General features: G+C 39.8%; 1 protein-coding gene across 1 annotated transcript; it reads right to left on the reverse strand.

Moving 5' to 3' along the window:
* Positions 1-16,572: 16,572 nt before the first annotated feature.
* Positions 16,573-34,327, reverse strand: SLC35F6 (solute carrier family 35 member F6). Its single transcript, XM_051976321.1, has 6 exons — positions 34,078-34,327; positions 21,800-21,872; positions 21,125-21,296; positions 20,095-20,307; positions 18,743-18,853; positions 16,573-17,895 (listed from the first exon to the last, which is right to left on the reverse strand). Exons 1-6 carry the CDS (start codon positions 34,152-34,154, stop codon positions 17,426-17,428), a joined length of 1,116 nt encoding a protein of 371 aa, XP_051832281.1. The 5' UTR covers positions 34,155-34,327; the 3' UTR covers positions 16,573-17,425.
* Positions 34,328-72,089: the final 37,762 nt, after the last annotated feature.

A 72,089-nucleotide genomic window follows, 5' to 3' on the forward strand; every position in this document is an offset into this window, starting at 1 on the left:
TTCATTACCTGTGCCTGTGGCCTCTGTCCACTTACTACTGGACTGCAAGATTCTTGACGATAAATCGTTTTTCATGCTTATATTTTTGTCACACTCAGCAACAATTATTTATAAATAGTAAATATCTAATTATATTCAATTCAATTCTGCAAGCATTTATTTAATAAATTGTATTCCAAGCATTATGGTTGGACACAAAAGTGAAGCCATCCTGTCTTCAAGGAGCTCGGACTCATTCCTCAATGATTAACAAACATTCAGCTCTGAAAATTTCGTATCATTGTCCCAACCCATTCTGTATTTTCCACTGACTGTTCCCTTATTCCCATCCCTCTCAATCCAGCCATTTGGAAGTCACACTAAAGCTACCAATCCTTTGGTAGCTCTGCTCTTTGGAAAGCCTGATCCATAGGTAACAAACTTGCATTTGTCTTAAGCCTTTTCTTTTCCCACTCCTTCCATCTTTTTGTTCTGAGACTTGATTTCTTTCTGATGACAAGGCTATCCCAGTCACCCTTTTCATATTATGTGGATTTTCATTCATATTTTCCAACAACTACTCCCAACAGATGTGCGTGCGCGCGCGCACACACACACACACACACACACACACACACACACACACACATATTGTGGTTGAAGTAGAAGATTTGAAATAGTTTTAGATACCACTGCCACTTTCAAGTTCTCCCTCTATCACTATTACTCAATAATCTCTTCCCATTGAGGTTCATTCAAATCACAACCACATAACCCTATCAAGATTCTGGTAAGTATTATCTATACTTACTAAGCATAGTAAGTATACTTACTCTAAGATACTGTCTTTTCCTCAGGAGTTTAATTCCTTGCTCGTTTTTTCTTTTTTACTCAATATCCATCTTTCTTCCAGAGGGCATCAACTTATTAATATACCCTCAAACACCTTAATCTTTCTGTTCTTCAGAACAGAATGTTATTCATTTGCCATAACCTATTCCTCTAGTCTGCCTCCAATATGCAAAATAATTCATACCTTTGATCTTGCCTTCACCTGCAAGTCTTGCACATCTATGAGTATGATCTCAGAAGTTTCCTTACCTAATCACAATATGTTATCCTTTCATTTCCTCCCTCTGCCTTGCAACCCTAAATATTCTTTTTCATTCTTATTGCAACTTTTATCATGTATTCTTCAATATTAATATTCTTCCCCTCCCACTACCTCAGATGAGAATTTTACTTTAAATTTTACTAAAAAAAATTGAATTAAACCACTGAGGGCTCCCCCTCTCATCTAAAATCATTTGATGCCTTTCCCCTCTATCTGACTTCATCTCTTTCTCATATGAAAAGGTGGCTCTTATCCCTTCTACAAGCACAAGTGATCCCTTTCTATCCCCTCTCTCATCCCTCCTCTCTCATTTATCTTCACTCTTTCCCTGTCTACTGGCTGCTTCCTGATTTCCTACAAACACTGTTATGTCATAACCATCTTCAGTTGATCTCTCCCTCCCTTATAGCTATCACTCTCTTTGTCTTCTTCTTTGCCTGCCTAATCTCCTTGAGAAAGCTATCTGTATCCAATGGCTCTACTTCCTTTTCTCTCCTTTTATTCTCTACAATTTAGTTTCCATTCTCATCTTTCAACCAAAACTTCTCTTTCCATAGTTCCCAGCAATCTCTTAATTGCCAAATCTAATGGCCTTCTCTCAATCTATAACCTTCTTAACTTTTCTGTAGTTTTTGTTCTATTGACCACCCCTATTTGATGCTCTTTTCTCTAGGTTTTTATGATACTTTTCTCCTAGTTTTGCTACTCATCCATCTTACGTTTCCCCAACCTCCATAGCTGACTCATTATTGATGTCATTCCTGATAGCCACAGACATGTTTCCCAAGTCTCTGGCATAAGTCCTCTTGTCTTCTCTATATGTATTATTTCTATCTCTCATGGATTCTTAGATTTACTTATCCAGACCTTATCAGTCTGTTTTGACCAGAAACCCTGAGGGATTTCCCTTTCCAAATTGACTGATTGATTGATTGATTTTTTTCACTAGGTGAGAGACTGTTCTTTTCCTAATTTGCTCCCTAGCCTTAATCACTGAAGAGGTGTTGCCTCAGTCAAACTGAGACCTGTTGAAGACCTTAGCTTAAAAAGGCCAAGGTCTCCCACTGCATCCAGGGCCACCTCCAATGGTTCTGATGTATACCTAGCCATTGGACCCAGATGTCGCTAGAGGGGAAAGTGAAGCAAGTGACCTTGCACTGTCCTGCTTCATTTAAATCCAATTCACCTGCATGTCATGGTATCACTTCCCTCAGGTCATGGTCCCCTTCAAGAACAAAGGACAAACAACAACATAGTTGAGAAGCTCACCATTCTACTAGTCTCCCAAGCTTGTAATGTAGGATGTACCTTGGAATCTTCACTTTCTCCCTATCTAATTTGTTGCCAAGTTCTGTGTATTATACTTCTAAATGTCTTTTGAATACATTCCTTCTCTTCTCTGACATTGCCATGATCCTAGTGCATAGCTCTATCATTTTACACTTGGACTATTGAATTAGCCTTTTAATTAGTCTTCTTGCCTCATGTTTCTTTCCAGTCTATCTGGAATCTACTTACTTGTCAATCTGATCATCCCAAAATACAGATTTGATGATGTCATCCTTTCTCCTCACCATTAAATAAATCTAAATGGTTCACTATTGCCACCAGTCTCAAATTTAAAATCTTCTATTTGACATTTAAAACTCTTCATAATACGGCTTTCCCTCACCTTTTCAGTCTTCTTATACTTCACTCCATCTTTTGTATTCTACAATATAGACACACTGGCTTCCTTGTTCTTTCTTGCACTGGACACTTCATCTCCTGACTGCCCATTTTTATTGAGTGTCCTAATGGCCTGGAACTCTCACTTCTCATTTCTGTTTCCTTGGCTTTTTTGAAGTCTTATTATGTAAAATCTTACCTTCCATAGAAAGCTTTCTTCAATTCTACTTCATACTACTGCCTTCCCTACAATGATTTTAGATCTATTGTTAGAAAACTAAATGAAAATGGAAATAAAAAGACATACATGCACAAATATATACATAATACATTATTTATATGTGTGTGTATATATATGTAAACATGCTCTTTTTTAATAATTGTTTTTTTATTTTCAAAATATGTGCAAAGATAGTTTTCAACATTCACCCTTAGAAAATCTTATATTCCAAAATTTTCTCCTTCCCTTTCTCAGACTACATCATCTAGAGCCAGGGGTCCTCAAATTATGGCCTGCAGGCCAGATACAGCAGCTGAGGATGTTTATCCCCCTCACCCAAGGCTATAAGTTTCTTTATTTAAAGGCCCACAAAACAAAGTTTTTGTTTTTACTATAGTCTGGCCCTCCAACAGTCTGAGGGACAGTGAACTGGCCCCCTATTTAAAAAGTTTGAGGACCCCTGACTAGACAGCAACTAATCCAATTTAGATTAAACATGCAATTCTTCTAAATATATTTCCACATCTACATGCTCATAGTAGAATGAGGAAGGAAAACACAGTTAATAGGTGCGAACTGTAAAAAAGATGGAGAGTCAAGTGGTCCTTGCAGTGGCAAGGTTGGTGATGATTCATCTTATTTTCTGTCAATACCTCATTCACTGGAATGAGGGACATGTGCATTTGAATCTCACTTCAAACACTAGCTCTGTGATTGTGGGGAAGACCTTTATTACTCTGAGCATCAGCTGGCCTGGGTCTGGGGGAGGATTGTGTCATTTGTAAACCTCTGAGACTGAAGAAGCTGATAGCAAAAGCCAAGCAGTTGAGGGAATCGCTTCATAATAAATGTTCTTTCCTAAATAATGACGAATGTTGGAGGGGATGTGGGAAAACTGGGACACTGATGCATTGCTGGTGGAATTGTGAGTGAATCCAACCATTCTGGAGAGCAATCTGGAATTATGCTCAAAAAGTTATCAAACTGTGCATACCCTTTGATCCAGCAGTGTTTCTACTAGGCTTATATCCCAAAGAGATCTTAAAGAAAGAAAAGGGACCTATATGTGCTAAAATGTTTGTGGCAGCCAGAAACTGAAAAATGAATGGATGCCCATCAATTGGAGAATGGTTGGTTGGGTAAATTGTGGTATATGAATGTTATGGAATATTATTGTTCTGTAAGAAATGACCAGCAGGATGAATATAGAGAGGCTTGGAGAGACTTACATGAACTGATGCTAAGTGAAATGAACAGAACCAGGAGATCATTATATACTTCAACAACGATACTGTATGAGGATGTATTCTAATGTATTCTAATGGAAGTGGATTTCTTCGACAAAGAGAAGATCTAACTCAGTTTCAATTGATCAGTTGGATCAGATGGACAGAAGCAGCTACACCCAAAGAAAGAATACTGGGAAATGACTATAAACTGCTTGCATTTTTGTTTTTCTTCCAGGGGTTATTTTTACCTTCTGAATCCAATTCTTCCTGTGCAACAAGAGAACTGTTCGGTTCTGCACACATATATAGTGTCTAGGATATACTGTGATATATTTAACATGTATAGGACTGCTTGCCATCTGGGGGAGGGGGTGGAGGGAGAGAGGGGAAAAGTCGGAACAGAAGCGAGTGCAAGGGATAATGTTGTAAAAAATTACCCAGGCATGGGCTCTGTCAAAAAAAAGTTATAATTATTTTAAAAAAAAATTACACACACAAAAAAATGTTCTTTCCTCAGTGAACCTTTAAGCCAATGTCAAAGGGACAATAACACTAGAAAAATCTCCAGGATTTCTTCTAGCTTCTTAATAAGAAGAGCACAAGGAAAAGACTCAGGTGCTTTTTTGTCCCTGTCCTATATCTTTTCTCATTATCATATATTTATTTTATCTACTTAACAAATTTTAAAACATCATTTATTCATTAATTATTCCACAATAATTAGGTCCACAAACATAAGAGGAGACATTTGAATGTACCATGTTTAAGGAAGTCTCTTGATCACTAACTAATCACTAACTACTTCCTTTACATAAAAATTTACAGATTTAATCTCAGTCATTAAATTACCAAAAATTTACAGTGGAAAGCTAGACAAAACAATAGAAAAAACAGAAGGAACAAAAGATTGTTGCATCATCATAAAGTCAGCCACAACAAATCAAATCAATAAGTATCTATTATGAATGTTCTGTCTGTTAGGCCCCTCCTTAACACTGAACATATAAAGGAAAGAAAACAATCCCTGCTTGCAGTTAATAGGAAAACAAAATACAAACTATATACAAAATATCTATTTGTCAGTCTATCATCTATTCATCTATACACCTGCAATACATCCATCTATCTATGTCTCTATATCTATTTTCAGACAAAGGCAACTAAGTAGCACAATAGATAGAGAGCCCAGCGTGGTGTCAGGAAGACTCATCTTCCCGAGTTCAAATCCAGTCAGATACTTTCTCACTGAATCCTGTTTATCTCAGTGTCCTTATCTCTAAAACGAGCTAAAGAAATGGCAAAGCACTCCAGTATCTTGGCCAAAAAACTTGTTGTGAAGACCAAATAAAAGAATATGTATAAAATGTCCCACAAACTTTAAGGTGCTGTAAGATATCCGCTATCATTGCCCCCCAAAGAGTTGCTAAGTCCGGGTCCCTGTGTAACTGCCACCCAGGGCGGGGAGAGGCAAGCTGACTCCTTGGGGAAGTAGCCTGAAGCATTCACGGGTGGAAACAAGTTGGTAAGGCAGAGAGAGCTCAGACTGCACTTCCCCGGGCTCAGTCCCTCAGAAAAATACTGGCCTGGAGAAGGGAGTGACAGGCAAATGACATTACAATCCAGGGGCCGGGCCGGTTGGGGCAGGGCCGGGCCGAGCCAGGGGCGGAGCCTAGCCTAGCCGGATTGGGCCGGGGGCGGAGCCGAGCCGAGCCTAGCCTGATTGGGTCGGGGGCGGAGCCGAGCCGAGCCTAGCCTGATTGGGCCGGGGGCGGGGCCGAGCCGAGCCTAGCCGGATTGAGCCGGGGGCGGAGCCGAGCCGAGCCTAGCCGGATTGAGCCGGGGGCGGAGCCGAGCCGAGCCTAGCCGGATTGGGCCGGGGGCGGGGCCGAGCCGAGCCTAGCCGGATTGGGCCGGGGGCGGGGCCGAGCCGAGTTTAGCCGGATTGGGCCGGGGGCGGGGCCGAGCCGAGCCTAGCCGGATTGGGCCGGGGGCGGGGCCGAGCCGAGCCTAGCCGGATTGGGCCGGCTGCGGGGCCGAGCCGAGCCCAGCCTGGCCATTCTGATCCCTTCCTCCTTTTTCTTGGACACTACTGTCCTTTCCTCCAGCTCCTGCCATGCCTCTTGCCCTGGAGCTATGATCAGAGGAGAACAGATTTAGGGCTGAAGGGGACCAAAGAGGCCAGTTAGTTACTCTCCTATTACAGATGAGGAAACAGGCTCATGTAGGTTAACATGGCTCGCCAAGAGTTGCAGAGATAGCGAGTGTCAGATGGCAGAGGGTTTATGGCAGAGGCCCTGACTCCGACTTCATTTTCCTTTCTTGTTGCCGGGAACAGGATCTGTTTGCTTTCGTCCCTCCCTCTTTCCCCTGTGAACATAAATCTCAACCCTTTTTAGAATGAAAGCAGCTTTTGCCTTCCTGCCTCTCTCCCCTCCAGTCCAGGATAAGTTTAGGGAAGAGGAGTAGCAGTTACGGCAGGATGGCTGTGGGGGAGCAAAAAGACTTTGGCCTGGGAGTTCATCAGAGCAAAGCATTCACAGAGAGTTTAGGGCTCATCTAGTCTGACCCTCTCATTTTACAGATGAAGAAACAAATTTAGAGAGCTGAAGAAGTAACTTGTCCAAGGTCATAGATTAATGCTTCCAGTCCAGGCCTCTTTCTATTATCCATCAGTTAGGGAATGTTGGTTTGCATTTGTGTCCTGTTGCTAACCAGCTGAGGAGCCCAGTCCCAATTATTTCACTTCTCAGGGCCTGGGCATTATCACAATCTACTGGCATTTCACTTCTTCCTCCTTTACATAACCCCACTCTTCATCTAACCCCACTCTTCATCTACAATTTGCAGGAAGAGTGAGGTTATGTATGTACAATCTCAACAGGACACTTATTGCTGCTAGGCAAGCTTCCTGTGCCTCCCGATGTCCTCTTATGCCCTTGACCCCTCAATTTTCTCCCAGGCCATTTCCCTTGCACCAGCCACTCCCTTCTCTCCCCATCTTGACCCCTTGATGAACCAATTCTACATTGTCTTCCTTTGTGTAAATCCTTCACCTCCTTATGGACTTGCCCATTTTGCCCAGCTAAGCTTCATCCTTGATCACTCCCACAATTCATCCCCTTCACTCTTATACAAGTGTTACTGAATGAAAGTGGAAAACGTGGAGAAAATCACACAACTGTGCCGACTCAGTCAACTACTATTTTTTGTTACCTATCTTTTAAAATGAAGTTCTATTTATTCCTGTGCTTTCTAGTATTAAAAAAAAAAAAAAAAAAACAAACAAACAAGCAGGAATGTGTGCTGCATTTTGTCAAAAGCCTTTTCTGCATCTATTGAAATAATCTTAATTTTTTATTAATATGATCTTCTCTTTCTCTTCTTTATTGCTATATTTTGAGATATGCTTTCTCCTAAATACATCTGGTATTCCACAAATGTTGATATATTGTCTCATCGTTGCCATTATCTTTAATGAACTTATTGTTTCTATGATTTATTTTTGAGCCACTTTTTAGCATTAGACTGTTTCCAATTAATTTTTAATGTATGTTTCAAAGACCCTTTATAGAATTGAATTTTTATTGCAGTACAGTTAGAAAATGATACATTTCTTATTTTTGCTTTATGTCTTCTTCTCCTTTTCCTTCTTTCATTCTTCCAGATACTTCTTGACTTTTGTGTTGGGCTCTGCCTATTTTGGTGGGGGCTGGAGAGGATGTTTGGCCCGAGTTTCTGCTACGACTATCACAGCTCAGTCTGGTAGTTTACAACTTTTCAATGCTTCCAAAGTAATGTGACTCCAGGGAGAGGTCTGTTCACTGTATTCTAGTCTGATATCTGCACATTTCTGACCCAGGTTTGGATCTGTTGGAGTGTATGTAGTTGTTTCTGGAGAATTTTACTGGACTCAGTCATTTGTTAGCCCACTGCCAAGTTCTGCTGGTTCCCTTTTGTTTCTGTCCTTGTTATACCATTAGAAACTTATGTGTTGGTCTAAAGATTAGAACTGAGTCACTGCTCTGCTCCTGAACTCAAGAGCCTACAGTTCAATTTTTAGGTTTTGTTGTGTGCTCAGAGTTAGGGCTCTGTGCTGTTATGGCGGCTCCTCTCCACACTGCATGTGTGACCTGGAACAGGATGATGGGTGAGGGGACTGTGGGCTGGCACCCATTCCTGCTCCCCTGGTGTTCTAGCTCAGTTTTTCTTTCATCCCTGGGCACTGGAATGCTCTCAGTTCTGCTACTGTTATAACTACCATCATGCTACACATCTGGCCAGCCTCTACCCAGTGTCCACAAAGCTCTATGTTTTTCTAAGCTGTCTTTGGCTGGAAAAATATCTTGTTATAACTTTTTTCTTGTCTTTTCTGATCAGAATTCAGCCTTCTGTGTTTTCTAAGTTTTTGTGAAACAGTTCTGGGAGAGCTAGGCAAAAATATTTCCTCTTATTCCACTATCTTGAATCCACCCCCACATGTTTTAATTAATTGAAGGAAATACTGAATTTTAGTTAGAGGTTAGCAAAATAATAATGCGGTTTTTTTTTCCTCATCTAAGTTCAGAAATCCCTTCAAAACCATTTATAAATCCATTTTGAGGTTTGTGGAGCCCAAGTTAAGAAGCCAGGTTTAGAAAATAAGGAGGAATTTGGTCAGCAAGGCAGTGAGAGAGCATTCCAGGAATAGAAAACTAGTTTCTAACTCATGAAGAAAGCTTTATAAACCTATCCTTCATATGGATCTTCACCAGCTTCTAATCAGCTTTAGCAGACATTAAGGTATGAGTAGTGTTAGCTCAACTGGAAAGAGTAGTCCAATTTAGTGAAGCACAGAGATGATTTAAGTCAAAATAAATAAGGAAAGTTAGTCTGTTGCCAAACTATATAATCAGGACCTTGAATGCTAGATATATGTCTGAACTTTATTTAGTGGAAAAGATTTGAAAGATTTTAAAAAGCAAAACAAATGCATGTCAAGTAGAGGGCACCCTATATAATAGATATAACATATCTGTTATTTAGATTATCTAAATACACATATACATACAGAATCTAAGCATTTGCCTGTATATAGTCTAGGCATTTGCTAGAGTGTGTAATATGTCTAAATATGTCTACATAACTCTGTAGCTATATCTCTATACACATAAAGACATCTAGATCTCTCCAATGTTTTTTCTACTTATCTCATCACTTTCTTCTCCATTCACACTTATTTCAAGACCCATTCTAAGAAGTCTTTTCTCATCATCAGGAGGCAGAGGCAGCTTGATGTTATGGAATTTTGAACTTGGAGTCAGTGTCTGACAATGTCTGACAGTGTCTGAGTTGGAAGGGTTCTCCACTAGCTTCTAATTCAATCTCTGAACAAGAATTCCCACAACACCATTCTTGACAAATGATCATTTAACCTTTGCAGAAGTTCTCCAGTGTAGAGCATGTTATCTCCTGAGGCAGTCTATTTCACTTTTGGGTGACTTTAATTATTTACATTTTCTTGCCATCAAACCTAAATTTGCTTTTTTTTTCTATCTTCTTTCCATTGTTAATAGTTCTATCTTCTAGGGTCAGTCAGTCAGTAAGGGTTATTAGGTACCTACTATGTACCAGGCACTGTGCTAAGTGTTGAGGAAAAAAAGATGAGAAAAAACAGTCTGTGTTCTTGGGGAGCTCACAATCCAGTGGGGGAGACAACATGCAAACACCTTGAAACAAACATGCTATAGATAAGATATATTGGAGATAAGCAATAGAGAGAAGGCACTAGAATTAAGCATTATCAAGAAAGGATTTCTTGTAAAAGATTTATTCTGTCAAAACAAGGAGAATAAGATTTTTTTTGTATCCATAGAACAAATTCTATCCCTCTTACATGACAGCCTTTCAAATGCTTGAAAACAGCTCTCATGTCGACGTGGCTGTTTTCGACAATGAGGTGATTTAAGCCAATTCCAATAGGCTTATGATAGAAAAAGCCATCTGCACCCAGAGAGGATTGTGTGGACTGAATGTGGATCACAACATAGTTTTTTCAACCTTTCTGTTGTTGTTTGCTTGGGTTTTTTTTCTCATTTTATTTTCCTTTTTGATCTTATTTTTCATGTGCAGCATGATAATTGTGGGCATATATATAGAATTGCACATGTTTAAATTTTTGGATTACTTGCTGTCTAGGGAAGGTGGTGGGGGAAGAGAGGGATTAAAATATGGAATACAAGATTTTGCAGGGATGAATGTTGAAAACTAAATAAAAAGCTATTAATAATAACCTTCTCTGGACATTTTCCAGCTTGTCAATTTTGAATGGAACTTAATTGGGGTTGGATTCTTTGCTCTAGAGTCACGATCATCAAACTTTTGGGGCCCTTTAGGGACCTATCTACCTGCAGACAGAAAAACTGCTTTAGGTTCTTTCCTTTCTTACTGTGACCTCTGCTTGTACTTTGATTCCCCCATTAGCTACCTGTATAGATAATTCCAGATGTAGTTTCTGCTGATCTGTCTCCAGATCCCCAATTTCTCCAATTTTATTCTACTTCCCCCACCACTTGACCCTCATGATAACTGTCCAGTTTCTTTGCTGGCAAGGATGCCAAGTGTTCCTGGTCTGGTTATCCTCAAGCTTCTTCGAGTTCCCTTGAGGTCAAGAACAAAACAGAAAAGGAATCTTGGGGAAGTCTGGGTAATCTGCCTGTCTCCTCAACTTGAAGTTCATTCAGCCTACATTCATCCCTATTAAATGACACATTCCATCTCATTACACTCAGTCCAAGATGCTCTCCTGCTTTCTCCTTCTGTCAACTTGTTAAGATCCTTTTGGATTCCACCTCTTCTTACAGTTTTGTGTCATGTACAAATCTGGTAAATACAACAAGTCAAGATGGACTGGGTATAAATCCCACCTGGGACACTTCACAGACTTCTGATTGCCCAATGAGGTTCCAGCTCTTAAAGAACAGGTAAAAATTATTCTCGACTGCCTTCAACATGTGGGACTTTGTGAGCCCTCTGACCATGAGTAACAGAGGGGCAGATGTTTGGCATCATGGGAGTTTTCTGGCTGGGGCTGGCTTCAGACAGGGAAGGCCAGATGTTGGAGATGAAAATTGAGGTTGTATGCAAAAATCTCTCCCTTAGCATCTGTCTTCCCTGGAGTAAAGAATTGCTGTGAGCTTCTGGCTTGTCGAGGTAGTGGTGGCCACCAGTTGTCTTATCTCCCAGCCAGCTATCCCTAAATACCTGTTTCGGTTATGTTTATTTCTGATCTTTGGTAAAGGAATAAAGAGGAAGGGAATGGGTCAGGACATTCCTGACTTGTGTAACTCAAAAGAGCCTTTGGAGGTCTGCTCAAATGACAGTTTCCACAAAAGCCAATAGTTGCAATAGTTTAATCAAGATGAGCATTGGGAACCACCTTCTTTAATCCAGCCAAGGAGTTAGCCTAGTAAGGAAGGGACTCATCTAGTGAGAACTTTATGACTTTGAGAGGGGAAAAAAGGACTCCTAGGGTCAGGCAGTACTCCTGGACTTTATGTGTTCCCTAAACAGTACCTCACTAACTTTGTAAAAGCCCACTCTCCCCTGTGACCATGTGAGCAGAAGGGAAAGTACCCCTACCTTAGCTGAGCCCCTGGTTTTTATACCTTCTCTTTTGCAACTTTTAGTAAATATCTCTTTGTAAAATCTAATTTACAAGTGCCATAGTGCAAGTGCTAGGTCTAGTATCAGAAAAAGCCATTTTCCTGTGTCCAAATCCGGCCTGAGAGACTCACTAGTTGTGTGACCCTGAGCAAGTCACTTAACCCTGTCTCCCTTAGTTCTTCATCTATAAAATGAGCTGGAGAAGGACATGGCAAACTGCTCCAGTGTCTTTGCCAAGAAAACCCAAGAAAATCCCAAATGGGATAAAAAAAGAGATGGGACTGAAACAGCTGAACACATTTATAGGCAGCTAATAATCAGTAGCATATAGGGCTTTGTGAGTATTACAAAGCACCTCTAACCAATGATAGGGTCTTGAAAAGTCATTAACCACTATCTGGGATGTTAGATTTGGAAGCTATATGGAGGATAGAAGCAGTATAAAGGAAGGAGTAGAATGAGACTGAAACAGGGAAGTCAATAAAGAGACTATTTCAGTAGTCCAGGTAAGAGAAAATGGGAGCCTGAACCAGAGTAGTGACTGTGTGAATAGAGAAGGGGAGATTGAGGGAGAATGTTTAGTGTGAATGGATAAGATGTGACAGATGACTACACATGGGAAGTGTGGAGAGAAAGGAAATGAAGATAGTTTCAAGGTTTTAAATCTAAATGGATTAAAGATTGAAATATAGGAGCCCAGAAAAGGGAGGGATTTTTTGGGGAAAATAGTGACTCTGAATACATTGAGTTTAAGATGGCTATCAGATAGCCACTGCCTTGTCTTGGGATATTTCTTAAAGGGGACTAATAGAAGACTTGCTCATTTGAAGGGTAACATAACTAGAATAATGTTTGTGTATTTAAGGCTGAAAACTCTAGAATCCTTAACTGTGTCCATGTCCCCACATAGCTCAATAGAGGAGATTGAGCACACTATCTAGAAAGTGCCCCAGAGCCAAAAAATAGCAAGGATTCTCAGTTGAAGTGATATCCATACCATCTCCACAGCCTTCTTTTTGGGGCATTAAGATCTGATAATTCCAAGGACCTTTAAACCTAAGTGCAGAGCAGATAAAACTTTATATCTATGTTCTTATCATGTTACAAAAACTATAAAACTGGAATCAGTTTTGACCTCAATTAACTTGACTAAACCCATTTACTATGGTAGTTAGATGAGCACTACAGGAAGCAAGGATAATATAAATGGAAAGAATAAAACATTTGAAAAGAAGGTTGTGAAATTATAATGATGAAATTTAGCCCCAAAGAAAATATAGGATTCCTTGCTTTCTCTATTGCAGAGGTAGGAACACCATAGATAATTTTAGACTTTTTCAATGTGTTCGTTATTTTGTTCTTTGGTATAAGAAATGGCTTTCTAGGAAGTAGGAATATACTGGAAAATGTAGATGTAAAAAGAAATCAATAAAGTGCACTCTAAAAAATACTCAATATATGGTCATTTAGCCGTGCTTGAAAACTGCCATTGAGGGGAAATCCACTTGAGTCAACCAACTCCAGCTTTAGCTCCACTCATCTCTATCTTTCCTGCTATCAAATCCAAGTTTGACTCTTTGCAGTATCCACCCATTGTTCCCACACTTCTGCTCTCTGGAGGCAAAAAGAACAAGTGTATCCAAGTGTAACTTTTCCATTCCTCCTGAGTCTTTTCTTTTCCAGGCTCAGTATATCTAATTCTGTCAGTCTTCATGATCTACACTTTGGGTTCTTCATCATCTTCACTGCATTCTGCATTCTTTTCAACTTATCAACATCCTTCCAAAAACATGGTGGCCAGAACTTCACATGATATTCTAGATAAGGTCTGAAACAGGGACAATATCTCTTCCTCATTCCCAGATTCTCTCTCTCAACACTGTCCGAGATCCTATGACTTTTTTGGCTGCTACATCACATTGCTGATTCATGTGTAACATACCTCTCTCATCTTGTATCTGCAAAGTTATTTTTTTTAACCTAACTATAAGACTCTGCATGATGTCTACTGGTTTACTTTATTAGATTCAGCCTATTGCTCATGTTGATCTTTTTGGATCATGACTCATCATCCATAGGATTCTCAGAAAAGGGGGAGATTTTAGGGGATAGTGACTCTATTTAAATATGTTGAGTTTAAGATGCCTATCAGACAATTATTGCCTTGCCTTGGAATATTTCTTAAAAGGGATTAATAGAAGCCTTGCTTATTTGAAAAGTAACTTATAGCTAGAATGATGTTTATGGGTATTTAAAGCTGAAAACACGAGCCCCCAATTGTCCACATCCCCATATAGTTCAATAGAGGAGGTTGAGTAAACTATCTAGAAAGTGCCCCAGAGCCAGAAATTGCAAGGATTCCCAGTTGACATTATAGTCATACCATTCCTACAGCCTTCTTTTTGGGGCATTAAGATCTGATAATTCCAACGACCTTTAAATCTGAGGATAGACATAGCTTGTATCTATGTTCCCATCATAAGTCACAAAAATTATAAATCAGTTCTGACCTCATAACATCATTGACTAAACCTGTTTACTATATATCTACTATAATTTAGCCTTGAAATGAGGCAGTCAATGACTTGTTGCATTAAAATCATTGGATTTATCAAAGAAAATCCAGTGTGATTGTGATCTTTCCTGGCTTTCTGTGTCCTCTGAAAGGCAATCCATCTATTCCTCCATATCAGGAAATTTAAATATCCCCAATACTCCTATTTGATGTCACTTCCTAACTCAAAGAGCTTTATTAGCTCTTTCTTGCCTAAAACTTTCCCCAATCTCTCTCCCAACTACTTTTTCTAATTTATTTTATATTACTCCCCATTCACACTGTTTCAAGCCAAACTTGACCACTAGCTGCTCCCTGAAACTCAATATTCTGTTTCCTATTTCTATGGCTGAATGGGTTGTCTCCCACGCCTAGAATTTATTCGTCTCCTTTGCAAGTTTCTTTCAAGTTATATCTCAGATGTTACAACACAAAACCTTTTTCTTAGACTCCTAGTTAGTTATTGGGAGTCTGTCCTCAAACTATCTTGTAAGTACACTTAATATTTATGGATTTGTACTGTGTCCATCTCCTAAGAATGCAAGCTTCCTGGAGACAGGGAAGGGTTTCTTTTTCCCTTTGTAGCTCTGATCCTAAAACAGCTGTTTATAATTAGTATAATATTCAACAAAGACTTGAGTTGCTACGAGGGAGGTAAAGGGACAAACCCAAAGTGATGCTATTTCAAGCCTGAGTGAATGGGAGGATGATGGTGCCAACTGCAAAATCAGTGAGTTGAGTCACTAAAGGGCAAGGTTTGAGGACCACAGAGATGTTATGGGCAATGGAGAAGCAATTACATTGAGAAGTAGTGGGACAAGGCAGAACACCACTGGAAAGAGTTGGATGACTCAGGTTTATGACCTGCTTCTTCCCCTTAAAGCCTGTTTGTGTACCTATAAAGTGAGTGTAACCATATTTATACTAACAGATTTACCAAGTTGTTATAAGAAAAATTATAAGAAAAGCAATTATTGCACATTCCTTACAGTGCTTCTGTTCAGAAAGTTAATTGTTGCTGCCCTTATCGTAGGACTGTCAACAGCACAACCAGGGAGCACAGGACCATAGAATCACAGCTTGAAGGGACTTTGAAAATCCTTTAGTCTGATCTCATTTTACAGATCAGGAAACCTTCAAAACCTAGAAAGGATTTGCCTATTGTCATATAAATAAGAAATGGCAGAGCTGGGCTTCATAATTCCAAACCTAAAAAAGGTTTCATAGCACTAAGAAGATTGAATTGATCCCATTTGTAATTAATTGCTTTTGTCCTATAATTGCTTAAGTCACAGTTCTTTATCTCTGCATTTTGTTCAGAGATTTGGCTAGCTTTTAACGGGTCACGTTTAGAAATTCAGTTCTCCAGCTAGCTAACTTGAATTTAACCAATCTTGGAAAAAGATGTGAATGCAAGTGTTGAGCCTGATATCTTTACACCACCAGGCTTTCCTTCAAGGATGGCTGGTCTGCTCTCCAAGTATCTAGCCTGCTATCTTGCACTTGGATTCAGACAATAAGCATTTCTTAAGTCTCCCAAGAGATAAAAGTGGGTTGTTGCTAACTACCATTAATAAACTTTCAATCAATCATGTTGTTTTCTTTGCCTTGGTTCTATAACTGATCCTGTTGTCTTTAATCCCAAGATTCATTTACCCTGCTCTGTTCTTTGTTCTGTACTCCCCCAAACCCACAGCAAGTGAGCTGTCCTATGCTAAGGGTCTTCATTAATGGGGGCAAACCCCTGATGCATTTATTGACATTCATCATGCCCCTGCTAATAAACATGATCTTGCTCAGAGATTTGCCTCAATTCACCTTTCTGTTCAATTTTAATTGAGATAGCCCTAGCAGTTTTACTTAGTCCAGTGAAGTATTGGTGGGGGGAAAAACACAAACACCTACACCCACCTCCAGAGCCGTTAGATAATGTCCCCCAAAACTTCTAACTTAATTGTAGGCCTTTCTCTATATGTTATCAAACCACATTTGTTTTAGATGAAGGTGAAATAGGGATGCACCCAGTGTCCTGGGACCAGATTTGATGAGGCCTAAAATTCTTTATACCTCCAGATTCCAGAATTCTATGCCCAGATATTGTCTACCTACTCATCATACTCCCCTCTGCCAAAAACACAGTCAAACCCCCAAACCTCACACACTATGGACCACTCTTCTATTCAGTTTTACTTTAAAAAAAAAAGAGATACCAAAGGAATAGTTCCAAGTAGCACCGAATTTCTGCCAAGGGCCACTCTGACCGTTTCTCCTCCCCCCCTCCTCCTGCAGAGCCAGCTGCAACCCTGGCCGGCCTGCCTGCCTAGCCAGCACCCCTTGGCACCTGGGCTGTGGGGCAGGCAGCCGTCAGCAGCAGTGTGAACAGCTAACACCTGTGACTTAAGCAGAACTACCCCCACATTGTAGACAGGATCCTGTCATGGGGCCAAGGCAGAAAGAATGGAGGCGGACTTGGGGCCAAACTGCCCAAGCCGGCTGCCCACAACTCACGACTGGCCAGTGTTCTGCAGATGACCCAGCAGTACAAAGGTCTGAGAAAATACAGAGTGTTTAAGTTTGGTTCTGAAGTGATATTTAGGGTTTGTTTGTTTTTTTTTAAACTAAATATGACTCATGATTCAGGGGAAACGATCACTACTCAATTTGGATTAGTGATTTGGCAAATCAGTGCAATCCAGGTGCCTGGTTCAGTCCATCACTCTCCATAACATGGTTGGAGCCGGAGGCAGGAGAGCCCAAGCCCTCTCCTGGGCCCCTTGCAGATTTTGGGGTGTGTCCTGGGCCATAGGAAGCTGAAGAAACAGTCAGAGGAAGGGGCAGGAGAGCCAGATTCCGACCCCAGTGGCACATCCAGTGTCCTCCTGAAAGAGAAGACAATGGAAGGGGGGGAAGGACCTGAGATATCCCATTTCTGAGGCTCCTTTTGAGGATCCCAGGGTTTTCTGTCCTCAGGGAAAAGGAGCCTAAAACTCAGGGTTCAGTGGGGTGGACCTGGCAGGGGTTCAGCTGTCCTCATTGATGGGAGTACGGCTGCCCCCTAGTAGGCTCTCCCGCTCGCGGTCCTCGGCCGGGGGCCGGCGCCAAGGCAGGCGGGCCAGCAGGGGCTGGTGCAGCCCATTGTAGAGAGCTGTGCCCGTCAGGAGGATGAAGAAGCCCAGGATCTGCAGCGGATGAAAAGTCTCCCAGCCCAGCGCCAGGCTGACGGCCCAGATGACCACAGTGCGGAGGCTGTCGAGGACCATGCGTGTGGTGGCGCTCATCTCCTTGGTGACGCTGACGCCGGCGAAGTTGAAGAAAGCGATGCTGCTGCTGTTGCCCAGCAGCGCCACGATGATGAGTGGCTGCCTGCCCATCTGGCAGAAGGCGTAGAGCGTGTCTTCTAGCACACCCCGGGGGTTGCCGCTGAAGGCGCCGGCAGGGATGTAGTACATGGGCACCAGCAGCACCGTGAGGATCACGAAGCCAAAGAGGCCTGGGGAACGAGGGGCAGAGGAGTGAGCCCTTTCACAGACACATGCTGGCTTCCCCAGCTCCCAACACATGGGGCATCCTTACTGATGCTCCAGAGGAGCGAGGGGCGCCCTGTCAAAATCTCTCTGATCCATTCCTTGTTTTCTACTCTCACTAGAACCAGCTTCTTATCACTTCTCAGTAGCTTTATCGCTGGTTTCCCTGAGCACACTGTCCCTCCACTGTGATTTGTGTTGCACCTCTCACCCAGATAAAGCTCCTCAAAATACTACTTTGCTTAATCTACTCCTTGGCTCAAAAATATTTCATAGCTCCCCAATACCCACAGAAAAAAATTTAAGCAAATATGATTTCTATATTCCAGATTCAGCCTACCTTTTTAGCCTTATCTCCTATTACTCTCTGACACAAACTTTGGACTCTGGCCCTCTGTGGTACTCAGTGATCTGCTGACACGCATCATAATTTTCCAAGTTTTCCTGTAATAGGCCATTTTTTATCTGTGAAAACCCTACACATTTCTTAAGGCCGACTCACATGCCATTTCCTCTATCGTGTATTCCCTGATCACTCCTTTTGTATTTCCTGTGTTACAACACCAAGGACTGTATCTTGTCTATCTCCATCCTCTATACAGTCAGTCCAGTGTCTTGCACACAGTAGATGCTTAATGGATGGATGAGTTGAGAAGAGTATCTTCATTCCCAACATTCTCTGGGCACCTCACCTCATTTTGGTCCCTTCCCCAACATGCTCCTTGATTCCCTCCCTCATCTCATCCCAAGTTCTCTCTGCTCCCCACCAGGCACTCTCCCATCCCTCCTCTTCCCACTGGCCCACAAATGCACCTTCAGTACCCACAGCCCGAAGTGGGTGTACATTGTGCTTGTAGATAAACTTCTCCTCCAGCACCATTTGGATAGAGACAACCACCTGTGCCATGATGATCAGCAGGTCCCCTGTCAGAGAGAGTGGTAAGTAGTTACACAGAAGGAAAGATTTTGGAGGCCATGGCAGGGGGTTAGAGGAAAAGGTGAACAAAAAATAGATAGGACCTTAAATGAAGGCCCACCTATGAATGAAGAACTAGGATTGAGGACTATTTAAATATAATTTCTTCAACTCTAGATTCAATGACTGGAGAATTCTGAGTCTATCAATGTAATGAAATGCAAAAACAGTAAATAAGAACACAAAGCATTTCACCAGAATGGGAGGCAGCATGTCACAGAGGGCCAGCTTTGAGAAGACCAGGATTCAAGCCTGCCAGACTCCTATGTTGCTGTGACTGTGGGCTGGTCACTGAAACTCTCAAAGTTGCGGGCAAAGCTCCTAGTCTGTTAGGAATAAAGAAGCTGTAGCTGGTAGAGGGAGCTTTCTCACCAGGAGGTCAATATATCAATGCAATGAAAGACCAGGGAAAGATGCAAAGTGTTCAATGAAGTGATGTAAAGCATGCTCAGAAGGTCCAGCGCAACATTCATTGATTACAACAATAAATGAAAAAACAAACAAGGCAAACAAGCAAGAGGTAACTAAAGTATGGAGGGATGTGGAAGGGACCATGAGGCAAAAAACTATCTGGGATTCTACTTCATTTGTTTGAGCCTAATATTTTGTTGCTTATTTTGCATGCTTATTTGTCATAGTTCATAGTTTCTGTTTATAATAAGAACATTAGAAGTACATTAAAATATTCGTACATTTTTTCACTTAGAGAAATGAAAAAAAACCTCTCAGGACCACCTGTGGGGAAAAGGCAGGCAAGGCTGGCCTCTTGGTTACAGAGCAGGCTGGGTCAAGGTAAACACCCAAGCACTTCCCTAACCACCTGCCACCTGGCTCTGCCTGCTGCCTTGTGGTGTCTGGCCCAGGACTCAAACATACTTCTTATCAGCAGCTCATTCACTCTCTCTCTCTCTCTCTCTCTCTCGCTCTTTTCTTTCTTTCCAATTGGGATTAAGTGGCTTGCCCAGGGTCACACAGCTAGGATGTATTAAGTGTCTGAGGTCAAATTTGAACTCAGGTCTTCCTGACTTTAGAGCTGGTACCTCATTCACTCTCAACATCAACTTCAACCTTCCCTATCTCCTGAAATCCCTGCTGTGGCTGGTCATGGGGGTAACAGGTTAGCTTCCTTGTCAGTCTCTCTCATGGGACTCTCTTTCTCGGAGCTACCCAGTTGCACAGTTCAACATACCTGTAATCACATCGCTGAGCTTGTGTTGATCGTCGTGCTTGTTCATGAGGTCAGCCAGACCCACAATCACCAAGCCAGCAATTGTGGCAAGGATGCCCAGCCATTGGCTTGGAAGCAGTTTTCGTCCCAGGAAAGCTACAGAGAGAAGACCTGTGAAGATGATCACAGACCCGCGAAGCATCTGGAAGCTGGAGGCACTAGTCATGTTCAGAGCTACAGAAATGAGGAAAATTCGGTAGAGTTTAATAAACATTTCTTAAGTATATGCTCTAGGAGAAATACAAATTTAGCTAAGACAGTCCCTGTTCTTGGGGAATAGGAGAACAACAGCTGACATTTTTATGTTTTCTGCCTTTAAAAGCACTTCATATTTGAGATATGACAAATAAATAAACACAGAATAAGGGCCTAAGGAAATTCTAAGCAAAGTCTTACAATAAGATGTAAGTGGGAAGGTGAGATTAAGAAAAGCACTATGGAGGAGGCAACAATTGAGGTGGGTTTAAAGGAACATCAACAATTGCCTTGGGTTTAAAAGGAAGGAATTTAACAGGTAGAGGAAGAGAAGATAAAAAGGGTACATATAATCCCATAACAAAGTATGGAGTTGTGGAAGCACAGGATATCTAAAGAAAAACACAGAATCTACTTTGGTTGGAAGATGAAAAACATTGTGAACGAATCCAACCATTCTGAAGAGCAGTTTGGAACTACGCTCAAAAAGTTATCAAACTGTGCATACTCTTTGACCCAGCAGTGTTTCTATTGGGTTTATATCCCAAAGAAATCTTAAAGAAGGGAAACGAGACTACATGTACAGAAATGTTTGTGGCAGCCCTCTTTGTAGTGGCCAGAAACTGGAAAATGAGTGGATGCCCATCAGTTGGAGAATAGTTGAATAAATTGTGGTATATGGAAGATGAAAAATAGAATGAGAAAACAAGTGAAGCTGCTGCTGAAACACTCTTCCCTCCCACCCTACCATACCTCAAACTGCTAGTCCTTGCCCAGGAGAGATCTTGATACTCACCCACATACATAACGCTGGTCCCAGTCATGTCACAGAGGGCAGGGGGCAGGAAGAGAAGGGCATTGAAGGACTGCTGGGGTTCCACACTAGAATCTGTGCGCCCCCGAATTCTGCACTGAAGTAAGTAGAAGGCTGCTAGGCAGGAAAATTCTCCCAGGAACATGCACACTGCCTGGAATTAATAATACAATCATAGATTTTTAGAACTGGGAGGAATATTAGGGGCCTTCTGATCCAACTGCTTATCTTAACAATGTCCCAGCAAGGGCAGTAGTCCCCCACGAGAAGGATGTGGTAGGCTTTTTATGTTTGGGAGAGAGATGGAGATGCTTAGGCCCCAGAGCTTAAGGTGAAGTTTCCTTCTCTCACTCTGATGTCCAGGCTCTTCCTCAACACACCTATTACTGGCCAAGAATAGCTGGCCAATCCTCCTGCCTGTCCATTTTTATACAGCTATTGGGAGCAGGGCAGGGAAGAGAAGAAAAAGATAATCAGAGATCTTTTCTGAGTCAGGCCTGACTCAATCGACAGCTTCTGGAAGCCAGAGAAAATTCTGTGACTATGATATGGAAGAAGTAAATTTTCAAGTCCTGGGTGCCAAGGAAAGGGGCCTGGGCATTCAGAGCCATGAAGGAGGCAGAAAGCTTGAGGGGAAGTAGGATAAGGAGAGGATACCTGGAGGAAAGGATGCTGGAAGCTTTGGGCCTGGCTTGCTCCACAGCCCTCAATCATAAACATGTCAGCCCATCTGGAAGAGAAAAGAATGGCATTGATTGGCGAGGCTACTATGTTTCCTATTCCACCCAATCAATAAAGATGCATCAAATACTTATTTTATCCACCTAATTTCTGCCATCAGGGACCTGAGACCTAAGGAGATAACACTACAGAATGACTGCCACTATTATCCTATATTTCTATAGCACTTCAAAAGTTGTGGAGTGCATTGTTTCATTTGGTCCTTACAACTATACCAAGAGGTATTAGCCCTACTTTATAAAAAAAGGAAACGGGCTCAGGGACTAAATTACTCATCCAGGCTCTCATAGCTACTAAGGATCAGAGGCAGGATTTAGACTTATCTTCCTGGTTCTAAGTCAAGCATTGTATTTATTTACAAGGCTACATGGCCTATGATGAAGAACAAAACAAGACATGAGAGTATATTAGGGAAGTATTAGCAAAATGCTAAGCAGGACTGAAGGTAAGTTACAAGAACATTTTATAGCCAAAAAATGTCTTGAGTATTACTTTGCTTCAACCTCACATTAGCCTTATGAGGTAAGCAGTGCAAGGATCAGCTCCCTTTTATAAACCTGGAAAGGTTGAGGTTCTTCTCCAAGTTTACACAGTGGTAAGAGAAGAAACTGGGACTGAACCCTTGTCTGACCAAGGCACTTTCATAGCTTTCTGGAGGGCTCCAGGATTGCTCCCTCTTCTGAAACCCTTATGGCACTGTATTTATGCCACATATCACAGCACACAATCCAAATATTTCGTGGCTTGCTTTTTTTTGGTTAGTGACTCAAGTATTGTTTCATGAAATATCTTGAAAAGGAAATGGTTGTTTATTCTTGAGAGTTAAAGACTGTGTCCTTTGGTTGAATCACAGTAGCCAGCACAGATATGGAAGCAAAGCGGGCAATCAGTGGACTTAAACAGTGAGGGACTGGGCTTTTGCAAAAACCACTCTCTGTCTGTATAGGAAATAGAGACCACCCAGGCATTAGTAATGAATGCAAAGACATTACTCCCCTGCTACCTATTGAGTTGCCACATCACACCGTGGTCTCAATCTTGAGCTTGCTGTCTAACAAAACCTCTAGGACTGTAGTCTAACCATGTCTCTTCTGTTTTATATTCGTGATGCCCAATTTTTGTTCCATTTATCTCTGCTGAAGTTCATCTTAGAAAATTCAGCCCAAAGCTCTAGACAGACAAGAATCTTCTAGATCCTGACTGGCATTCAGAGGGTTTATTTTCCCTTTTCCCAGCTTAGTGTCATCTGCAAATCTGAGGCACATATCATGAAATGTCTTTTATTCAAGGCCGCAGGGCAAGCACAGGAGCACTCCAGGCTTCTCCACTGGAGAGCTAACTCAGTGACATTAGCTATTTAAGACACCAGCTTTCAAGGTGTTGTGAAGCCATTTGACAATATTATTTTCTAATCCATTTCTCCACAAAAATAATAGAAATACTTTATCAAAAGTTCTGCTAAAATCTAAGTAGATTATAGTCATAGCATTCTCATCTACTAGTTTAAGAATATTGTCAAAAAAAAAAAAAAGGAAATGAGGTTAGTTTGGCATAACTCATATTTGATGAAATGAAACTATCCTGGCTCACTGGGATCATCACTTCCCTTTTCCCTTCTAGAGATTCGCCAATCATCCTTTTACTGATACATTCTAGGATCCCAGCATCTAAAGTCAGATTCACAGACCTCCTCCAGTTCTATTTGATGGACAGTGGCTCAGCCATCATATCATGTCTGCTAGAACAACAAGGACCCAAATAAGTAGCTCATTTAAGCCAGGTGACTTAGCTTCATCAAGGGCAGATCTCTGCTCTATTACTATTTTCTTACTTATCCTGGGTATCCAACTGCTGGTTCCCCAATCTTATCCTCTCATTTCCAGTAAAAGATTTTTCCCCTTTGGGGAAAAACAAAACAAAACAAAAAAACAAAAAAACAACCAGAAGCAAACCAAGAACTATGCAGATCTCTTTTCTCTATTGTCAGTGATCATCACTATCTCATCTACCCCAGAAAGCCTCTCTCCTTCTCTGATCTTCCCCCCCAAAAAGCTTAAAGCCCAATCCACCCCAAAAGACTAAACCGCTTTGTGTTGTCTTCATTTTATCTTGCCTATCTTGGATCCTTCCAGACTTTAGTGACTCTGACAACATGTCCACAGGCCAGGACCACAGACTCCTGGAGAGTACCTCTACATCAATCTCTTCAGACAAATCCCATTTCCCCTCCTCACTTTGTAGCTTTAGTATTTTCCATCATTCTTCATGGACTAATTTCCCCTGAAGCATTTTGCTCCATCTTTCCTCTGAAAATTGCTTTCCCTAAATTGAGGGTGTATGTCAAAGTATACCTATATTTCCTCTCCTCTATCACAAATTTTATGATGGAAGGGCCATATACCTGCCCACCACCCCACCTCAAAGATACTCTAATTTCCTCCTCAGCATTTCTATTAGTAAGAATTAGATCTAAGACAGAATTTTTCCTTTTTGGTTCCTCTACTTTTGAAAAATAAAGTTTTCAATAAGGCAAGTCAAGAAACAATTAGCTGTTCTGCTTTTAGCAGAGAGAATTCCAGCAGATGCCTGGGTAATCGAAGCTTCCTGGCCCTCCTCCCCACTCCTTTCACCACCCAGCAGCCTCTGCATCAGATGTGACTATTTCTCAAACTAATCAGTTTCATTTCTGTCCAGGAGGTCTGTAGTATATACTCCAATGACAATGAAGTGAGTCCAACCTCCTTTGGCTGCTTATACAGGAGGGAATCGAGTCCTGGAAAAATGATGTGATTGAATTAGCACAGCAGGGCCTAGAAACCTAGAAAACAGGGCTACAGTCCTGTAGATTACACCTGTAATCCACCATGGAGGTCCCACACCTGACAAATCAGTCTCTGGCCTGTTGATTCTTGGCTCTTCTGGCTAGGGGAGGAAAGGGAAATGGGTATAAGCTGCAGATTAACAAGATATTTCACTTGGGCAGGTTATTCACAACAAGCCCCAGCCTGTTTCCAGCTCTGCTGACAAAGAAACTACAAGAGGCATAAGTATAATCATTTTTCAGCCCCAAATCAAAAACAAGACCTGGCAGGATTTTTCAAAGATCATCAGGGGAAAATAGGGGCAGGATGGAAAAATAGGATCCTGCCTACCTGATTTTCCTGCCCAGGAGCTCTCACCTGGCACCTCTCCCCTTCCTCCAGATTTGAGTATGCTGCTGGGATGGAACAAAGGGCCTTAGGACTCAACCCTTTCTTGGGGTAGGGGCTGGGGTATTTAAGAGGATGCCCAGTCCTAAGACAGGAGCCAGCGAGAGCTCAGCAGGCTACTCCAAGGCACTTCCTTTCTGCACTTTTACTATCTCCCACAAAGGGAACTTGTCTGGACTGGCCAGACATAGGGTTGTGTCTGGCAACATTCCAGGGCAGGGGAATGGAATCCTTTTGTATCAGCCACTAAGGTGCAGGCCTTGGCCTCCTTGGGGATTGGGTGTCAGCAGGGGCAGCGTTTGGTTTCCAGTTGATTAGAGGCCAAGTTAAATGTTTCTGGTGTTTCTCCTTAATTCTGGACACTCAATACACTGACTCCACCACAGAGACAAGGAATGATTCAGAGGCTCCAAAGCACAACGCCACAGAAAAAGCATTGTTTTTTTTTTTTTTTTTTTTTTAAATCAGTTCAGACATTAGCTAGGTGACCCCAGGCAAATGATTTAACCTGAGTTTCAGTTTCTTCATTTGCAAAATGGGACTCGTAATATTTGTCCTACACATGCCATGGGATTCTTGAACATAACAGTACTCTAGAAACCTTAAGTTTTATATTTACTGATGTAGACACTGAGGACCATGGAAGTGGTAACATGATCAAGTCAGATGATAAGTTTAATAATGTTAGTATTAAATATTTTAATTCATAGTGACATTATTACATTACATTATATTAAAGCTGCTATATCCAAGGCTGGCTCTCTGGTACTAGCCCTTTTGTGGAGTTCTCTTTAGCCTAAAAATTCTCAGTCCTAGCATACCAGTCTCATAGTAAACCTAGGGCTACTGGCACATCAGCCACAGTGCCCTGAATGTAACTGATGTTTTTGTTCTTGATTATATAGAATCATCTTCCTTATGCCCCTGCCTCTCCTCAAGTTAAGGGATATGGCCAAGTTCACAGGTAGTAAGTGGCAGATCCAGAATGTGAAACCATGTCCTCTTACTCCAAATATGGAGCTCCCTACATTGTCATTCATTCTTTGCAGTCATGTCTGATTCTTCATGACCCCACTTGCAGGTTTCTTGGCAGTGACACTGGAGTGATCTGCCATTTCCTTCTACAGCTCATTTTACAGATGAGGAAACTGAGGAAAACAGGGTTAGGTGGCTTGTCTCAAGTCATATAACTAGATTTGAACACAGATCTTCTGGACTCCAGGCCTGGCTTTCTTTCCACTGTACCATCTAGTTACTATTACTCTTTCCATTGTATAAGGTTAGGGACTTGTGGACCCCGAGAGCAGAGCCCATTTGGTGTCAACAATCCTGGGCTAAAATGGGCTAAATGCCATGGCGACTTCCCAGTTACAGCACAGAGCACCTTGAAGGAGCCCCAGAAATCACCTAATCCAACCTTATGACTTTTCAGATAAGTCAAGTGATGCTCACAGAGAGGGGGTACCTTGTCCATGGTCACATGGCACATCAGGAGCAGATCACACATCCAATTCCGGCCCTGCGCAGATATCCATGTTACAGCCCACCCTGGGAGAGTCTGTACAGGGTGGTTGGGGAGAAGGGTTTCTGGTCAACTTGGGTAGTGTGGCTCAGACCAGGAGGATCAGTGCTACCTTGAGACGTGGGTAGAGAGGGATGGACTTCAGAGAAGCCAGGGTTCAAATCCAGTCTCTGACACCTGCATGTAAGCTCCCTTAGTCTCCGCTGTAAAATCAGGATGATAATCCTATGTAGTTAGTACTTGTTGTGAAGACCAAATAAAAGAATATGTATAAAATGTCCCACAAACTTTAAGGTGCTGTAAGATATCCGCTATCATTGCCCCCCAAAGAGTTGCTAAGTCTGGGTCCCTGTGTAACTGCCACCCAGTGCGGGGAGAGGCAAGCTGACTCCTTGGGGAAGTAGCCTGAAGCATTCACGGGTGGAAACAAGTTGGCAAGGCAGAGAGAGCTCAGACTGCACTTCCCCGGGCTCAGTCCCTCAGAAAAATACTGGCCTGGAGAAGGGAGTGACAGGCAAATGACTCATTACGATCTAGGGGTTGGGCCGAGCTAGGGGCGGAGCCAGGCCGAGCCCAGCCTGGCCATTCTGATCCCTTCCTCCTTTTTCTTGGACACTACTGTCCTTTCCTCCAGCTCCTGCCATGCCTCTTGCCCTGGAGCTATGATCAGAGGAGAACAGATTTAGGGCTGAAGGGGACCAAAGAGGCCAGTTAGTTACTCTCCTATTACAGATGAGGAAACAGGCTCATGTAGGTTAACATGGCTCGCCAAGAGTTGCAGAGATAGCGAGTGTCAGATGGCAGAGGGTTTATGGCAGAGGCCCTGACTCCGACTTCGTTTTCCTTTCTTGTTGCCGGGAACAGGATCTGTTTGCTTTCGTCCCTCCCTCTTTCCCCTGTGAACATAAATCTCAACCCTTTTTAGAATGAAAGCAGCTTTTGCCTTCCTGCCTCTCTCCTCTCCAGTCCAGGATAAGTTTAGGGAAGAGGAGTAGCAGTTACGGCAGGATGGCTGTGGGGGAGCAAAAAGACTTTGGCCTGGGAGTTCATCAGAGCAAAGCATTCACAGAGAGTTTAGGGCTCATCTAGTCTGACCCTCTCATTTTACAGATGAAGAAACAAACTTAGAGAGCTGAAGAAGTAACTTGTCCAAGGTCATAGATTAATGCTTCCAGTCCAGGCCTCTTTCTATTATCCATCAGTTAGGGAATGTTGGTTTGCATTTGTGTCCTGTTGCTAACCAGCTGAGGAGCCCAGTCCCAATTATTTCACTTCTCAGGGCCTGGGCATTATCACAATCTACTGGCATTTCACCTCTTCCTCCTTTACATAACCCCACTCTTCATCTAACCCCACTCTTCATCTACATTATGCAGGAAGAGTGAGGTTATGTATGTACAATCTCAACAGGACACTTATTGCTGCTAGACAAGCTTCCTGTGCCTCCCGATGTCCTCTTATGCCCTTGACCCCTCAATTTTCTCCCAGGCCATTTCCCTTGCACCAGCCACTCCCTCCTCTCCCCATCTTGACCCCTTGATGAACCAATACTACATTGTCTTCCTTTGTGTAAATCCTTCACCTCCTTATGGACTTGCCCATTTTACCCAGCTAAGCTTCATCCTTGATCACTCCCACAATTCATCCCTTTCACTACTATACATGTGCTACTGAATGAAAGTGGAAAAAGTGGAGAAAATGACAGTCCACTACTATTTTTTTTTTTTGTCATGCAAGTCTAAACAGGGCAGTTGATGCTGCTAGGCAATCTTACTTATCAAGTTCTCCCTTTCAACTTACTATTCCACTTTCCACAGCAGTTCTTCCAAACCTTTTCATCCCTCTTCAACCCCTTCCCCCCCCCCAGATTCCCCTATCCTCCTCACTCTTTTGGCTGAGAACTTTGCCTCATGTTTATTTGCCTCTTCCCTCCTATTCCCCATCTCCTATCACTCAGATGCCTTCTGAGACCCTCTCCCCCTTCACTTGTCTCACATGAGGACATTGCTTTCTTCCTCTCCAAAAATGACCCCTCTACTTGTTCAAGTGATCCATCCTAGCCCTTCTCCTTCAACAGACTACCTCCTTTGTCATCTCCACTCCTTCACTTATTTTTTATTTTCTCCCTCTCTACTGATTCTCTTCCTACTGTCTACAAATGCTTATATCTCCTCATCCTGAAAATAATCTCTCATCTGATCCTTCCATCCCTGCTATCATCCTCTATCTCTTCAGCCCTTTGTAGCTAAATTCTTTGAAAAAGGAGTCTACTACAGTGCCTCTCCTTTTTCTCCTCTCATTGCCTTCTTAACCATTTAAAATCTGGCTCCTGACATTATCTATCCCCTGAAACTGTTCTCTTTAAAGTTGCCAACATCTCAACTGCCAGATTCAATGGCCTTTCTCAATCCTCACTCAGCTCTGCAGCCTTTGATGCTGCTGATTGCTGTCTCTTTCTTGATTTTCTCTTCTAGCTTTCCTGGACACCATTCTTTCCTGGTTCTTTTCCTACCTATCTGATCTGTCCTTCTCAGTCTCCTTTGCTGATTTCTCCTCCAGATCATGCCCTCTAAGTCTAGGTGTTCTCCAGGGATCTATTCTGGGCCCTCTTCTCTTTTCCTTCCATACTAGTTCATTCACTGGGAGATCTCATTTGCTCCCGTCTCCATGCTGATGTTTCTCAAATCTACTTCTCTTGCTGCAGACTTTCTACTAATCTCCAATTTTCAATTTCCAACAGCTTTCCTCAAAATGGACGTGCCATACATATCTTACACTCTTTATGTCCAAAAAAGAATTCATATTTCCTCTTACATCTTCTCACCCACTCTGTTGAGAGCAACATGGCTCTTCCCAGTGCCTCAAGCCTGCAAGCCTGGGAGTCAGCCTGGATTCTTTACTAGTGTCCGATCTATTGCCAAGGCTTGCTGATTTCCCCTTTGCAACATCTCTGGGGCCTGGCTTCCCTTCCCTACTCAGACACTGCCACCATTCTAGAGCAGGTGCTTACACCTGGATTGCTGCAATAGAATGCTGGTGAGCTGGCCTAACCCCCAAGACTCTCTTGGCTCCAATCCACCCTCCCCTCTGTCACTAAAATGATTTTCCTAATATCTAGGCCCCATTCTGTTACTTCCTCTACCCAATAAACTTCAGTGGCTTCCTGTTGCTTCAAAATCAAATTATAAGAGCTCTGTTTAGCATTCAAAGCCTTTTATAACCTAGCCTTCCTTTTTAGTCTGTTTCCATCTTGCTCCCCAAGACCTTGCTCCCTCCTCTTCAACTTAGGGATTCACTGACACTGGCCTCCTGGTTGTTCTACAAAAAGACCTCCATGTCTCTCCTTTGTCTCTGCTGACTCTGGGATTATCTCTGGCTGTGACCCAGGCTTACAATGCTCTCCCTTCTCTGCTCTGACTAGGCTGGGGGATAATCTGGTTCTTTATTGGCTACGGCTATAATAAAAGTAGAATCCAAGGGCTCTAGCCCCAAAGACAGATGGTTAAACCAATGTCAGAGATAGACTGGCCTGGCAGAAGTTAAATGTATTTACTTACAGAAAAATGCAGTTGTGATGTAGTCCAGATGCATCAAACATGTGGCCCAAGACATGATTGATTATGGCCCAAATGAGTCGTTCAGTTATTCTTCAGGCCTGTCTGACTCTTTGTGGTCCCACCTGGGATTTTCTTAGCAAAGATACTAGTGATTTGCCATTTTCTTTTCCAGCTCATTTTACATATGAGGAACGGAGGCAAGCAAAGTGAAGTCACTTGCCCAGGGGCACAGAGCTAGTAAGTTTCTGAGGCCATATTTGAACTCAGGAAGATGAGATTTCCTGACTCCAGGGCCGGCACTCTATCAGCTATGCCTCCTGGCTGCCCTAGCCCAAATCAGATTGAAATGTAATATTAAAATGAAATGCTTAACAAAACAAAAATACAATAAAACACAAATTATATTAATATGTAGTTTTCTAAGTCAATATGTGACTTGTTGGTATCCTTATCTATGTTTTAGTAATTCTCATTTCTATTTGAGTAGCTGAAAGAATCTAGAACATGAAAAAAGCAGCACAGGATTCCAGCTTCTGCTCTGCACTTTCTGGGGATGTGATCATTCACCTCACCTGTGCTCTATCCCCTGGATGATCTTGAGCAATCATTTCACCTCTCTGATTCTGTTTCCTCATCTGCAAAAGGAGGAGGGCAAACAAAAGAACACGAAGTTCCTTCCAATTCTAATTCTGGATCTTATGATTCTATCTGTGAAATAGGATTATGCAGTTTTATGGTAAGGTGGAAGACATCTTTCGGAGTTCAAATCTGGCTTTAGACACTTCCTAGCTGTGTGACTCTGGGCATGGCATGTGGTCCTATTTGCTTCAGTTTCCTTACCTGTAAAATGACCTGGAGAAGGAAATAGTAAAACCACTCCAGTATCTGTACCAAGAAGAGTTCATTCAACATGACTGAAAGGACTGAACAAAAATATATATTTCCATTGGAAGAAAAAACATAGTATTTAAATGTGTTTACATATTAAAATTTATGTGGAGAAGAATTTCTCTTTGGGCAAGGGACACATAAAGAGAGTGGTCACAGAGAAGCCACACAGCATGGGATCCTGAGACTTGGCCAAAAGAATGGAGTTGCTACTCTTGATTCTGGGGCCGCCTCCTGGGAATAAGGGGAGTCATGATTTTGGAGCAGGTAACTCATATACTATCTAGCTCAACCTTTCAATTTTACAGAAAACTGACACCAGAGAAGGGGAAGTGGGTTAGTAAAAGCACACAGAGTCTTGAAGAGCTATTATTTAAAGTTAGGTGCTGCAACTTGCAAACTTGTTTTCCAGTGAGTTGGAAGATTTGATGAATTGATGATGGGATGAATGATGAATTGAAAGGGAGTTTCCAGGGGAATTTTTTATAATTGCTAGTGTGCACAGAGAGGGTCTGATGCTTTGGTCCAGGGGAGTAAAGTAGTAGAATCAATCTCCAAATATAGTTTACAAGCATTTGTTTCTGTTCCAAGTGGAGCAAGACTGCCTAATTTTTTTTTTGGGGGGGGAGGCTATTTGCATTGAGTTGTCCCTAAAGAAATGGCTTGGAATGGGTTAGGCATTAACTAATCAAGATAAACTCTCACCTTTTACCCAAGTCAAATTATTTACATTTCTGTCTAATTTCTATGTATCAAAAATCAGTTGGAAGTTTAAATTTCAGTCTGCCAACCTCTTCCCCTGTCTTTTATTCTTGAGGTGTGTCTTGTCACTCTCAGTTTGTAACTGGTTGTGGGTTCACAGGTTTGAACTAATCTCTCCTGTAGGTGGGAAGGTAAAATAATCAGTGGGTGAAAGCCTGGGATCCAGTCCCAGTTCTACTGCTTACCTAGGTTTCCAAACTTGTCCAAATCTCAAATTTTTCATCTGCAAAAGGAGTAAAATCCCAGCCCTGCCTATCCCACCAAGATTATAAAAATAAGGACACTGAAAACTGTAAAATGGTATGCAAATGAGAAGTATAATTATAATGTAAGATTCCTCACAACAGAAACCACCAGGGGCAGGATCAAAGATTGTCATTCAGTGTGGGAAGCTAACTCAACAGGAGACACTAGTAGACAAAGGAGACAGAGATAGATAAACTGACCTTCCCTTTTCTGTGACTAGGGATCTCCTTGCTCTCGACTACTCTCTAGTTGCCCAGAGTTTTTTTTTTTTTTTTTTAAAGAATTGTGTAAGCCCGATGTAGATGACAAATCACTTAAAGCCTTGGCAATTCATGGGAAAAATTGCTAAGGGAAAGTTTTTTTTTTTTTTTAAACAAACTTCATTCCCATTACAAATATTAAGAGATGATGGAGTACATAAGCTTTCAAGCTTCCCTGAATGGTCAAAGTGATGAGGAAAGGAATGGATTTTTTTTCTTTTATTGATTTTATTTATATTGTGTTTAGTAAAGCAAGTCCATCATAAGTCATACTATATACAGATTAGCAGGACAAAATAGTTCAATATAATCATTATAAATATAAGGACATAAGATTCTCCCTCCCTCACTTCCATTTTACTTGTGTTTTAAGAAGCCAATTAAAATTTTTTTTTCTTCATCTTTTGTTAGATTATAACTTTATGGTTAATACTCTCCAAGATTTCAAATGGTATCCAAGCAAATCAGAAAGTAAAATTTAAAACTGCATGTAAAAGGAGGGAATTCTAAAACTTAACTTCCTTAACAAGAAGTGGTTAGAAGCCTTTCCTTCCCCTATAAACCAAGGTTGCTAATCTCACCACCTAGCATGCATTAGTATTTGTATTTTATCTTTGAATCCTACACCTAAGAGTATTTGGCATATATTATTAGGTGCTAAACAAATGTTTGTAAAACAGAATTAGGTACTTATTAACTCTATGACTTTGGTCAAGTGACTGTACCTCTCGTAGATTCGATTTTCAGGAGGGGAAGTTGGACTGTCTATTTCCAATACCTTTCTACCTCTAACCTTTGTGTGAAAGCCAAGCTAAAAAGCTGGACCTTGCACAGAAGTTGGGATTCCCTCAACAAGCCTTGCTCTCACTTTAAGAAAAAAGTTCAGCATTCATTTCCACATTCCTCTCTTTTAAAGGCAAAGGTATTACCATCAATACCCATTTTATCTATGGTGAAACTCAAGCCCCCAAAAGGCAACCACTTTCTAATCCAGCGAAATAATTTCTGTGAGCCCAGAATCCAGGATATGAATGGACTCTTCCAAACATAGGCTACAGAATTGATGACTTGGAATTTCATTTAAACAAACGTTGTTTAGATACCTACTTTACGCAAGGTAAAAGTAAAAACCAAGTAAAGCTTTCATCTAGAAACTTATATTCCACTGGGGAGGCTGTACACCTTTAAATAAAAACACCACATAAACACTTTTTTTTTTGAAGATGAAGGTGATCATCAGAGATGTAATATTAAGATTGGACGCAGGGTCAGCTAAGTGGCTCAGTGGATAGAGCACCAGCCCTTAAGTCAGGAGGACCTGAGTTCAAATATGAATTAGACACTTAACACTTCCTAGCTGTGTGACTCTGGGCAAGTCACTCAACCCCGACTGCCTCAGCAAAAAAAAAAAAAAAAGATTGGAGGCAGCCTGGAGACTCCAAAAGGGCCCAACAAAAAGACGGAGGGAGAGTGGCATGGGGAATACTAGAAGAAGCTGGCAGAAGCCACATTAATTATCTTTTCCATCCTTCTCATTTTACAGATTAGGAAACTGAGGCCCAGAAATGCGAGGCGGCCAGTCCAAAGTAGCGAGAGGCAGCTCTGCCTCTTTGGGCGCACCCCAAGGCCTTTCGTCGGATTCACCTCGGAACTCTCGCGGAGGGCTGGACTGCTGAGCCGCCTTCTCCCCGCGCCAGCCCGGCCTAAGGCCCCGACCCCAGGGGTGGAGGTCCCCTGCCCCCCAACTCACTTGGCCGAGAGGGTATTGATGGAGCCGGTGATTAGCATGAGCCCCGCCAGGAACATCTGGTACTTGGTCCACGCCATGGCCAGGCCGTGCAAAGGCAGCTGCCCTGATGCTGCCGCCGCCGCCGCCGCCGCCAGCGGGGTCCGCGAGACTCCCGGAGCCGAGGGATGGGGACACTACGGGAAGGAGGGCACGGGGCTGGCAGAAGGCACTTCGCTTCCGGACCGGCGGTCACCTGACCCACAAAAGTCAGCTGCACTGGAGCCCCGCCCCCTGCCTCATCCCTCCCCTTCCCACCCAGAGGGCTCGAGGACCCGCCGAGCGGAGGCAGGAGACTGGAGGCTCGGGGCGCGCGCACGCACGCGCGCGCACGCGCGCTGCTCGGGATTCCAGAGCTCCCGGCCAAACTCTAACCCGCTACCCTCCCTCTGCACGTCATTCCACTCTTCGCCCAATGAGTAAGAGGACCTGCTCTGAACTGTTCTCTGCCTTTGTAGGGTGGGGCAGAAATCCCTTCTCTGACGGAAAGGCGAGATGACTGTGCTTATGGGCTAGATGATTTTTGTGCTTATATGTGTCAAATAGCGAGCATTGATTATGGACTAAGAAGTATAGTTTCTATTCTTGAAATTACTGGTTCAGTAGATAGGGGACTTTTTATACCCATTTTACAGATGAGAAAACAAAATCTAGTATCAACCAATCACTTTTTAATCATTTATTAAGCACCTATTGTGTGCCAGGCACTGTATTAATGGACGGGGATACAAAGAATAAGGAGATATCCCTTGATCTCAAGGAGCCTACGATTTAAGGGGAGAGTCTATATGCAAGCAAATATGTACAAAGCAAGCTATGTAGCCTGCTAAGACGGGAAAAGAAGGGCAAAACACTGGAATTAAGAGGGGATAGGGAAAGTTTACGGTAGAAAGTGGGATTTTGTTTGTAATTTAAAGGAAGCCAGGGAGGTCAGTCAGGGAGGATAAGGAAGGAAGAAGAGCTCCTCGAATACTGACTTGATTTTTTTCGGGGGGGGGGAAGGGACTTTAGTAGTGGACTGTTAAGTATTTATGGGATTGAATTGAGACAGACGGCACAGGGGATAGACCCATAAACTTGGAATTCAAATATGACCTCAAAAACTGACTACATGAGTTAACTTTTACCTCAATTTCCTCAACTGTAAAATGGGGATGATAACACCATCGACCTTACAGGATTGTTGTTAAAGTGCTTAGCATACTGCCCAGCACATAGAGGTGCTTTAAAAATTCGGATTCCCTTTCCCCCAGTGCTTTGTATGTAGTATGCCATCCCCCCCAATAAAAGCTTGTTGGATGAACTCTAAGAGGTTAACTGGATCTTTTTGCCTAGTCATCCAGCTAGTTGCTCAATGTGGCAGAAAAGGGGTCCTCCTGGGATTGTAGCCCTAGGGATGTTCCAAAAGTCATTTAAAGATAAGAACCTGACAATTATATAAATTACTAGAGATAGTACAGGTAGCAAAGGCACAATTTGAAGCCGGGACCTGGACTCTTTAAGACCAAGATTCTTTGTCTTACTTGAAAAGTCATGAGCTATCTAGTTTTCTTAAACCTAACTAGTTTGCTTATTACATTATCATCCTTCAAGTTCTTGCTGCCAGATTCAGACCAACTTCTCTATAGGACAAAGTCAGAAAGCTCCCATAAGGGCTTGTTCAGTGACCTGGGAACTGTTCCAACCCCAGTCCCATCCCCCTTTGGTCTCAGCAGAAACAGAGGAGAGAAGGCAGAGAGGAAGAGAAACTTGTGCTGGTGTGCAGTTTCCTCCCCACCAAGAACAAATGATGACAACTTACTTCATTAGTATATGGAAGGGAGACTCGTGCTTACATGTGACCTGAGTGTCATAGGCAGTGTATGTGTCCAGCCAGATGTTGTCTTATCCTTTCTACCTTCACTACATTTCTCATCTGTACTCACACAAGCGCAGCTCTGATTTAGGTCCGTGTCTGGACCACAGCTTTATTGTTCGCTTATTTAGTCAAACACTTATGAAGTTGTGTACAAAGCACTTTTCCTGGTCTGGGAAGATACAAAATTTAAATAAAACAACTACCCTTGCCCACATGATATTGTTATTTAATCTTGTCAATTCTTCATGACTCCATGTGGGGTTTTATTGGCAAAGATACTGGAATGGTTTGCCATTTCCTTATCCCCGTGTCTCTTTTTTAAAGAGATGAAGCAAATAGGGCTAAGTGACTTGCCCAGAGTCACATAGCTAGTAAGTTTTTGATGCCATAGAGCCTGATCTTCCTGGCTACATCCGCTGCTGCTCTGCACTACAGCTAAGTCTCAGTAATGATAATAATGACTTCCCAGAAGTAATCACATTATTTAAATTTGCTGGTATATTTCTATTGAGATGGAACCAATTACCATATTTTACATTATTATAACTTCATTTAGTGTGAATATGAATGCATGTGAAAATTTCACAGGCTTCATTATTTCTACTAATCCTTATTTCTCCCCATTCCTATCCATCTTTTACTCTCCTGCCAAAGGGATTTTCCTAAAGGTAAGTTTGATCATGTCCTTTCCCATTTAAATTGCAGACTTCTTTTACCTCTAGAATCAGATGTAAAATGCTCTAGTTGGCATATAAAGTTCTTTATAGAAGTGGAATTAAGATGATGGAATAGTAGGGAAAAATTTGGCTAAACTCCCTCCAGCAAACAAGTCTCCACAAAAATTCAGAAAACTTACTATACCAAGTTCTGATCATAAAATCTAGAAAAAAAATCACGAATGATTTTTGCATAGGGATATAGTCAGAGAAGTATATAGACACTGGAGACAGTATACAGTCTCTTACAATCTCTCAAATAGGTGCCTAAATTTGTGTAAGTTTCAGGATAGGTGCCACTTGGAAGCTCTGTCACTCACTACCCATTATTCTGGGTCAGAGGTCCAAAGTGGACTAAGGAGGGAGAATATACCTAGTACTGAATACTAGGGGTGTTTACATGTGGACTGTATACTGCACAAGAAACAAGAGTTGCACGATTCTGTTATATCCTGAATTATTACAATTATTTTAGCCCCACTCCTTTTTCCTTGCCATTAGGGCTGGGAGAAATTGAGTCATGAAAAACCTCAAAGCTCTGGCCACCTTTCATTCCATTGTATCATAAAATTGCAGGTGGCTTATCTAAGTCCTCGCTGGGACTGTTTGAGTATTGCCCCCTTCTCTTGCTGTCTCCTGCCCTTGACCTTTTTACCTTGACCCTTATCTTGTCAGGACAAAGTTATGATCCTTTCCTGGAGGAACCATGGCTTGTCCATTCACCCAGTGTCCTCACCCCCCTGCCCCCCTCGTTATCTGCCTTTGTTTCCCCTATAATATTGTAGCTATATAAGTTCCCTGCCTTAGATGCTTGCAGTTGAATGATTTTTGGATATGAATCCCATTGGACCAACTAGTCTAAACTCTCCATAATTAAAATATTAAAAACCAATCTCTGTCCTGTCCCAGTTTGTCCAGCATTACATGATCCCAGGGGTTGAGTGTGTGTGTGTGGGTGAGATGTGAGAGGTGGGAGGGAGAGTGTCTCAGTTCTAGTTTCCAGTCCAACTACAGTCTGCAGTAGAATAATCAGAGCAGGAATTCCAGACCAAAGGAGAGCCTGCAGTTCTATCCCTTTGAACCAGGAGAGCTTTCTAGCTGCTAAACATGGTTGAGTCCAGGGACAGTCTATTGAAACTCTGACTGGACCAAACTCCTGGGCTTTTGCTCATCCAAAAACTAAAGAACTCAGACTAGAAGGTTTCAATCAGACTTTGCCCTGAATCTATCCATGTAAAGAAAACTGAAAGCTCATTGTTCCCCCTGTGAGCTGTCTTGGAGGTCTTGGAATCAACAAATACTCAGTACTTGCAAGAAAGCAGTAGCAGGACCAGCTCAGGTATCTCCCCTAGAAGGGAATAGATCACAGCTCTAACATCATGTCCAAAGTCAGGAAATAGGCTGGAAGAATAGCAAACAAAAAGAAATCCCAAACATAAGAAGCTATTGTAGTGACAGAGACTCTCAAGATAGAAATCCAGAAGAGAATGACTCCAAAACATCAAAAAGCAGACTCAAACAAACAAACAAACAAAACCAGGTTGAGTATAGGTCAAAGAATTCCTGGAAGACATGAAGGAAAAATCCTTTTTAAAAGAGTATTTAATTTTTTCCAATAACAGGTAAAAACAATTTTTATTGAAGTTTTTTATTTTCAAAATATATGAATGGATAAAGTGGAAAAAATAAATACAAGATACATTTGTGGGGAGGAGGATAGGTATTTGTTGTATGAGTTCAGGTCATGAGCTGAGCATGCTAAGCAGTGGAGGTGGGGAGGAAGTGTATCTGTGTACATTCTCACAGATGGAGATGGAATCTTTATGTGGGCAATAGCAAGGAGGTGGTGAGAATGTATAAGGGAGAGAAATAAACTTGGAAAAGTAGCCTGGGATCATATTATGAAAGGCTTTAATTGTCAGAGGAGTTTCTTTTGAATTTAGAGACAATAGGGAACTTGAGCTCATTCTTGAGCATCTTGAGCTTGACATGGTCAGTCTTGCATTTTAGAAGCATCACTATGGCAGCAATGTGAGAGATTTGGAGAAGAGAGGGACTAGATGCAGGGCTATTGCCACAGGGAAATCAAGTAGTGACAAGAAGCTGTGTGAGCCAAGAGAAGAGGAAGGATGTGAGAGATGGAACTTAAATACTTGTGTTTGTTGAATCCTCGGTTAGCTATGGAGGATGAAGAAAAGAATGGTTTCAAGATTGCAAGATCGAAAGATTGGAAGGATGAATATTATCTTATTTGAATCTTACAATGACCCAGTGGGGGCAGGTACCACAAATTTTATTATGTTCATACTTGGTTACAGAGTATGTTAAGGGCTATACATGTTTTCTCAGCAACCCCAGGCTGACAGAATAAGTAACTTCCATTGTCTTTGCCAGGACAGATAGGAACAATATGCTTAGATTTTAAAGATTAAAAAAAAAACTATGTATGGGTTATCCCAAAAGGAGAGGGCAATTTTAAGCATGCCCATGCCCATATGCAGAGAGAGGAAGGGAGACTGGTTTAAGATAAGGGAGAGAAATAAACTTCAAAAGGAAGAATAGACCTCTCAGACAGTGTGTGCAAAAGTCAGGAGAGACCAGCCACAAAATTCTTCCACAGAGATGGAAAATATGTCTTCTGTGTCCACATAGCTTGAGGCTAACAGCCTTTAGGGGACAGATGATATCTCGGTTGCACCTGGGAAAAGAGTGTTCTCAAAGAACTGACTAGCATTTTCCAGTTTGGAGCAACTAATCCATGGTAGGGCCTGAATACCAGTTTTGAGGAAAGTAAGAAGAAATGATTAGAATGGATTTTTTTTCCTACCCAAACCGTGTACAATTCCAATATTTGTAGTCCATATTTTTTTGGAGCAAATATAGGGAAAAGATATAACTAATTTTAACATTTTATATACATTTTCATGCAAAAAGGTATAGAACTACTGTGATTTTCATCCAAAGTTATCAGTTGAGAAACAGTACTGGGCATATAATAGCTAGCATTTATATTGTACTTTAAGGTTTGAAAAGCATTTTATATTTTATTTTGATACTCACAACAGTGCTGTGAAGTAGATACTATTATTCCCATTTTACAAATGAAGAAACTGAGGCAATGACTTGCCCAAAGATCACTGCTACTGTCTGAGGTAGAATTCTAACTCGGGTTTTTCTGATACACTACTACATATACTGTGTCATCTAGCTACTTGTTCAAATGAATTGAGCTGATACACAGAAAATATACAACATCTACAAAATGATCGATTTAATCAACTCCTTGGATTAGAAGGAGGATAAGAGAGCAAAGATAAGAGACAGAATTGGAAATATTGTATAGGGTAGGGCACAAAGACAAGGACAGACTGCACTGGGCAGACTGGATTCCTTAGTGTCAGAATTGTGAATTTTTAGCTTGTTTCCTCATCTCCAACTGACCAGCAGGACTGAACATGGGAGTAGCCTACTGTGGGACAGGTCACAAATGGGGCAGATCAGTTTCTCAAAAGCAAAGCAAAAAAGCTGTCTTAAGGATAGGGAAAAAAACTGGTCAACATCCATTTGTGATATATATATACATTTACATACACATGTATATATATAATATTTACACATATGTATATTTTTCATTTTTTATCTACTATTAATAAAAACTGAGGTACATTAATGTCTTTTAATTATGATATATGGAATCACAATTACAAGTAACTTACAGGTCCAGGAAAGATACAAGGTGAATGAAAGCTGGGTGCAAGCACATTTCACTTGATGAACAATGAATAATGAATTGTAGCTTCAAAGATATCCAGGAAATGTATGATGAGAAAAGGAGGTGAGCTAATCATGTAGGCAGAGAGAGAGGCTGTCCAAATGCTATACAGGTATTCAGTACTTTTGATATCTGGCACATTGGATGCCTTCTCTGTGAAGAACTTATGAAAGAACATAAATGAATTTAGCACATACTCTGGACTTACTCTCCCAAACTCCGTTGGCTCTGGCAGGCTGGGAGTGGCTACTACATCTTTTTTTAAAGGTTTAGGAGTAGTCTTGAGGTTTGGGGGATGGCTTTCAATCCCCAACTTGTGCATACCCCTTTTCAGTTGATATCAATTATTTAGCCAATCTTAATTAGCTTTTAGAAATGAGTATTTGCTAAAATTCTATAAGAATAGTTGCAACAAAATACACCCTCAAAAGTGTGTGACATACTGACCTTCCAGGACATTGAAAGTCCAGAGGAAAATAAACTCTCCTGAAGGCTGGACTATGCTGTGTCCATATTCTCCTGAGGATCCCAGACTATGCTGTGTCCATATTCCATGCTCTTGGTACTGACTGAGGGACCATGGTGTCATGGAAAGAACACTGGATTAGGGAGTCAGATGATTTGGTTTTTTTGTCCAATTTTTGTCCTTAATGAAGGCAGGACTGGTCTGCACTTCTCTATGAGAATGGAATAGATGGCATCTCTGAGGTTCTATCTGGTTCTAATATAGAATGACTATGACTGAGTCATAGACAGACTAAGGAATACACAAGACTAGTTTTTCTTTTCTCTCATTTTCCCATTTTCCTAATTTTTTTACAGTTAGTCTTTCCAATTCATAGGCAGGGTTTATTTGCTCATATTTTTCTTCCAAAGATGAGTAACTGTGGGTTGATAAGAAATCACCTGAATTCAGCTGTGACTTTCTCTTTCCCTCCCCCCCCACCCCGATTCTATTTGCTTCCTAGGATCAGATCCCAGAAAGATCACTTGACTTTAATGTTGGATGGCCAGGTTCAAATTTTGGACAAATCACTTAGTCTTGTTGGACCTCAGTTTCCTTCTCTGTAGATTGAAGGGGTTGGATTAGATAATTTCTTTTCCAATATTAGATCTAAGATCTTGCTCATTTTTATTTTTGTTTTTTGGTAGGTGTTGGAGGGCTTCAGTCAGCAGTGGGGTCAGGTTTCTAGGATAAACCTTGGATTTTAGAGGTATTTAAAGTCTTGGAGGGCCTGGAACTCATTCCCAGACTGAACAAGATGCCTCAGCTACTTGAGTGGACTCATTGGCATGGGTCTAAGCTTCTGAAGTCATGTCAGTCTGTACATTGGTACATTCATTCTTTAAATTACACTCCCAACCTGGAAATTCAGCAATTCACATCTGTTCTCTTCAATGTCATATTCCTTTCCCTACCCTGGCCTTCATTTGTACTATAACTATGGAACAATTGTTTTTGTTTTGGTCAGAAATCTTGAGGCTCTTCCCCTTCCAGATTGGATTTTTTAAAAACTTAGTATACTCTGCCTCATTTCTTACCTAGCCATAATCATTGAATAGGTGCAGTTTCAGTCAGACTGAAACTGGGTTAAAGACTTTAGCTTAAAAAGGCCAAGGTCTCTCACTGCATCCAGGACCATCTCCAGTCATCCTGATCTATATCTTGCCACTCGAGGGAGATGGCAGCAGAGGAGAAAGTGAGGCAGGTGGCTTTGCATAGCCTCCCTCACTTAAATCCAACTCACTTGCCTGTTATGGTATCACCTTCCTGATGTTATTGTCCTACATGACATCCAAATACTTTGACAACAACACAAGAGAGGCTGTAGATTATTACCTTGCAACTCATGTCATCTGATTTTAGCAAATTCTGGGATTTCTTAATTTGATTTAATCTCCTGGATGGTAAGGACCTAAAAGAAACACTGTTGTTCTCAGCCCAAATGAATAGTAAAGTGAAAAACACTTTGACATTTAGTCTTTCTCTTTTATATTTATATTTTATTTTATATTTATATTCTCATATATATAATATAATATATTATTAGTCCAGAGTTTGATACATAGAGTTTATTAAATTTTTAAAAATTAAAACTTTTAATTTTCAAAACATATGCATAAGCGGGAGAACTGTTCGGTTCTGCAAATATGTATTGTATCTAGGATATACTGCAACATATTTAACATATATAGGACTGCTTGCCATCTTGGAGTGGGGGGGTGGAGGGAGGGAGGGAGGGGAAAAAACGAAACATAAGCGAGTGCAAGGGATAATGTTGTAAAAAAATTATCCTGGCATGGATTCTGTCAATACAAAGTTATTATTAAATAAAATAAAATTTAAAATAAAAAAAAACATATGCATAGATCATTTTCAACATTCATCCTTGTGTTCCAAATTTTTTCCCTCCCTTCCCTCAACCCTCTCCCCTAAATGGCAAGTGATTCAATATATGTTAAACATGTGCAGTTCTTCTATATATATTTCCATAATTACCATGCTACACAAGAAAAATCAGATCCCAAAAAAAATGAGAAAAAAAATGCAAGTGAACAACAACAAAAAGAGTGAAAATTCTATATTATGATCCACCTTCAGTTCTCACCATCCTCTCTCTGGGTGCAGATGGTTCTCTTTATTACAGGATCATTAGAACTGGCATCTATCTTCTCATTATTGGAAAGAGTCACATCTATCAGAATTGATTATTGTATAATCTTCTTATTGTTACCATGTGCAATGATCTCCTGGTTTTGCTCATTTCACTCATCATCAGTTCATGTAAGTCTCTCCAGGCTTCTCTGAAATCATCCTGCTAGTCATTTCTTAGAGAACAATAGTATACTAAAACATTAAAAGTCTTTTTAAAAAATAAATTCCTCATACCTAGTAAGCTCCCAAGTGTTTATCCTGGATGTCTGTGTATTTCATGTTATCCAGTACTGGAAGGTGCTTTGGGGTATCCAGTATGGCCAGTCAGTCAACAAGAATTTATAAAGCTCTTCTTATGTGCCAGGCATTGTGCTAAGTGCTAAGCACAATATAAAAGCAAGCAAAAAGAAAGGTTTTCTAATGGGGAAGACAACACATAAAAGGAAGCTGATTGGGTGGGTGGAAGGAGAAGGTATCTCAGTCTGGTGGGATTTGAAGAAATGACTCGATTATGTGCCCTCCTTAAATGGGGGTTCTGAGAGGAAGTATCCAATTAGAGGGAGAGGCCTCGGGGCAGAAGTTGTGTGTTCCAAGATTGAAGTGATCTCCCAGGATGAAGAACTTTTCTGGGGCATGGTGGACCATCCTAGAGACTATAAAAGAATGCAGCTTTATGGGAAAATGGTCCCTAGTCCTTTCTCAGACTCTTAGAGAAGCAGCAAAATGTGACTCACCCCTTGATCCACCCTTTCATGTGATTCTTTATGTCAGTCTTCATCCTCTTAAAAAACCTTCTATTTTTTATGTCCCCTCCTTCTCTCCTCCTCTCCAGTCTTCCCCCTTTACTCTTGTTCTCTTTCTTCTGTCTTGAATTTCATTTAAGGTCACCTATAAGGATATACTATATAAAATATTTAATCAGAATGGTAGAAATAAATCACACAAGATTAACATCAGTACTCTTGACTCTTGAGTTCTTAGTTTGCAGCCCTTTTTGTTCTTCCATCATCTCCCATATAGCAGATAGGAAAAACCCCCAGAATTTTCTCTTGTCTTGCTCTTAGCTAAGAGGAAGCAATGGCTTTTACTAGGGAGGGCTTTTCATTGAAAAAGAACCAGCAAAAATCAACTTTGTGTTGACACCATAGAGAACTGGTAGCTGAGCAAGCACTGAGACACTAGGCACTGGTCTTACTTCTAGGTGGCTGGTTTCTGTTCTCCAATCTCAGGCCTTCTTGTCTTGTTATAAGGTTCTGCATTTAACAGTGTAACATGGGTTTGCTCTTTCCCCACTGAAGGCCAGATCCCTCACATTCCCCATTCCCTACCTCCCGCCTTCTAGGATTCTTTAGTACCCTAGTTCTAGTTCTTCTCTCTTCATCTCTTGTGTGCTCTTGTTTAAGGGATCAATGATTAGCAATCCGATTCCTCTTAGCCACTTACATCAGACATACAAACATTCCCTTCACACTATCACTTTGGTTTGGGGAGAGAAGACTCAACTATGCTCAAAAAGTTATCAAACTGTGCATACTCTTTGATCCAGCAGTGTTACTATTGGGCTTATACCCCAAAGAGATACTAAAGAAGGGAAAGGGACCTGTATGTGCCAAAATGTTTGTGGCAGCCCTGTTTGTAGTGGCTAGAAACTGGAAAATGAATGGATGCCCATCAATTGGAGAATGGCTGGGTAAACTATGGTATATGAATGTTATGGAATATTATTGTTCTGTAAGAAATGACCAGCAGGATGAATACAGAGAGGACTGGTGAGACTTACATGAACTGATGCTAAGTGAAGTGAGTAGAACCAAGAGAACATTATACACAGCAACTACAAAATTATGTGATGATCACTTCTGATGGATGTGGCCCTTTTCAACAATGAGGGATTCAAGCCAATTCCATTAGATTTGTGATAGAGAGAGTCATCTGCATCCAAAGAGAGGACTTTGGGGACTGAATGTGAATCACAACAGGGTATTTTCACCTTTTTTGTTGTTTGCTTGCATTTTTCTCTTTCTCATTTCCCCCCCTTTTGATGTGATTTTTCTTGTGCAGCATGATAAATGTGAAAATATGTTTAGAAGAACTGCACATGTTTAACCTATATTGGATTATTTGTTGTTTAGGGGAAAGGGTGTGAGGAAGAGAAAGAGAAAAATTTGGAACACAAGATTTTGGAAAGGTGAATGTTGAAAACTATCTTTGTATTTTGAAAATAAAAAGTATTTTAAAAAGATTTAAGCTCACAGTAGCATTAATCTCACAATGTTTGAAACCCAAGACCCTTAGGCTAGGGTCCTATCTTCTTCTCAAGGCTTTTCTGCTGGGCTACTGGCAATATCTAGCCCAGAATTCTTGACTTCAAGATTTCCAGGACTTGAGTTCTCTGGTCAGCAACTCTTCTCCCTGGATCTAGAGTGGGAAAAGACAAGTGAAATAGACTGAGGACCAAAGTCACATTCCTACCATAAGAGGAGGAAGAGGTAGTCCTGAGGGCCTCCTTTTTGCACATGGTCTCACCTACTATGAGTGAATGTGACTGAAGGAAATGACAGTGAAGGGAGAGTTATTGTTCTTTAATCAGGTAGTTTAAAAGTCAGTTTTGGCTATAAAACCAATGGAAAGAAGCTGGTCCAAATGTCATGATAGCCCAACAGAGAATGTCCCCTCGTGTGTCTTCCAGAAGCAGATTCCTCAGCACTTCCCATGTGGATGATTCTATTTTAGGTGATCTGGGAATAGACCAAACCCCCATTACAACTGCATCTCTCTGCCTCTTCGATAAGATCATGTTTGAGAAGTTACCATCAGTTCTGCTAAGGAAGGTGGAAAAGGGAGAGTGTGCACAGCTGTGTGCTTGAGCACTATTCCTCCCTCCTGGACTGTAAGCTTTCCCATTACATTTTAATTCAATCTTAAAAAAAAAAAACTTTATTCTGGCATTCTTCTTCATTCTCAAGATCATAGGAATACTCTTGACCTATGTGTTTAGCCTAAAGTTACTTTAAGGCTGTATTAGAAGGGCAAAGATACTACACATGCATCTTCTATTATATACACATATATATCTATGTTTATCCTCCCAGTTTTTCTCTCTCCTTTTTTCTTTTTTGTTTCTTTCTCATTCTGTCTTTCCCCTCAAACCTTCCTCCATGATTACTTCAATTTGTTTTTCCCTTTTAATATGGCATTATACAGACTTAAAGGAGGTTGCAATTGATATGGCTGGAATAGCAATATTTAGTTCAAAATAAATTTGTGACAAATTCACAATGGCCATTCTCTTTGACAAAAGGTAGATTTATTTAGAGAAGGGGATACAGACAAAATGAAGGGATACAATAGACCCCAGGAATAGTAAATATAAACTAGAACAGGAAGAGCACAAAGGAAAAAAGACAAGTTCCCTATAGGGACTCACAACTAACCAGGAAAAAGGGAATATTCCATGAGGAGGGAGAAAGCCACTGAGTGACAGGTTAGACTGATCAGAGTTAGCTAGAGTATGGAGAATAGGGTCATTAGAAGAAAGGCATTATGAGGGAGAAAAAGAGAGTAAGCCCACCTCACAGTGGGCTTAGTCCTGAAAAGAACATCGTAAAGATTTTCATCACAAGCAGATCTTTTATAAGGGAAATTTACCCTCTAGAGCTTTATCAGGTACAAAGGTGGGAAATAAAAAGGGAAGGGGAATCAAGGAGAAGAGGAAGTGCCAGAGAGCTCAAAGGTGGTGGAATCGAGCTAGATTTTTTTTAATTTAAAATTTGTTTAAAAATTAATTAGTTTGTTTATTTTAATACACATTGTTTTATGAATCATGCTAGGAGAGAAAAATCAGAGTAAAAGAAAAAACTATGGGAGAGATTTAAAAAAAAACAGAAAAAAGAAATGAATATAGCATGTGTTGATTTACATTCAGTCTCCTTTTTCTAGATTCAGATGGCATTTTCTGTCCAAAGTCTATTAGGATTGCTTTGAATCGCTGGACCACGAAGAAGAAGCAAGTCTTTCATAGTTGATTATCATACATTCTTGCTGTTGCTGTGTATAATGTATTTCTGGTTCTGCTTGTTTCACTCAGCATCAGTTCATGTAAATCTTTCCAGGTCTTTCTAAAATCAGTTTGTTCATCATTTTTTAATAGCACAATAATATTCTATTATCTTCACATACCACAACTTATTCAGCCATTCCCCAATATGGGCATCTACTCATTTTTCAATTCTTTGCTATCACAAAAAGGGCTGCTACAAACATTTTTGCACATGTGGGTCCTTTCCCTCGTTTAGGATTTCCTTGGGAAATAGACCCAGTAATGGCACTGCTGGGTCAAAGATCAAATCAAAGAGGGAAAAAAATGAAAAAGAAAGCAAAAAGCAAGTAAACAACAACAAAAAGCGTGAAAATGCTATGTTGTGATCCACGCTCAGTTCCCACAGTCCTCTCTCTGGATGTAGATGGCTCTCATCATCACAAGATCATCTCGTTGTTGAAGAAAGTCATATCCATCAGAATTGATCATCTTGTTGTTGTGTACATAACAACTCCATCAACAATGGATTAGTGTCTCAATTTTCACAATCACCTCCAACATTTATTATTAATTTTTCCTGTCATCTTAGCCAATCTAAGAGGTATGAGGTAGTACCTCAGACTTGTTTTAATGTGCATTTCTCTATTCAATAGTGATTTAGAACATTTTTTTCATACGATCATAAATGGCTTTAATTTTATTATCTGAAAATTGTGTGTTCATATCCTTTGATCATTGATCATTTGGGGAATGATCTCCTGATTCTGCTCATTTCACTTAGCATCAATTCATGTAAGTCTCTGCAGACCTCTCAAATCATCCTGCTTACAGAATAATAATATTTCATAATATTAATATATGATAACTTATTCAACCATTCTCCAATTGATGGGCATCCATTCAGTTTCCAGTTTCTTGTCACTACAAAAAAGGCTGCCACAAACATTTTTGCACATGTGGGTCCCTTTCCTTCCTTTAGAAGTAGAATAGCCCCATAGAAATGCTGCTGGATCAAGGGTATGCACAGTTTGATATCTTTTTGGGCATAGTTCCAGATTGCTCTCCAGAATGGTTGGATTCGTTCACAACTCCATCAACAATGGATTAGTGTCTCAATTTTCACAATCACCTCCAACATTTATTATTAATTTTTCCTGTCATCTTAGTCAATCTAAGAGGTATGAGGTAGTACCTCAGACTTGTTTTAATGTGCATTTCTGTATTCAATAGTGATTTAGAATATTTTTTCATACGATCATAAATGGCTTTAATTTTATTATCTGAAAATTGTGTGTTCATATCCTTTGATCATTGATCATTTGGGGAATGATTTGTATTCTTATAAATTTCATACAGTTCCTTATATATTGTAGAAATGAGACTTTTATCAGAAATACTGGCTATAAAGATTTTTCCTAGTTTTGTATTTTCCTTTTAATTTTGTTTCTGTTGGTTTTGTTTGTGGCAAAATCTTTTTAGTTTAATGTAATCAATATTGTCCATTTTATCTTTCATAATGTTTTCTAGTTTTTCTTTGCTCATAAATTCCTCCCTTCTCCTAAGATCTGATAGGCAAATTATCCCTTGTTCTCCTAATTTGCTTATAGTATCATCCTTTATCCCCAAATCATGTGTTCATTTTGACCTTATTTTGGTATGGGGTGGAATCAAGCCAAACTGAATATACCTGGCAGATAAGTTTCCAGACCTGTCTAAAGATATGCTAATCAATATCTCAAAAGTTTGTTTGAAGATACCCAAGTTGGAGGATGGACATTGGGAATTAGTAAAGAGTTTCTTCCTAGATAGTCTGGGAATTATCTAATAATAGTTTTTTCCTGAAGGAGAAGAGAGTAAATCATATCACAATGAAATGGAAAGATGGCTTATAGATTCTCCTCTGAGATGCAAAATACAGAATTGGCAGAGTTGGTTTTGTTGTGCCTTCAAAAGAAAAAAAGGGGGAAAGAAGTCAGATTACCATGATTTCCTTTAGAAATCAAACCAACATAAATCAGTTACTGGCACAAGAAGGTCAAAAGAACTTAGAAACCACCTCCAGTAGCAAATACTCAATCATATTGCTGAATGAAGAAACATGACAACCAAGAGTAGCACTTGTTTAGAATATAAATTAATTTGCAAAGCATTTTGGAGGATGGTGGAAAATTATAAGTAATATTGACTCAAAAAATGTGAAGAGCAGGGGAAGGAAAACCACTGTATTCCATATAGACTCTGGGGGATTGTTGTCCCAAATTCCCCTGACATAGGCAAGGTGGGTTGCAGAAAGTGGCTAGTCATATTTCCTTTCTCCTTCTTGGGATTCTGGAGAAACACTTGAGTGTTTTTCTAATGCTATTTGAGCCTTTATTTATTGCTTTTCCTCTAATGTTAATTAACCAATTTTCTCTTCACTATCATCTAACCAATAATTAATGCTCCAATATAATTTAACCCATTGGTATCACTTTGATATCACTGCTAATCAAATAATATCAACTAGCTTTTATGAAGCTATATTTACTAAAAAGATATACCAAGAACTGAAGTACAAATGTATCCCCTGAACTGGGGCACATGGTGTTTTTTGATCCTTGGGGAGAGTAGATTCAAACTTAGCGTTGTTGTTACAAACATTTCTGCCACCAACTTCACTTTCAGGTACATCAGAGGTGATGGATAAATTGCTCGCTTGTTTGAAGGGCACAGCGTCTTGTCTGCCAGGTCAGGTCACTGTTAGGTTGGGTCAAGTAGGTTGCTCCTCTATGCTGTACCTGCATACCAGGCTCAGACAAAGAGTGATCCGACTGCCCTTTTGAGATCTCACAGGGCTTTGTACCCAACGATAGAATACATCAACTGATTTTGGACACAAGCTTGCCTATAAGTCAAGAGTGCTCACTGACTGGTCAGTGGTAAGAAAGAGATCCGTTTCTGCACCCTGAAGAACTCAGAGAATTGTCCAGGAAGGAAAAAGAAACTGAATTTCTCTGTTGAAATCTTCTGGATGAACACTTAGTTACATCTTAGTAGCCAACTAAAAGTCTTTTTTTTTTTTTTTTTTTTTTTTACTGTGCATTAAACAGACAAGAGACCATTTCTCTGAATCAGAGGTAGCTCCTGTGCATTATATATCATCAGAGACTTCCAGAAGCAGTTTCACCACCCAATGAAGGTGGGTAGTAGGCAGTCTACTGTGCATGTTCCTAGGAATGGACCCACTTAGTTTATACTATGTCCTATTATACTAGTCTGTGGAAAATTTGGTGTAAAAGTCAACAAAGTCATTTCATTCCAAGAAAACTTGAGAGACGAAATATTAAAGACATTTTGTAATGTCTTTAATGTTAGTGTTCCACATAAATGGAACATATGTGTCAATATTTCTACAAAATGTTTCAATCATTGTAGATGGTATAACAATTATATTTAAACTTTAACATTTCAGTACATAATGTGCTATATGAGGCAGTAGAAATGACACTCAAAAAGATACATTTAAGAAGGCAGATCTGGACCAGATCAAATATATATAGAAGAAATAATTTTGAAAGTGTAACCTACCTTTTGGCTTCATCCATAAAAATATGACCACTAAAATGTTGATGAGGGGGATTTATTATCAATCAATTGTTTCTTTAATATAATCTAATCAATTATTAATGCATCTGATATCTAGAAGAAAAAGAAATCAAATTTTTTAAAAAGAAAAATCACAAAAGATGGTCTAGAAGTTATCACTAATTATTAGCCCATATATTTGTTTTCTTATTTTCATAACATCTTTTCTTTTTTTTTTGAGCTAAAATCTTTCACTATCATCTAACCAATTATTAATGCTCCAATATAATTTAACCCATTGATATCACTGACAACCAAATAATATCAACTAGCTTTTATGAAGCTATATTTGCTAAAAAGATATATAAATAGCTGAAATACAAATGTATTCCCTGAACTGGGGCACATTGTCCTTTTTGGTCCTTGGGGAGAGTAGATTCAAACTTAGTGTTGTTGCTATAAACATTTCCGCCACCAACTTGTTTATTTTTTTTAATTAAAGCTTTTTATTTACAAAGCATATGCTTGGGTAATTTTTCCAACATTGACCCTTGCAAAACCTTTTGTTCCAAATTTTCCCCTCCTTCCCCTTACTCCCCTCCCCTAGCTGGTAGGTAGTCCAATACATGTTAAATATGTTGAAATACATGTTAGATCCAATATGTGTATACATATTTATACAGTTATCTTGTTGCACAAAAAAAATCAGATCAAGAAGGAAGAAAAAGAAAAGCTGAGAAAGAAAACATAATGTAAGCAAATAACAACAGAAAGAGTGAGAATGCTATGCTGTGTTCCACACTCAGTTCCCGAGGTCCTCTCTCTGGGTGTATTTGGCTCTTTATCACTGAATAAGTGGAACTGGTTTGAATCATCTCATTGTTGAACAGAGTCATGTCCATCAGGATTGATCATCATCATAATATCTTTTCAAGAATGATCTACATATATATCAAGGGCATCACTGATGAAAATATGGGAAGGAAAAAGGTGGGCTTCCATAAACTATTTTCTATTATAGAACATATCACTACAGAAATACAATTGATTGGAATGTATAGAAAATACAGATTACTGTTGTAAGTAATTATATTTAGTCCCTGGGAACCCTAGACAGCTGCCTCAGGTCTAAAGCAGTTTTTGTGGGTCAGCATCCTCTCAAAACTATAGCATTTGAGTCTTTACTGATTTTTTTTACTTTTGTAAAATCAACCAGAGGAAATAGTTCAATATAAAACACCTTTCATCATATATCATTGCAAAATAAATAGTAATAAAGTTTATTCTCATGTACACAGGGATACACTATGCCACAAATTGCCATACCACTGGGGCAAGAGGAGGACATACATGCAGAAACACATATAATTGGTGAATATACATAAAAGGACATATGAGCCAGAAACACGGGTATGGAACATGTTTGTCCAGGCTAACTTATTCCTCTAACACAAAAGCACCCCTTATGTCCCCTGGTAGCTCCATTGTCTTGTTCTCTATTACTTTCTGCTGGGTAAAAATTCTAACGTGATTCTCTACCTCCCCTCTCCCCTCCCCGCTCCCCCTCAGCTTTGTGGGAAGGTATCTGTTAATTCTTTGCCCAGAAACTAGCTTTAACTCTTTTTTGAACCAGATCACAGCTAGCCATACTCAACTAACTAGATAGAAAAGACCTCAGAGATTTAAATTTTCGTGTTTTAACTCTTCTACTATTGTGACTTTTTTCTAGGTTGCTTTCTTTTAACTTCCGGCATATTCTTGGTTACTAGCTTTGCCTCTCCAAATGTCCTTTTAGAAAAAATTCCACAGAACCCTGTGGAGTTGGTGTGAGAAAATTCTTATCAATTCTCATCATAACTTTGGTTGCCATGTAAATAATTTCCAGAACAAGATTGAAAAGGTCTGTGTCAAATCGATGAAACTGATGAAGACCTTTGTCTTAAATTTACCCAGGAACCAAAATTTCTATGATTCTTACACATAAAAATAGCTTTTGATTTTAGGGAAAAAATGTAGCTATCTTTCTTCAAATGATATCCATCTTCTGTATGCTTCAATCATACAAGATTCTTTGATGGATAAAACCAGAAAAAGAACTTTCCCTAACCATCTTCTATCAACTAAGCAAGAGTAAAACAGATGTTCACCAAAAACCTGGTTATGAGAAAAAAAGTTCTGCACAGAGTGCAAATGAACTGCTTTACAGGGGTCCTCAAACTTTTTACATAGGGGGCCAGTTCACTGTCCCTCAGACTGTTGGAGGGTCAGACTATAGTAAAAACAACAACTTTGTTTTGTGGGCCTTTAAATAAAGAAACTTCATAGCCTTGGGTGAGGGGGATAATCGTCCTCAGCTGCCACATCTAGCCCGCGGGCCGTAGTTTGAGGACCCTGGAGAATCTCATGAAAGAGGTGAGGTCTTCCAGATGCTCTTTTTTTGTAGATTATATTAGACTAATTGTATCAAGCTTCAGACTTCTACAGGGTTACTTCAATGAGACCCATGGCCTCTTACAAAAGTTAGCCTAACATACAATCAGGAATGACAAAAATGGATGAATAATATCTAGTGTCCAATCTGTGAAATGCAATTAGTCTATCATGATAAATGAAAAATATAAATTAGATAAATAAATATAAATAAATAAGTGAATTATGCCAGAATTGAACAGGATGTTGAATAAACTGCATTATAGTTGGGAAGCAGAGCGTTAATTTCAATGACTCAAAGCTATTAACTGCCACAACAAAATAAAAAACAAAACAAAACAAAACCAAAACTGCTGGCAATTTCCTCATAATATTATCTTAACTCGTGGGATCAGCCTAAGGAGAATTAAAATGATTAGACAAGGAGGGGCTTTTGGTGAATGTAAGAGTACTGTAATTTATCAGTTTTCTGCTTCAATTCTTTCAAGACCGCCAGGTGGTTCAGTGGGCTGGAATCAGGAATACTGACCAGTATTCAAATCTGGACTTAGATTCTCACTGGCTATGTAAGTCACTTAACCTCTGTTACCTTGCAGAATGGGAATAAAAATAACATCTATCGCTTATGTTGTGAGAACCAAATGAGATGTTAATTGTAAAGGGTTTGGCTCAGTCACAGGGTGCATAGTGTTACATAAATGTTAGCTATTATGATTCTGCTTTATTTTCTGATGAAGAGGTGACTTTTCTCCTTGCCAAGATCAAGTCCTTTCCCTACATATTCTCTTGCTGCTGTTCCTTCCCATCTCTCCCAGAAGCTTGCTTCTATAATAATAATAATAAAATATAATGAACTCCCATTCTAATTTTCAATTTCTCCTGATAAACTTGCTTCTTTGCTGACTATAAATCTGCCCAGTCCTCCTTCATCCATAATAAACCTTTGCTCAATTCCACCATCCTTTCAAACATATTCTTTATTTTGCCTCCCTTTCAAAGGTCAAACCATTAGAAAACAATGTCTGTATTCTTTGCTTTGTGGCTTCGTCTTTAGTTAACCCACTTTCTAATCCCTTGCAATCTGGCTTTTTGCTCATCAGTCAAATGAAATTGTTCTCTTCAAGTTGCCAGTAATCTCTTAATTGCTAAATCTGATGGCCTTCTCTCATTCTTCTTTCTCCTTGCATGATCTATAGCTCTCTAATTGATCCTTATCAGTCCCTTTAATAATATCAGCTATTATTTTCATCCAGCTCACTGAATAAAGGAAGCTTCGCCACCACAACAAGACATTAGTAGTGCAGTAGATAGAGTTCTGAGCCTGGAATCAGGAAAATCTGGGTTCAAATCTAGTCTCATTTACTTACTTTGTGATCATAGGCTAGTCACCAACCAATTAACCTTAGTTTCCTCAACTATAAAATGGGGATAATGATAATAATAGTAACACCTATTTCACAGGTTTATTGTGAAGATCAAATAAAATAATATTTGTAAAAAGCATTTAGCAAAGTGCCTGACACATGGTAGGTGCTATATAAATGCTTAGTCCCTCCCCTTTCTCTGTCCTGAGCCTTTTTCTCTTTCTCTACACTCTTTTCTTCAGTGATTAATCAACCTCCAAGGGTTCATTTTCATCTGAATATAAGGAAAAGCAATGGGGATTAAAATTTTGATTTCACTAGTTTGGGGGTCTCTCAGATGCGAAACTTTTTCTACTAATGCATTTCAGCACCTTCTTTACAATGAATAGTTTTAGTGAGTTACCTAAAATACTGAGAATCAAGTGACTTGCCTACAAACAACAAGAATGTGTCAGAGGCAGGTTTGGGACCCAGTTTTTCCTTGTTTTAAGGCCCCCTTCTCTACCTGCCCTACAATCCCTAATCTCTATGCAAATAATCCCAAATCTATCTCAAATCATTAGATCATTAGATGAATTCCTGAACTCCAATGTTGCATTATTAATTGCTTGCTGGTTTTCTTCTTTTGAATGTCTAGTAAGCATCTCAAACTCTGTCTAAAAGGCAGCTTATATTTTCCTTTGAAACCTTTATTTCCTTCAAAATTTGCTTTTTATATTGAGCACAACTCTATCGCTTAGTCCTCCCTGAACAGGAATAGCACCTCTTGTGTGAGAGCTGGTCAGGCCCTTTTCAGGGCTGCTCATCCATTGTTACTCAATTTTCACCTGTGGCTCCAAGAAGCTATAGCATGTGCAGTAGCCACATCCAGGTAAAACCATCTTGGCAGATGGACTAAACCAGCCTGAGAGTAACCAGCAGATCTCCACTATCAGCCAGTTAGAGTGCTATCTACCCCAAGCATGTGAAGATTTCCTCAGTGGAATGGGTAGATGAGTACAATTTTTTCAGGTGACCCCGAAGGTGGTGAAAGTAGGCCCTGTGGAGCACTTAGAGCTTGGTCAGACACTGAAGACCAAGATCATCCACTTTGGGGATGTGGCCAGTCACTTTGACTCTGGAAGAGAGAGTGAGGCTGACAACTTCGTGCAACTCTGCCTCACTTAAATCCAAGTCAAGAAATCACCTGTCATCCACCGTTTCACCCCAACATTCTCTTTGAAAATGAAGGACAAACATTACAGCCATCTGGGTTTGCAACCTTAGATTCATTCTCCAGTCTTTCTTCTTTGCTCTCCAAAGTCTATCACTTATCAAGCCTTTTGTTGATTCTCCCTCCCCAATATTTTTCTTATCCCATTTTCTCAAATCACATTTTCTACTCTGGTTCACACCCTCATCACCTCTTGTCTGGACTTGCATTAGCCAATTAATTGGTCTTGCTTTTAGTCCTTGCCCTCTCCAACCCACTCTCTACTTAGCTGCCAAATTGACATTTAAAAAACGGATTTGACCTTGTCATACACCTACTCAAAGATTTTCACTGGCTTCCTATAGTATCTAGGATAAAATACAAAATCCCCAGCCTGGTATTTAAAGTCCTCTGCAATCTGGTAGGCTTTATTTAGTTACCTTTCTAATTTTATTTCATATTTCTTTCATTGTGTTCTCTCCACTCCAGTCAAATTGGCTTACATAGCCATTCCCCTTATGTGACATTCCTTTTCTTACCTTTATACCTTTATCCATGTCTATAATACATTCAGAATCTCCTCACATGCACTTTATAATATCCCTGGATTCCCTTCTCCCCAAATCACAGCCCCATTAGGAAGGTCTGACTCCTAAACTCAGCCATGCTTGACACCTCCAGATTACATGCATCCCTTTTCCTCTTGAAATGACTTTGCATTTCCTTGTTTGTGCATCTACTGTATCTTCCCAGTCAAATATAATCTCTTTGAAGTAGAGGATTATTGTTTTTGACTTTCTTTATATCCCCAATACCTACCCCAGTTTTATACATAGTAGACACGTAGCAAATGCTTATTGCACTGAATTGAATTAAACAATCTGTATTAATGTCTGTTGTATTCTGCTTACTCTTCCAGAGAAACCCTGGATTTTAAATATAAGTTTTCTGGAGATAGAATGCCTTAATCCAAAGGGGATGACTTTAATAGTGGGAATTTTAATCAGGATGAAAAGGGAAGATATTTTGGGGGCAGTTAGGATCTGGTAGGATCCAAAAAATTATACCTTGAAAGCCACATAGCATAGTGGAAAGAGCATGAGAGTCAGGGGAACTGGGTTCAAGTTTCAACTCTGTCACTAGAATTATTGTTTGGTCATTTAGTCATGTCTGATCCCATGTCCTCATAGATCATAGCATACCAGGCCCTTCCATCCTTCACCATCTCCGGAAGTCTTTTCGAGTTCGTATTCATTTTTTCCATGATTGGCTATCCATCTCATCTTCTGCTGTCCCTTTTTTCTTTCTCCTTCAATCAATTTTCCCCAATATCAGAGTTTTTTTCAATGAGTCCCATTTTCTTATTATGTTATCAAAGTATGTAAGCTCCAGCTTCAATGTTTGACCTTCATATGAATAATCTGAATTAATTTTTTAAAGTATTGACTTCTTCTCCTTGCTGTCCAAGGACTCTCAAAAGCCTTCTCCAGCATCACAATTCAAAAGTGTATCATTAGAGAAGAATTCTCAACTTGTCTGTCTGTAAACTTACTTTAAAATACCTACACACACACACACACACACCACACACACACACACACACACACACACACACACACATATAATATGTTCATATATATGTGTATGTATACTAATTTATGTATATAATATACTTTAATATATAAATTATATAAAATTGTTTTCAATATAATTGATTTTCTTTATAATATTATGTATTTTATTTTATACATTTAAAAACATTATTCCAAGGAACAATCCATGTGCTTCACAGGGCTGTCAAAGAGAGGTCCACAACCTCCAAAAGGTTAAGAACCTCTGCATTAGAGCTAGTACAGCATAATGGATGGAATGCTAGACTTTGAATGGAAAAACCTGAGTTCAGATAACAGACAAAGCCCGTTCTAAAGCCTTGCCATCTTTTTTTTTTTCCCTCTGGAGGGCCTTAGACAATTTCTGCCACTAGGTGGAACTCCTGCCTCCCATTTGCCTGTATCATCCCCTTGACCTGCAGACATCTATTTTTATCAAGCTCTCCTTTCTTCTCTGGCTCTTAATTATTTCTTCTATGTTGAGGGGAAAGCAATCAATTCATCTTTAGTTCACAAATGTGAGGGAGAGCCTTGTCTTCCTAGACAGGGGATTCTAGCAGCTGGCTGATAGTAACCAAGGAAATATTTTTTCTTGGAAAGGGAGTAATTGGAATGGAGTTAGGGAATCATCCCAGGTGAAGCCTGAGCTAATAAAGACATGCTATTTCCCAGTTGTGCTCTCCCATCTTTAGAGGCCAGTCAGATCTACCTCTAGGGCATAGGAAGGTCACAGACTGGTCTTTTTTTATGGTCTATGTTTCATCCAAATAGGAAAGGATTTCAGAGACTGACTAGCTCAAGTGTCTCCTTTTAGAGATGACTAAACTAAGGCTCATACAAGTGAAATGACTTACCTAAATTCATGCAGATATTTTAATATGGAAGGATCAAATAATCCTTTAATAAGGAACAATCAGAATTTTACTGATATCTTCTCAATCTGAAACCAGAGTCCTTTCTACTACATGTACAAAGAACCACATACTATCTTAGAACTAGAAAGGATCTCAGTCCAATTTCTTCATTTCATTGTTGAAGAAACTTTAGGCCTGAGGAATGAAGACACTTGTCACTTAGAGAGCATCAGAATTAAGATTTCAACCACAGTCTCCAAAACATTTGTTCTTTTTGCTATGTCACATGCTTTGTCAGCCTACTCTTAATTTTCATATGCATAATTTTAGTTTTAGTCTTCAGCTTATTGTTTGATATGAAACAGAATTGTTCCTTTAAAAAGCCTGATTTTTCAAGACATGTTTAAATTTTTTTAAAAGGTATTTTAGCAGCTAGTGCCACCTTGCCTTTTTCTGGAGTTCATAAGTTGGAGGATGGGAAGCCAGACCCCAAAGTAATTATTCTTAGGAATGCTTAGGCTGCCCACATCTTACCAGCAGCACATTCCTGGAAAACTCATCAGGAAAGAAAAGTGATGAAAAATGGATCTTCTGCCTTTCTTCCCCAGGAGCTGTAAAACAGAAGGGCTTGTTCAGTTTAGAATTGTTTTGACTATAGATGGCATACCTGCAAATCCTACTTAAACTATATTCATTCTATTGTTTGCTGAAATGGTCAGAAACATGGTTCCTGAGGTAAAAAAAAAAAAACTGCTTCTCTTTCTTAGGCAGCATGAGCTGAGCTGAGAGGTGAAATTCAAAGCTGTAGTTGACCCGTGCTCCAGGCCCTCCCAAAGGATTTTGGGCTGACATAAATCTGGGGTCAACCCTAGGATTTTGCCTCTACAAGAGTCAGTTTTTCTTCTTGGTTCTTTGTTTCCAACTGGAAATAATCCAGTAAAATCTAAAATAGAGCTTAGTTTAGAGCTCTTGTCTAAATTTCCCCAGATGCCAGTAATTCCCACACAAAAAGAACTCAACATACAACATGGATACTGGGTTTAGGACAACCTTTATTTCAGCCCACAGTAAGTTCATTAAGTAATAAGAACTCACAGGAATCAGTGAATTAATAGAATAACATAAAGCGCTCAATTAGCACTCTTTCCCCTGGAAGGAAACTGAATTTGGAGATGCTTTGGGAGCAACCATCTGTCACTCCCCTTTCCTAGGGTCTTCCATAGTTTTTTCAAGCCATGGAGTATCATTTTAGGTTCATACTTGCTAATTAACAAAAATATACCATAGATCTTTCTGAACAAAATAGTTTTCATGGATTTAAAACAATATGGAATGTTTAGGAAGGACTAACACCTCTGGGGTGAGGGCTTGCAAGGTCCTATTCAGGACTGCTCATCCACCTTTTGGTATTCACCTGTCATTCAGCTTCACTCAGCTTTTACCTGTGGCTCCAAGAAGCTGTACACAAACAGCAACCACATCCTGGTGAACTGATAGAAGGAGTGAATACAAGCCATTTGTCTTTCAGCCATGAAAGTGACTGGAGCAAGGCACCATAGAGTGATCTGAGCTTTGTTGAAAATGTCAAATCATCATCTAGCTACCTTGACTTGTTGACTAGTTGCCACTCAGCTTTGCTGACAACTTTGTGCAACTCTGTCTCACTGAAATCCAAGTCAAAACACTACCCACCATCCACTATTTTACCCCACCATTGTGATGTCATTGGTTCTCTGAAGACAGAACAAACAATATCCTTGCGGCCATTTGGACTTTGATAATTCAGGAACAGAGAGTGGGGATTTTGTGCAACCCTGCCTCCCTTAAACCCAATTCATGTATAGATCAAGACATCAGCTTGTGATGTCATTGGATCCACTTTGAAAAGAAGGATGAACTGCTTGAGTAACTCATTGGGTCTGATATCTAAGTAGGAAGCTAAGACAGAATCATGTATCTTTGGAGTCAGAGGCTGTGAAGTTAAGTCCTAACTGACATTTTCTTACTGTGTGACTTTTGGCAAATCATTCAGCTTTCCTGTGCCTCAGTTTCCTCAAGAATATACTACATTAAAAAGGTTAAGTCAGTAGAATTAGAAAAATGACAATCCCCCTAATTTTTAGGGACAGACCCCATAGAATTGCAAGGGGGAGATGTAGCAAGCCTTGCTCTGGAAGAATGAGGTCAGGATTATCACAAAGCTACCTTAGAATACTCAGCTGCCTGCCATTCTCAAACTATGAAATCTCATCCTTCAGTAACTGTCACCATCTCATTTCTTATCATGTTCCACAAGGGCTGAATATGACTGGAAAAAATAATGAAATCCAGTTAATTTCACTGGCTATGTATTCATGCTATACAACCTCAGCTGGGCCCTCACTGCTGCTTAATATTCCTTCTGCTCAGTCCTGATCGACTTCTTATCTCAGCATCGTTCTTTTTTTTTTTTAATGGAATTATAGGATCATAGATTTAGATATGAAAGGGACCTTACAGGTCAGATAAAAAAAACAATGTTTGGGAAGCCAATGAGTTACCCAAAGGTTTTACACACACACACACACACACACACACACACACACACACAGACAGAGAGATTGGGGAAAGAGAAGAGAGGGAGAGAGAGACAGAGACAGAGAGACAGAGAGGGAGAGACAGACAGACAGACAGACAAACAGAGAGACAGAGAGGGAGACAGACAGAGAGACAGAGAGAGAGAGAGACAGAGACAGAGAGACAGAGAGAGAGACACAGAGAGAGAGACAGACAGAGAGACAGAGAGGGAGACACACAGAGAGACAGAGAGAGAGAGAGACAGAGAGAGACACAGAGAGAGAGAGAGAGAGAGAGAGAGAGAGAGAGAGAGAGACAGACAGACAGACAGACAGACAGAGAGACAGAGAGAGACAGGCAGACAGAGAGACAGAGAGCGAGACAGACAGAGAGACAGAGAGAGAGAGAGACAGAAACAGAAAGAGAGACAGAGAGAGAGACACACAGAGAGAGAGACAGACAGACAGACAGAGAGACAGAGAGAGAGACAGACAGACAGAGAGACAGAGAGAGAGACAGACAGAGAGAGAGAGTTAGAATTTTAATCCAGGGCCTCTGACTCCAAATACGAATCTATTTCCACTATACCACACAGTAACATGAAGCCAGCTAATGAAACCAAAGCAGACAAAGGCTGAGTGATTTGCATGTGAGTGATTCACAACCAGTATATATCTGAGACTAAATCTGAACTCTGTATTTTCTAGCAGCCTCTACAACATTATTGACAAGTTTTCATCTGGCCTCTGTTTGAAGACTTCTAATGAGGGAGAGAACTCACTATTTCTAGAGGCAGTATAAATCTAACAGGAAATTTTTCCTGACATCAAACTTAAATTTGTCTCTTTACAACTTTTATCTACTGTTCCTAGTTCTACCCTCTGGGACTAAACAGACTCTTTTCCATACGATAGCATTTCTTATACTTGAAAACAGCTATCATGTCCTATTGGAGTCATAGGGGTAAACTTCCTCAAGTCTTTCAAATAATTGTCCTGTGACAGGAATTTGAGACCCTTCATCAGCCTGCATTGATATGAGATCCATGTCCATAAACCAACATCCTGTACCCACAGGTCATGGAATAGGAATAAGTGGGATAGTACTGCTGTCTAAGGCCTACTCTTAAATTATGACCATGAAAACAAGAGAGAGTTCTGGAAAGTGGGTCCATCTTCCAGTCTTCTTACAAGTCACGAGAAGCTTCAAAACTCTCCATCTTACCATCCGGTTCAGATTTGTCTCTTTGTGTCTCAATTAGCTCCATTTTGGGTCTGGGTCATCAGGCACTTTGAACTCTGCTCTGTTATTCATCTGATTCCTACTGAAGATAAAAGTGCACCCTCTTGCCATCCCTTCTGCCTGCTTGCTCACTTTCATCCAATTTTCAGCATGTCCTTAGTATTTTCTGAACCATTTCCGGGAGGGGAAGGAGGAGGAAACATGGCAATAGTCATCAGTGTTCTATTTTTTCTCCTAGTCTCTAAACTACCATCATTCTGGGTCTTGAGACAAAGTAATCTTTTGAAGGAGAGAAGTGACTAAATGAACACTAGTATTTATGTCTCTTTTTAGGTTTGCAGAGGGATTTATATGAAGTTGTCTTACTCCGTCCTCATCAAACCCTCCTGGAATAGGCATTATAAGGTTTTATTATATCATTTTTAGCTTAGGGTGGCAGGTGACGTCAGAGTGCACAGAGTGCTGGACTGGAGTCGGGGAGATTTATCTTCCTGTGTTCAAATCCAGCCAGATACTAACTAGCTTTGTGACCCTTTACTCTCTTTGCCTCAGTTTCCTTATCTGTAAAATGAACTGAAGAAGGAAATGATTAATATCTCCAGTATCTTTGCCAAGAAAACCTCAAATGGAATCACAAAAAAGAGAACGATTGAAATGACTGAACTATAAAAGTAGATGAGGAAACTAATTTTCATAGACATCAAGTAACTTGTGCAATTTCACATAGCTAGTGTCAGAGGAAGTAAAAATTCAGATTTTCCTTCTTCTAGTCTAACACTCTATTCACAGCTTCCCACCTTTATTGTAATACCAAACTGTTTACTTCTATTACTCTCACTGTGCACTAAAATCCCCATATAATTTTCAGATGAACTGCTGCCTACCCATCCCTTGAATTTATGATTCTGATGTTTCTTGAAACCAAGGGTAAGATTTTACATTTGTCTTGTTCACTTTCCCCCTAGTATTCTTGTCTATCAAGGTCTTTTTAAATCCTGCTGTCATCCATTGTATTAGCTATCCCTTTTAGCTTTGTGTCATCTTGTAAATCTGATAGAAATACCATCTAGACCTTAATCCAAATCATTGATAAAAATAGTAAATGACACTGAGTGAAGCTCAGATCCTTGAGTACTCAACTAGATATTGGTCCCTGGCCATTCCATAATAGCATTGACCAATTCTGCCATATTTTTTTTAATCCCTAGCCTATCTTTAATTTAGCACTTGAACTTATAGTTCCTAATTGTTTTATGGGTGTTTTGTCTTATAAATAAAGAGCCTAGTATACAGTAAGTGCTATATAAATATTTATTTCCTTCCTCATATCCCCTTAGAGTATTTATTATGTACTAGACACTGTGCTAAGGACTGGAGAGGCACACAGAAGCCCACACACATGTATATATATAGCTTCATATATACAGAGCATGTCACTCATAAATATAGGTATACATATGTGTCTCAATGTGTACAAATGAGAGTCTCTGCCCTCAAGGAATTTACATTGTAATAGAGAAAGTCAAAAATAAAGGAGATGCTGGATTGGGGTGCAAGTATGGATGGAAAAGGTAAGAAGTGGCCTTCTGTCCTGGTTTCCAGAAAGATAAAGCAACAAGTTTGCACACCTGAATGTGAGGAAAACTACAGGAGGACTATTTGATGTAGTATCTCCCCTTCCTTTACCCCTCGTCTCCCATCCCTTTCTGATACAGTGCTGGGTTCAGAGTTTAGCATTAATAATGTACTTGGTCCATTCTCCAATTGATAAATGGTCAAAGGATATGAACAGACAATTCTCAGATGAAGAAATTGAAACTATTTCTAGCCATATGAAAAGATGCTCCAAATCATTATTAATCAGAGAAATGCAAATTAAGACAGTTCTGAGATACCACTACACACCTGTCAGATTGGCTAGAATGACAATGGAATGTTGGAGGGGATGTGGGAAAACAGGGACACTGATACATTGTTGGTGGAATTGTGAACACATCCACCCATTTTGGAGAGCAATTTGGAACTATGCTCAAAAAGTTATCAAACTGTGCATACCCTTTGATCCAGCAGTGTTTCTACTGGGCTTATACCCCAAAGAGATACTAAAGAAGGGAAAGGGACCTGTATGTGCAAGAATGTTTGTGGCAGCCCTGTTTGTAGTGGCTAGAAACTGGAAACTGAGTGGATGTTCATCCATTGGAGAATGGCTGGGTAAATTGTGGTATATGAATGTTATGGAATATTATTGTTCTGTAAGAAATGATCAATAGGATGATTTCAGAAAGGCCCAGAGAGACATGAACTGATGCTGAGTGAAATGAGCAGGGCCAGGAGATCATTATATACTTCAACAACAATACTATATGATGATCAATTCTGATGGACCTGGCCATTTTCAGCAATGAGATGAACCAAATCAGTTCCATTGGAGCAGTAATGAACTGAACCAGCTACACCCAGGGAAAGAACTCTGGGAGATGACAATGAACCATTACATAGAATTCCCAATCCCTCTATTTTTAGTCCGCCTGCATTTTTGATTTCCTTCACAGGCTAATTGTACACTATTTCAGAGTCCAACTCTTTTTGTACAGCAAAATAAATGTATGGATATGTGTGTATATATATATGTGTATATATATATATATTGTATTTAGCATATACTTTAATATATATAACATGTATTGGTCTATCTGCCATTTAGGAGAGGGATGGGGGAAGGAGGGGAAAAATTGGAACAAAAGGTTTTGCAATTGTCAATGCTGAAAAATTACCCATGCATATAATTTGTAAATAAAAAGCTTTAATAAAAAAAGAAAATTATAGAACTAGAATAATAATAAATAATAAAATTCATCTGGAACAACAACAAAAAAAGAATGTACTTGGTAAATATCCTACTGAAATAAAATGAATACTCCATTGAATTGATGAATTATAAATAAACTGAATATTGCTATAGCCTCAGCAAACTTCATACCTGAGGCAAATGATACAAAATATGCTCTCAAATCAACTTTTAAGACAAATTCAGCAGAGAAGCATTAAAGGAAAGCAGAAGGGACACAGTGCAGGGAGGGAAGGAGGGTCTCAAATGGGGTGTGGTATCCTGCAACAGGAAGCATGCCATCTGATAGCTTCTCATTTTAATTAATTTTTCTTGCTAATTAAGCACTTACTATGCTCAGCAGTTTTTTATCTCTGAAGAAAAGGTACTTTTATTGCCCTCCAAATTTCATCCTCCAAGGGAATAGCTACAGTTGTTTCACTGTAGCTATAGTTCTGAGCATTGTCAAAATCTTATAGGAAAACCATTATTTCTTCATTATTTAAAAAAAATTCTTCTTTATTAGTTTTTGTTGCATTTAAAAAGTCATTTAATGACTAATATAGAAATGTTTTACATGATTGCACATGTATAACCTATATCAGATTACTTACCTTCTCGGGGAAGAGAAGGGAGGGATAGAATTTGGAACTCAAAACTTAAAAAAAAGTCCCTGCATTTCCCTGTGTGGGGGGAACAAGAGCTTAAGAACATTAGACATCATAATATCATAAATAGTTTCCATGGGAAAATATATGTTAACCATCCGTATTAGCATGGGCCATCTCTTGGCACTACGTCTTCTTTATTCTGTTTCTATTTAATATCTGACTTAAATGTGGTGGCTGATCTCCCACCACATAGGGGAATATACTCCCATTGGATAATAGATGTTATTAGAAAAATAGAATTCATTTAGCAGAAATTTCCAATGTTGTAAGCTTTGTTCAAATGGACCTATTAAATGTTATTACACAATTTTAGGCTTTCATTGCTTCTATAAATTATAAAAGCTTCTTAATTGGTTTCACTACCTCTAGTTTCTTCTCTCTTGAATATGAATGTCACTCAGCTGCCAAAATAATCTTTCTAAGATAGCAGTGTGAGTGATCATGTCACTCCCTTGGTCAAAAACCTTCAATGGCTCCCTATTGTCTACAGAATAAAATATAATTTTTTTAGCTTAATGTTCAAGGCCACCTACAATCTTGATTTCACTCTGATTTTCCTTATAAAGTTTTGGTTTCAGCTGAATTTGACTGTTGATCTTCTCCTAATCATTCCTGCCTTTGTTGACTTAGGCTGCCCCTCTATTCCTTTAATGTACTCTTTCTGCTTATTGAAATCCTTCTCTTCTTTGAAGGTCCAGTTCAGATGCTATCTCCTCTAGAAAGCGTTCCCTCATCTACACAGCTAAAAGTGGTCTCACTCTGCTCAGTCTATGCTAAAGTGCTTTTTCTATAGCACTCCTTTATCTCTCTTACATTCTATCTTCTGTCATATCTATTATGTGAAAGTTGTATTGTGCTGATTTGACTGTAAGTGCCTTGAGCGTAGGAACTGTATCTTTTTTTTTTCCAGATAAAGGCCTCATTTCTAAAATATATAGATAATTGACTCAAATTTATAATAGTTCAAGCCATTCTCCAATTGATAAATGGTCAAAGGATATGAACAATTTTCAGATGAAGAAATTGAAACTATTTGTAGCCATATGAAAAGATGCTCCAAATCATTATTGATCAGAGAAATGCAAATTAAGACAACTCTGAGATACCACTACACACCTGTCAGATTGGCTAAGATGACGGGAAAAAATAATGATGAATGTTGGAGCGGATGTGGGAAAACTGGGACACTGATGCATTGTTGGTAGAATTATGAATGCATCCAGCCATTCTGGAGAGCTATTTGGAATTATGATCAAAAAGTTATCAAACTGTGCAAACGCTTTGACCCAGCAGTGTTTCTACTGGGCTTATATTCCAAAGAGATCTTAAAGGAGGGAAAGGGACCCACATGTGCAAAAATGTTTGTGGCAGCCCTGTTTGTAATGGCCAGAAACTGGAAATTGAGTGGAAGCCCATCAGTTGGAGAATGGCTGAATAAACTGTGATATATGGATGTTATGGAATATTATTTTCTGTAAGAAACAACCAGCAGGATGATTTCAGAGAGGCCTGGAGAGACCGACATGAACTGAAGCTAAATGAAATGAGCCGAACCAGGAGCTCATTATACATGGCAACAACAAGATTATGATGATCAATTCTGATGCACGTGGCTCTCTTCAACAATGAGATGACCCAAATTAGTTCCAATTGTTCAGTGATGAAGAGAACCATCTACACACAGAGAGAGAACTGTGGGATCTGAGTGTAGAACATAGCATTCTCACTCTGTTGTTATTTGCTTGCATTTTGTTTTCTTTCTCAGTTTTTCTTTTCCTTCCTTCTTGATCTGATTTTTCTTGTGCAGCAAGATAACTGTATGAATATGTACACATATATTGGATTTAACATATATTTTAACATATTTAACATGCATTGGACTACCTGTCAGCTAGGGGAGAGGATGGGGGGAAGGAGGGGAAAATTTGCAAGAGTCAATGTTGAAAAATTACCCATGCATATATTTTGTAAATAAAAAGTTTTAATAAAAAACCAAAAAAATAAGCATTCAGATTCATTATTGTTGAATTGCCTCCAAAAGAATATACAATTTCCTCTCTAATGCTCTGTATTTTGAACCTCTACTTGCCAGGGTTTTATGATCTTTGTATAGGTACACTTAAGACAATAAATAAGAAAAGGCTCATCAGATGTCAAAGATAGAGCTGTCACTGACCTTGCTGTGAAACAAATAGCATCCTCATAGTGCAGACTTTTAATAATTCAAGTCAAAGTTTAAATGATTTTCTTGGAGGAACACACAAGAGTACAACCACTCAAAGGAAGGCAGAGCATGCCATAGAGAAGTTGCATTTGCCTCTCTTCCTCATTCCAAAACTTTCATTCTACAGTCCTACAACATGGACTAATTTCACACCAACCCAGAGGATCACACTCTTTCTGCTTTTCTGTTTTGCCTAGGTGAAGGTTTATTGGCAGAAACTGTTGTTTTTCTGCCTCACACTTGCAATGCCCTGGATGCCTGGGAGTAGGATACTGGGGAAGAAAGTGTGACATTATTTCGTGACTACTAAACTTTCAAGGGCTTCAACATTTTCAAGAATTCATCATTCAGGTTTTCTTTTTATGTCTGAAAAGATATGAGTAATGCAGTTGGAGGATGAGCCAGGTGTGGTTAGGGGCAAGGCTCTGCTAGGTACTGTGGCTAGCTTTCTATGTCCTTTCTGAGAATGCTCAGATAAAACCAATATGCCTTGGAGAGATTGAAGATAATCTGGAGAGACAGTGAGACTTATTTTAGAGAGCAGGTGTTTGCCATCTTAGAGGTGGGAAATGGACCTTGGATTAGTAAAAAATAATATTTATATGGAATAACTGGGAATTCCTAAGTTGTGGTGAATAGGAAGAATAATTCTGTCCTTTACTTACTGCATTCTTACATTTTTTTTTTGCTATGAACAATAATATTATGAGATTGCCTAGAATTCATATTCTTTTAAAAAAGTCGATGCTAGTTGTGTTGCTTATGTGGTATAGTTGAATATTCTGAGTAAACCTCATTTGATTTTGCAAGGGATTGGAAAGTTTGTGCCCCAGGACAGAAATGTCACATCTTTTGACTCCATCCCTAGGGGCAGTGCATTCAGCTCTTGGTGGGAGAAGAGGAACCAAACTGCTTGTTGAGTGGTCTACTAAGCAGGAATCAAGTTATGGGGTCTTGCCCTTCACCTTGAGGCTGAACAGGCTTGTGAAAAGGAAGAAACCATTAAAAGTATGAGCTGAAGGATGCACAGCTAGATTTTATTGTTTTCAAATGGCATAGTACCTTATCTTCTTGTTCTCTTTGTCATTGTCAGGTTCCTATACTCATCCCCTTCATTCAGGTCAATCTCAATGGCCCTGCAGTGAAGAGGAGCCATTATAGCTGCAAGAGTTTGGACCAGTATGGGTACAATGACAGTCTGAAATAGGAGGAAAAGAAGGCATTCTAAGCATAAACTGATCCTACAGAATGAAAAATGAGGATACATGGTGGCTGTTTTCTCCTTTCTTTCTCCTAGGTAGAAGTCAAATTTTCCTGTCTGGGATGAATTCCCTTCCCTTGCTTTCAGAGTCTTTGCAAAGTATGCTCTTAATATATGTTCAAAATATGGAGTTAAGCACAGAAAGCTTTGTTTTTTTCCCAGAATTATATTTTTAGTCATATATCATTGCTTCAATGATAAAATTTGTTTTCCAATGGATCCCAGGATGTTTAATGTATTTAATTAGGATGCAGATATAGATAAGGAAGGAAGAGGAATTTCCCTTTTTAATAGTGGGAGAAATTTAGCTCAGTAGAGCTGAGATGGGGACTGGAGATAGAAAGGTAAGGAAAGGATAGGTGCTAGCTTTTATAAGTTGTGCAAGAGAACCCAAGACCAAATATAGAACCATAGATTCTGTTTCATTGGCAAATGAAGCACAAGTTCAGAAAGCTTGGACCATTGATTTCCATTTGCAGATTTTTCATGTGTACTTTGAAGTATAGCTTCAAAGGGAAGATGAAGAGGGTTGAATATGCAGTTTCCATAATGATGATGACTCCATAGCATCATAACAATATTACTAGAACCTAGATATGCTTGTGATCTTTCTATGGTGATTGGATTCAGGAGACGTGAGCCACTGCAAAGGAAGGAGAAGATTTAGATTGTGTGATATTGGAATGAGTAAATCACAATGAATAGATATATACAGAAGAGAATGGTTTGGAAAGACAGAAGAATTTCTCTAGACCAGTTTCCTCATTTGTTAAAATGAGGTCAGACTAGATAATCTCCAATGGCTCTTTTTGCTCTAAATCCTATGATCCTGGCCATTAGAGGACGGAACATCTGGATTTTGTTATTTCCAAATGGCACAGGACCTTTTCTTCCTGCCCTCTTTGTCATTGTCTGGCTTCTACTGCCCATCTCTTTCATTCAATTCAATGCAATGTAAGTTAACAAATACTTATTTACGTGCAAGGCACTATGCTAGGTATACAAATACAAAAATGAACAGTTTCTCCCCTCAGGGAACTTATATTCTCCTGGGATAGAAGGAGAGATATAGATGTGCATTATGAACAAAAATTTACAAAGTAATTTCAAGAAGGAGAGAACATTAAGAACTCCATCAATTGGGGAATGGCCGAATAAATTTTGATATATGAATATTATGGAATATTATTGTTCTGTAAGAAATAATCAGTAGGAGGACTTCAGAAAGGCCTGGACTTACATGAACTGATGCTAAGTGAAATGAGCAGGACCAGGAGATCATTATATACTTCAACAACAATATTATATGATGATCAATTCTGATGGACATGACTCTCTTCAACAATGAGATGAACTAAATCAATTTTAATAGAGCAGTAATGAATTGAACCAGCTACACCCAGCGAAAGAACTCTGGGAGATGATTATGAACCACTATATAGAATTCCCAATCCCTATATTTTTTCCGCCTGCATTGTTTTGATTTCCTTCACAGGCTAATAGTACACTATTTCAGAGTCTGATTCTTTTTGTACAGCAAAATAACTGTTCAGAAATGTATACATATATTGTATTTAATTTATACTTTAACATACTTAACATGTATTGGTCAACCTGCCATCTGGGGGAGGGGGTGGGGGGAAGGAGGGGAAAAATTGGAACAAAAGGATTTGCAATTGTCAATGTTGTAAAATTACCCATGCATATAACTTGTAAATAAAAAGCCATAATGATTAAAAAAAAAAAAAGAACTGGAGGGCTCAGGAAGGGTTTCCTGAAGGAGATAATATCAGAGGTAATTCTTGAAGTAAGGGATTTGTAACACTATCCCTGACGATAACACTTTGATCAGCATCTTCCCCTAATGCCTTGTTTTAGAATGAAGGTGAGAGCTATGCCAAAAAAGTGAAAGAAGTGTGACAAGTTGGTTAAGGGTTGGATTTATAATTAAAAGACTTAAGTTTAGATCACAATTTTGCTACTAGTGATCCTTATCAATTTTTTTACCTTTATGGATTTTATTTTCCTAAAATGAGGGAGTTGGATTAGAAAATCTTCAAGGTCTCTTCCAGTTCTAAATCTATGATCAACCTGAAAATGTTCTTGTTCTTATTTTTTAAAGTTTAGCATTAGACTAGCAGCATATCTGTCTTCTGAGGATTAACCTAGCTAGGTTAGTCAGAAAGGCCCTCATCAGAAGGTTGGATGCCCAGTGATTAATTTTTTGCCATGCTAACTCATGACAATCCTAGTTTCTCTTGTAGACTTAATATTTTGTAGCTCCTACTAAGACTCTGCATGTAAAAAAAAAACTTCCTTAGTTTGGAATTCTCTTTCTTTTTTTCTCTATGTAGAGAATGTCCTTTGGAACCTAGTGTTTCCAAAGGAAATGACAATACCAGGACATTTTCTGGTTGGTTTCAGTACCAGCATGGCTTGTAGATATGATGCAAGGTGCAGGAGCAGAACCAAATTTGAAGGAAAAAGGAAAGTGGAAACTATGGTAGCCTGAGCCATATCTTAGGCATACTGGTGTTTGTCTTGTATGTTATTGTTAGATTTGTAAAAGTCAAGTGGTACCTCATGGATTTGCTTTTGGAGTACCAGAAATTGCAGGGCGGAGTACTTGTATAAACCAGACAAGGGAAATGTAGAGTTTCTAGGATTTGGAAGCCACGGTTCTATGGAGTTGAAAGATACTGTAATCTGGTTCACCTATGTAGGTATGACCAGAGAATCACTAAGAGCTGCTGCAGCATTTTTAAAATCAAACATAGACAACCTGTTGTGAATTAACTGCGTCTCATTCCTAAAAATAATAAAATATAAATCTTATTTTTATTAACATACTTTGTCTATTTCACATTTGAGTTGAAATAGTTCTCTCTTTTCTTTACCTGAAAACCATTCTTTATAATAAGGATTTAAAAAAGAATACATTCCAGCTTATTGGGAGGCAGAAGGTTGATTATAAGTCATTGAACTGGATTGTCTTTCTCTTGCATCTTGGGAGATTGAAGAGCATGAAATGTACTTTACCTGAAAGAGGTTGTAACTAGAGAAGTGACAAGAATGTTGTCTCTTGTGATATACGTTGTATTTTGTGAGAATGTTGTGATAAATGTATCATGATTTTTTTT

Source organism: Antechinus flavipes, chromosome 2, assembly GCF_016432865.1.
Source record: "Antechinus flavipes isolate AdamAnt ecotype Samford, QLD, Australia chromosome 2, AdamAnt_v2, whole genome shotgun sequence".
NCBI classification, from domain to species: Eukaryota; Metazoa; Chordata; class Mammalia; order Dasyuromorphia; family Dasyuridae; genus Antechinus; species Antechinus flavipes.

Excerpts from the sequence above, each read along its gene's own strand:
- SLC35F6 (XM_051976321.1), bottom strand. The coding sequence starts at position 34,154 with ATGGCGTGGACCAAGTACCAGATGTTCCTGGCGGGGCTCATGCTAATC. Across the intron at positions 21,873-34,077 it reads ATCAATACCCTCTCGGCCAA|ATGGGCTGACATGTTTATGA; the intron begins GTGAGTTGGGGG and ends TTTCTCTTCCAG. Across the intron at positions 21,297-21,799 it reads TCCAGCATCCTTTCCTCCAG|GCAGTGTGCATGTTCCTGGG; the intron begins GTATCCTCTCCT and ends TATTAATTCCAG.